General features: G+C 38.9%; 3 protein-coding genes across 3 annotated transcripts; all 3 read left to right on the top strand.

Moving 5' to 3' along the window:
• The first annotated feature begins 12,189 nt into the window (after window positions 1-12,189).
• On the top strand, window positions 12,190-17,209 carry coq7 (coenzyme Q7 homolog, ubiquinone (yeast)). Its single transcript, XM_085460190.1, has 6 exons — window positions 12,190-12,384; window positions 12,728-12,909; window positions 14,589-14,703; window positions 14,880-15,019; window positions 16,467-16,535; window positions 16,938-17,209. The coding sequence occupies exons 1-6, from the start codon at window positions 12,300-12,302 to the stop codon at window positions 17,013-17,015; spliced, it is 669 nt and encodes a 222-aa protein (XP_085316316.1). The 5' UTR covers window positions 12,190-12,299; the 3' UTR covers window positions 17,016-17,209.
• Window positions 17,210-27,036: 9,827 nt separating this feature from the next.
• Window positions 27,037-33,926, top strand: notum2 (notum pectinacetylesterase 2). The gene is made up of 11 exons (XM_085460947.1): window positions 27,037-27,362; window positions 27,477-27,529; window positions 28,096-28,191; window positions 28,307-28,367; window positions 30,074-30,186; window positions 30,313-30,415; window positions 30,784-30,972; window positions 31,071-31,171; window positions 32,078-32,225; window positions 32,797-32,844; window positions 33,261-33,926. The coding sequence occupies exons 1-11, from the start codon at window positions 27,037-27,039 to the stop codon at window positions 33,562-33,564; spliced, it is 1,542 nt and encodes a 513-aa protein (XP_085317073.1). The 3' UTR covers window positions 33,565-33,926.
• Window positions 33,927-36,041: 2,115 nt separating this feature from the next.
• On the top strand, window positions 36,042-42,572 carry rps15a (ribosomal protein S15a). The gene is made up of 5 exons (XM_085460189.1): window positions 36,042-36,122; window positions 36,912-37,049; window positions 37,290-37,369; window positions 37,698-37,783; window positions 42,438-42,572. Exons 2-5 carry the CDS (start codon window positions 36,917-36,919, stop codon window positions 42,529-42,531), a joined length of 393 nt encoding a protein of 130 aa, XP_085316315.1. The 5' UTR covers window positions 36,042-36,122; window positions 36,912-36,916; the 3' UTR covers window positions 42,532-42,572.
• The last annotated feature ends 17,983 nt before the right edge of the window (window positions 42,573-60,555 follow it).

Raw genomic sequence — 60,555 nt, 5'->3', positions numbered from 1 at the left:
TTAAAACAAAGTTGCATAACTTTAATTTATTTCTCAACCTACTTTTGCAACAATCTGGGATGACTAAGTGTTGTTTTCAGGGAGAATACCGTACTTTTAAAGAATTTACAATGTTAAGGACAGACCAGACTATATTTGTGACCATTAACAACTCTTCTCAAAGATCATAAATAAAACCAATGTGACATGCACAACAGTAGGCGTTAAAACCACAACTCTAAAGGCCATCTAAGGGGAGTTTACAGTTGTTGATTTTGCACTTTGACCTTTCACCTTAGGCTACGTCCACACTAGCCCGGATAGATTTGAAAACAGCGTTTTCGTCTGAAAACGCTCCACGTCCACACTATCGTTTTCAGTTGTTTTCAGAGTTGTGCGTCCACATTGAAATGGCCGAAAATGCTTACATTCCAGTACTGTGCATGCGTGAAACGCAAGAAGATTTCAGTAGTTTTCACAGGAGCTACAGTATCCAGAGTCGTACGTAGTGAGGAGGTAAAATTATTAACAAGATAATCGACCTCTGTTGGGGTAGCGTTCAGATAGCTGCTCTGCTCTATGTTGGCACAGGGCATTGAAGATGATAACAGTGGGTGGATTATAATCTTAAACTTAGTTACAGCGCTTTCAGAGAGACATCTACTGTGATAAAGTCTACTCCCCACTGCTGTGTAATCAATTATTGTAAATGTAAATGTTATCAGGAAATGATCAGACAGGAGAGGGTTTTCAGGAAACACTGTTAAATGTTCAGTTTCTATGCCATATGTTAAAACAAGATCTAGAGTGTGATTAAAGTGGTGGGTGGGTTCTTTTTCATTTTGAGAGAAGCCAATTGAGTCTAATAACAGACTAAATGCCATGTTGAGGCTGTCAATTTTAGCATCTACATGGATGTTAAAATCACCCACAATAATTATTTTATCTGAGCTCAGAACTAAATCAGAAAAAAGTCTGAGAAATCAGACAGAAACTCTGTGTAAGGCCCAGGTGGACGATAGATGATAACAAGTAAGACTGGTTTCTGAGTTTTACAGCTGGGGTGGACAAGGCTAAGCATCAGGCTTTCAAATGAATTAAAAGTCTGTCTTGGTCTTTGTTTGATTGACAGACTGGTGTGAAAAATTGCTGAAAAATGACTCGGGGGTGTTGATTCATTTAAACTAACATAATCATCCTGCTGCAACCAGGTTTCTGTAAGGCAGAGTAAATCGATTTGTTGATCAATTATTAAGTCATGTACTAACAGAGACTTGGAGGAGAGAGACCTAATATTTAATAATCCACATTTCACTGTTTTACTCTTTGGTTCAGATTTTACTCTTTCTTTGTGATTTTTTAAGTTTAAGTTGTTTATTGCTGGTTTTTAGTTTGTTTTTTGTCTTTTTGGGAGCTGACACAGTCTCTATAGAGATGGGTTTTTGGGGGGGTAGCAGGAGGAGAGAAGCTGCAGAGAGGCGTGTAAGACTGCAACTCTGCTTCCTGGTCCCAACTCTGGATAGTTAATAAATTTGTCCATATTTCTAGAAATGAGAGCTGCTTCATCTAAAGTGGGATGGATGCCGTCTCTCCTAACAAGACCAGGTTTCCTCCAGAAGGTTTGCCAATTATCTATGAAGCCCACATCGTTTCTGGGACACCACTCCGACAGCCAGCAATTTAAGGAGAACATGCGGCTAAACATGTCACTCCTGTTCTGACTGGGGAGGGGACCAGAGAAAACTACAGAGTCCGACAATGAGGTGGAGTTGTTGCTGCGAGTAAAACACAAAAGTACGAAGTTGCAAAAGCAGGGGAGAATTAAAGAATTTGAAGAAAAGCTATCTGAAGCGTGTAAAAACTGATATCAACCTTTAATAGGGCTGTCAAAATTGAGAGCAAACAAAACAACTGCTGTATCATGCCATCTGCTATCTTAGTTTAATTGGTCACTTGACTGCATCACATGACTAAAATGTGTTATCGTTTTCAAAAAGTCTCTGTTTTCGCTGTCCACACTGCGACGCGAAAGCACCGTTTTCAAATGTACGTGTTTTCGAGAGCATTTTCAAAACGCTGCATTTTCCTTGAGAGAAAATGCCGTCTCAGTGTGGATGGGAGGCCAAAACTGAGAGAAAACGATGTGCTTTTAAACGAAAACGCATCAGTGTGGACGTAGCCTTGGTTTTTAAGGTTTAAGGTTAAGTGTTGTAGAAGACTACACCTTTCCTTGCAGGCTGCTTTGACATCAACAATAAATAAATAAAACAACAAGACCAACATATGACTACTAACAACAATTTTGAGTTACTCTATCAATCTATCTATGAGTGGAATTACTACATTAAAAGGAAAGAAGAAAATGGAAAGTATGTAATAAATTTGTAATAAATAAATCGAATATATATATGCAAAAAAAGCCCATCGCAAATTGTGATTTTATATTAGATTATGAAAATTCAGAATTTATAATATTGAGGAAATTTGCCCAGTATGTTGAGAAAACCCACTACAGGGCTTCTAGTGTCAGGATTTTCTTTTTAAATGTCCAGTTTTAAAAAGCCTACAGCGTGATCTTCTTGTACAAGTATTAGTTCATGCATAGAAATGAACAACTTACCTGAAACTGTATGTGCTTTCTTTCAATTTCACGTCACTGGGACTGTGTTTATTGCATTTTCAGCTATTTTGATGAATCTGTTCTGTTTGAGTAGGAGAAGAAATGATGCTTTACAAACAATGTTATGCAATACGCGTAACCCATGTGGAGAAGTGGAGCATTGTGTGTATGCTTCTACACCACATAATGAATCCTGCATCACTGTCTAGAAACTATATTTGGACTTTCTATTTTGCATTTTCATCTATCATATTTTAAACATCCATTGCTCAGAAAGTACGGAAGACAGTGAGATTAGAGCGTTATTCACATTTTACGGTTTTAACGCCAATACCGCAAGACAAATACAGACTGTAGTGTGTGGAAGATAGGCCTCAGATGATTTCTAAATTAAAAGCTGCATGAAAGCAGTGTGTTTATTTTGAATGATATGTAGTCCTTTGTGTAGTCAGCAGATAGTCAAACTTTCCAGTGATTTTTTTTTGTGACATAAGAGTTATGGCCGTAAATAACAATGTATAACCCTGCATTACATCAGCTATGTTATGTCACCCTGGATTTCTTGGAAATTCACTTGTGTGTGTATCTGTGTAATGCAGGCTGGGCAACCAGACAAGGCATCTCATCCCTCAGCTGTTCATAGCAGATTGCTGTATCTCCCTGACCTTGAATCTGCAGGTGATCTCTTGCTGTTGAAAGGCAGTTCTTCTTCCCCACTGTCCCCAAGTACTTAGACATAAGTAAGAAATAATTGTCCAATCTTTGGGGTTCTTGCTCTAATACATTAAGCACATTACCTTACACTATAAACCACCATAAGTTACATGTTGTTTTGAACAAAAAATCCAATGAGTAAAACTGAATTAAAAGAATTAATTGATTTTAGTAAACTAATCCTCACAGATCAGATACTTATACTGCAAAATCTCCAGTGCTGACACTAGAAAGTGTCTATATGTGTCCACTCCTTTGAGTGTTAAATTAACACTTTTGACAGCGTTATGTTTCTAACAGTAACCTAGTCAGTGTTAAAGATTAACAATGACTAACATTAGCAGTGTTGTTTTTCTAACACTGAAATATTACTAGCATTTTTAGTTATTTTCCACTTTCTAGTGTCAATTTAGCACTGGAGATTTTTTTTTTTTTTTTTTTACTGGAGATTTTGCAGTGTAGGAACATGAACTTTACAGATGTACAAATGTTTTTCTTTTACTTTTCATATATTTGATAAAATAATTCAATATGTTTTTGGAGGTATATCACACAAATCTAAAAAAGCTACGCTTGGCTGCTCCCTTGTCACAAGAGATCACCACAACAGGTACATCAGATGCCCTTCCTTTTTTTTTTTTTTTTTTTTTTTCTAAATGACATCAGAAACAGCAGTATGCGACATTACGTGATGGCAGAGCTTCAGTTCATCCTTTGTCATTTTTTTTTTTTTTTTTTTTTTTTTTTTAATAATAAATAGGACAGGGGGAATGAATGAGAGAAAGAGGGGGAGAGAAAGAAAGAAAACCAAAGGGGAGAAGAGACGGTGAGAAGGGGGGGGAAGAGAGAGAAAAAAAAAAGAACTCCTGGGTCACCTGTATGGAGAAAAATAAAAAAACAAACAAAAAAAAACAAACAGAGGAGACAGCAAACAACAAAGAGCAACATAATAATAGAGAAAACAAAGCACCATCACAATAAACTAGCTAGTCATAGATATCAATATTTACTAAATAATAAACGATATTGTGCAGCACGCAAGATAGACAGCGCACAGTGTGCTTTGAGGCAGCAGCCAAGAAAGCTTTAGTCCGCGTCTGTGAATACCCATGTGTGCATACCTGTGTGGATCAGCATGCTTGCATTCCAAAGGTTTCTCCATGTAATGATCTGCTAGGGAGTGTGGGGGGGCCACAGCCCCGTCCTCCAGGGTGTGAAGCGGGTATGGAGGAGATCAAAACTCCAGACATCCAGAGGCCCCCAGAACACAAGAGACCATGGAAGACCAACAGAGGGGCAGCCGCGCCACTGTTCCAGTAAGAGCTGAGGAGAGTCCCAGATGAGGGCTCGCCCAGCAGCCGCGGAGCAGAAGTCAGGGGGAGTTGCAGTGACGCGCCCGTGAGCTCCGCCGGCCCCCAGCTGTGCCTGAGTGACCGAGCCCCAGGCCGAGAGGCCGGGGGCACCCCACCTCCAAAGGGGCCCGAGCGAGCCCCAGGCCCCAGGCCCCGACAAGCGGCCGCCAAGGAGTGAGCCGGTGTGTACCCGGACGCCCACCCCCAGACACAAAGAACCACCAACACACCGACACCTGAGGGAGTCCGCCACCGGCAGGGGAAGTGGTGGTGGGTGGAGATAGGCCTCCAAACCTTGGAGGGCCTGAGGTGTCCCCAGAGAGGTGGCGTCTGATACCCAACCTGACATATAGACACAGACATACAGGCACACACAGACACAAACATCCATTCCCACCCTCATGCTCTCATATGCACTCACTCCACACTCAACCAACGTGGAGACAGACATAAAGAGACGCTGTACACACAATCACACTCCCCAAGCGTACTCTACAAACCGGGTCTAGGTACCCTTGCCCCTGGAGGGGGGAATTGCACCCAGACCCAGGTGGTGTTACCCTTTTCCCTGCGGTGGGGAGAGGCAGACCACCCCGACTCCGCAGTAGCAGGGAGGCCCCACACCCCAGACCGCAGTCGGACGGCCAACTCCTCCTACTAGCCCTCCCACTCCAGCAGGCCGCAGAGAATGGGGGTGGGAGAAGATGCCCTTCCTGATGCAACCCCCAAAGGAGTTTATGTCTCCAGCTGGAATCAAACCAGCAACCTTTTATTGGTCACAGTCACAGTTTTTAATCTGTGTCTGCCTTATTTTAAATTGGTATACGATGGAGCCCCTTGACACATATCATATCAAATTAAGCAGCATCTTTTACAATACACAATATATGCCCCAACTTTCAGATAAACTTGCTCTTTAATTTAGGCGACAATTAAGGTTAGGGTTAGGTGAAGTTAATTAATGAATTCCATCTATCCATCCATTTGTCCATTTTCTTATAGTTGCCCAGTTATGGGTCATAGGGTGTCACACTGAGATTGAGACATTGAGAATTGGGCAGAAGCTGTGCTTAAAATGGGCTACCAACCAGGAAAAAGCATAAGAAAGAAGGTTTAAGGTATTATACTACCTAGAGAGGAGAAGGTTCATAAAGGAAAGGGAACAGTTAATGCTTAGGCTTCAGAATTTTCCTTAACTTGGCCCTTCTCTAAAAACCTTTGTCCAAATTCATATTTTTTTTAAGGGGGCATCATGTACAACATAACTTATGTAAACACAGACACTGACGCATTCTGCTTTTATTCTACATCTGAGTAAATAGCAAATTTTACTTTAAAGTCATGCGCACACACACACACTCACATTTTGGGAGTCCCACCGCAAGAGTGAGGGACCAAATGAGACAAGACCTATCATGTCTCCTCTCGCTGAGAGCAGACATTGTTGACTCACTGTAGTCTAGAGGCGCTTAGCCTGCGTCCAACCACAGTTATGCACCGTCTGACCAGAGCCTTGAAGCAAGGGTGTGCAGACTCACACACATCCTTGAATGCATGTAAACACTACGCAAAGAGACACACATACATACAGGTGCACATAAAAGACAGTTTTACTCTTCTGCTGCTCTGTGGTTTGTTTTTCAGTCCCCTCATTGGTCACACCTGAGGACTAGAACACTTTCTGTTGGTCTATATTTTCTTTTGTGCTGCTGAAGTTTTGAACTGAAAGTTAATTAGTTCATATATGCACTGTTATGTGAAACAAAATGTTTATGCCTTCATAATTAATGTACATCTGTCAGACATTTGCTTAAAGATGATCTAAAAGATCATAACACTTGATTTATCGTGTGATGCCTCACACCTCTGTTACATTGACCCAGGCAAACATTTGGGTTTTCTAGCCCAGAAAACCAGAATACAAATATTACTTACATGCTGTAATAACAATGAAATACAGTTTAGCTGATGTATATAGTTTTATGTATAACTTTGATTGAAACCAGTTTTCTTAGGTGTGTGCAAGATGTCAGAAAAGTTAGACTAAAATAATTATGGTATTCAGTGTCTGCAGCACTTCAGTACTACTCTCCACCAAAGAGCTTTTTAACAAGATGTAATAATAAGTATAATAAATTATAAGAAACAGTGTTCATAATAAAGGATTAAATCATTTTCATGATGTGAGAACAACGTGGCAATATGAAAAGAACTTCTTCTGTTTACCTCTCTGGCCCACAGCTATGCTGTTTTAGATTACTCTGATTGCTATGTGTAGTGTGTTGGTTTCGACTATAGCAGGCAGCTGTTTTAGTGCTGTGCATTTAGGAGCCTATAAGATAAATATAGCTTCAGAATTTGTAAGATACCAAAAAATAGAGCAAAAATGAGTTAAATATCTGACTTGCATTGACCAGCAGGCAAGAGATAGTAACGTCTTGTTGCCATATTAATATAAAACTTGTATTAAGAGGCCACAAAGAAAATTCTAGCAAACTTTTTTAAAGAAAATAAACAAGCAACCAAAAACAATAGTCCATATGCAGATAGATGGTAGCTATGTCCTTCTGTAGATTCAAAAAAGGCCTTTTTTTCTTTTTTAGCTGAACTTGACCATAGTTGACGATGGAACTTCTCAGCTGAAGGTAGCTTAGTTATTAATATGATATTGTGATATTAAAGGGAAAGCTAAATTTGGAGAGTGGCACAACAGTGCAGCGCACCTTTACTTCAACGCTGTGTGTTTGCATGTTCTCCCTGAGTTTGTGTGGATTCACTTTGGGTACTCCTCCTTCCTCCTACAGTCCAAAGACATGCATAGGGTTTAACTGGTGATTCTAAATTGGCGACAGACTGGCAACCTGTTCAGGGTGCCCCACCTCACACAATATAGTGTTATGGTTCAAAATATTGGGGATGGAGACAAGAGAAAAAACCACAATAACAACACTGGTCCGGCCGGGTCAGGTCAAACGATGATTTTAATGATCACACACGTGGGAGATGGAAACTGAATGCAGACAGCCTCTGATCTCAAAATGGTGGAGGATTACTCAAACTCTTATAGCCTCTGGTGCCCCCACCTTATCATAAAAGCCTAAACATTCACATGCTTTTCTCTCACACGGCGCCTAAGTTACGACCTTGGCTCCCCGTTTTATCTGCTCCTGCTGAGATGGGGCAGAAAACTCCAGCATGCTCTGTTCTCTTCTAATCAGACAAATAAGGCGATGACTCTCTGCAAACAGTATTTCTTATAACATCATAAAACAATATCATTCATCCACAATAAATCAGCAGTCTAATGTAATGCAAATCAGTTTAACTAATGCAATAGTTATCAGCTTCTTCTAATTCAGGAGAATAATGCAAACTAAAACTACATAATAATTCACAATCTTTAATTAGGGGTATAACATGGCATAAAATAATATTATAACATAACAATAGTAACTGGGGTAGCCTCCACTGCCCCCCAACCTTGAACTGGATAAGTGGAAGCTGGATGGATGGAATTAGTTTGAGCTTTGAGAAACCCCAAAGCTCCATATACTGTCTTTTAACACAGCTGAATGCTGAACATGAGTAAATACCACCCACCTGATATAAAATGGATATATAAAATGATATAAAATGGCCACATAATTAAACAGAAGTTTAAACCTCAATATAATTTAAACTCGTGAATTTCTATAAAAATTCACCCCTCCATAAAAGTCATAAAATTAAAAACGGTTTTATTTTCTTTACTTGGCTGTAACTTTGGGCATTTTAACATGGGTGTCTATGGCTTTGGAGGCAGCTTCGAGAAGTCAATCCTAGCAGTTCTAAACTGGCTTTATTTATCAGCCCTGGAGGTTCCCACATTATTGAGATAAAACAGGATATTAACTTGTATCCTTTAGTAACCAACTCCAAAAGATCAGCACAAAATTATACTAATGCAGGACAGATTTAGGCTATAGTGTAAATTCACAAAGAAATAAATACAATTATATTTCAACTATTAAAAAAAAAGAAATGACAAAATCAACCCAGGACCTGTTTGGGTTTGTATTCCCAGGAAAGTTGCTCACTTTAATCTAGCCTCACTCACACCTATGGCCGACACACCAGCAGAAAGGACAAAGGCAAACCACATTTACCGACGTGCAGCCACACATATGTAGCCACCCACAGTCAGACAGACAGATAGGGAAACACATAACCGGGCGTCTCACCACAAACACACACACAGACAAAACCGACACACCCCACCATTCACTATCCTGGCCTTGTTTACTCATGACCATCGCAGCTATGCAGCAGCCGACCTCATCATTCCACAGATTCCTCTGTCCTAACTATTTGATGTGCTTTGTCAAAGTAGTTCTTTTTTACTCATCAAAAGCAGGAAACATTTTACTAAATAAAAGTACAAAGTAATATCATGAAGCGGAATAACAGTGACAGGTGGTGGGTTAGGCCTAGACCACAGGCTATTATGATTTAAGGCGGTGACTTTCACAATTCTTTTATTTTATTTACAATAAAATAAAAATTAAAAAAAATGCTGGGAAGGCCTCACTGAAGTGCATATCAACAAGTTGAAACTGCCATGGAATCTGGGACCAGCTGGAGAGGACAGATTGCTTAAATGTCTTAATCTGTGCAACACTGCCATCTGTTGACTATCAGCAACATCTCTAGTTGCTCCTGAAAACCCTAATTTTTGTCGCTTGAATGTTTAGTCTTGAATTCTGTGTCACTTCCGGCTGCTCCCTTAAATAACAAGCCTAAACAAAAGGCAAACTCATGATTTGTTTGACGCAGAAAAAATGAGCATGTGCGACCAGAAGGTAATTTTCTCTTCTCTATTTACTTTTTTCTTTAAATACTTGTTTTCCTCCCACAGGGCAAAGATACGTAGGCCGAGTGAACTGGTTGAACTCTAAATTACATGTTTAGTGTGGATTTGTTTGTGTTGTGATATAATCCTGCGACAGGCTAGTGACTAGTTGCCCAGAATGCTGACCCTGTGAACCTGCACAGCAATAAGCAGCTAGTGACTCAATGGAGGATTATACAACAGAACACTTTGAGTCCTTCCTGGTCATGCTGAAGCAAACACCGAGAACGAGGAGGCACAAGAACCAAATAAGACTACATTTTATAATGTATCTTAGTTTCTCAGTTATCTTGATGAACATATTCAGGCTTTCTTCTTGCACCAAAGAACTGCCTGCAGCTTTGTGCTGAATATTTTAGGTATAATGATTTTTAATAAAGTACTTCAAAGCTCATTGTGTTTTCTTAATATGAGCTGGTATCTTTGTAAGCTAAGCAATATTTTAATAAAATATTCTAAACTGCTCATGCTGACTGCAAGCCTCACATTAAAAATCAAGAAACCAAACCTTCAGACAAGGTAGCTTCATTGATGATCCTCTGCTTCCAGACCTTTATCCAAGTTAAGAGAATTTCTGATTTCTAGTACTGACAAAAATCATTACAGAAAATTTTAATATAAATCAGTTCTCTTTAAGGTTCTTGCTATTGTTTTAATAAAATGATTGTTAAAAAGCATGCCATCCTGTGACGAACCTTTAAGGATATTTTGATCTGTGTGCAAACAAAGAGACATGTTTGCATATGGAAAAATACATGCACTATAATTTTGCACGGGGGCAGAAGGGAAGAAATTGTTTGGGAAGTGACTAAATGGTAAAAGACAAAGTGTTACATAAGGAAACACAGAGGTCTTTAGCTCATTTTCTAGTAGTTATTCTGACATGTTCTTCTCTCTGATCTTTATTTTAAAGAAAATTAAGTTTTATTTCAGTTATAGAAACTATTTTTAAAAAGGAAATAAGGCAGATATAGTTATGATTGACAGATCAAAGGAAACTTGATCTCTAAGGTGTTCTTTGTTTCCAAAATTATATACATTGTAACAGTATTACAGTGGATTGAACAAAATAAAAACACAGGGACATATTATTTTCAAACTGGCTACCTAAATAGCCCAGATACACTCTGTTAAACATACTAAACACTAGTGCAACTACATCTTATAGAACCATAGGTCAGGCTTATATGGGGAGTAAATCACAAGGGGATAAAATAGCTAAACAAGCTGGGGAATGTAAAGAGATGTACTTCTCAATGAATCAACAATAAATATCTTATAGTATAACGTGTAAAATCCTGAAATTAGCCATTCTGATGATTAGGTTTTCCTTCTTGAGGCATTAACTAGTATTTAGTACGGATAAACAGAGGTTTGAGTCTGGGCAGCACATGGTGGAGTGGTTAGCATTGTCACCACATAACATGAAGATCTTGAGTTTGAGTCCTCTGGTTAACTGGGGCATTTCTGTGTGGAGTGGCTGCCCCTTTTCTGTCAATTCTTCCAGAGGTTTCTTCCTGTTACAAGGGAGTTTTTCCTTACCACCGTTGCCAAGTGCTTTCTCATAGAGGGTCATCAGATTGTTGAGGTTTTCTCTGTACTATTGTAGGGTCTTTACCTTACAGTATAAACTGTCTTGAGGTGGCGATGCTACTGTGATTTGTCACTATATGAATTAAATTGAATTTAAATTAATTTTCCATGTTCTCCATGTGCCTGTGTAGGTTTCCATCGGGTACTCCAGTTTTCTCCAGCAGTTCAAAGATATGCTCATGTAGTAAGTGTTTTTCTGTCTCTATATATTTGCCCTGAGTAGGAGTGGTAATCAGTTGGGATAGGCTTAGATAGGCTGGGATTGTATTGTATTTTAACACTGTTGTATTGCTACTTTCACTTACTGCATATTAGTATTTCATACTCTTTTAGTATAACACGCACAGCAAAAACAGCCTGAAACAGCTAAGCTAGTTTCAATGCCATTTGGAAGAATTTTCTGAATTTTTATTTTTATTTTTTAACCACAGCAGTCCTGCTTAGAGAGTCATATGAAGGCTGAGGTGAAGGGACAACTCACAAGAATCACTATTCCTCAAAAATTATTGGACACATTGTAGTGAAGCAAGGTTATTTTGTCCTGAACGTGGCTGTTCAGAAACCTCTTTTACTTCTCAGTTTATTTTACTAATTAGTTTGTGCAACACGCCCAACCAATTATAGCAAAACCTATAAATTTCTTTCTGTGCTTCACACATTAGAATAACCAGCAACCAACTGTAATGGGTTAATGCCTCGTCCTGACTTTTAAATATAATAAAATGGCATGATCAATATTTGCGACCTTCAAAATAGGTATCATGATCAAAATATAACACTTTACTGTTTAGGCAGCTATCTTGTCAACAAGTCTGATCATCAGCCAGGCTGTGTTACAACAAAAAAAGCTGACTGGTTTTTATTTTCCTCAATTTAACTTATTATTCCAAAAACTTCAAAAACGTAGTTTTTAGTTTAATTTTAGTTCACCTAATTCAGAAACATGATGGTTGACAGAGAAAATATTCCTCCTGCCAGGGAGGGAAACTCGATAGGTGGTGGTAACACATCCTAAACGCTAGTTGGCGCCCGCAATTAAATAAACGAAGAAGAAGAGCAGACGTCCGTTACGTGCAGTTACTGGCGTTCAATGTCAGTTTGATGCATGTTTTTTTTTTAATTACACAGCTAGTTAAACCATTACCGGACTATCATGCAGACAGCCGCACTTAGAGTTTTTTGCCACTGGCCACAGAGTAATAGCACAGCGATGATTCGTCAGTGTTTAAAATGCAGAGGTAAGCAGTGATACCTGGAAGCTACGGTGCTACATGCTAAAAACACTTATCTAACCCTCACAGTATGTAGCGTCTATCAGTGCATACAGTTTACGTTTATCTGTAGGTGTAAGACTAGACTGGGTCTACACTTGTAAACGTAATGTAGCCTAAATCAAATATTTGATAGATTACTCGTCATTGTCAGTTTTCTCAACTCAAACTCTTGACATTTACTTAGTTTGTAAACGAAGTAAATGCGTGACCTTCATAGTGGGCACTTAAGAGTCGTGTAATTATAAATGTTTCAGCTTCAAGGCGGTTGACTGAAGGAGCTTTACATACGTCTTTTACTTTGTTTTAGCACTAACTCTGCAGCAGAGCTCTCGCGCTTACGGAGTAATTCCGCCCCCGCGCGACAGTGAGGAGAAGGAGATGGTGCACCGGATGCTGCGCGTGGACCATGCTGGAGAATATGGAGCCAACCGCATCTATGCCGGCCAGATGGCAGTGTTGGGTCGATCGAAGACTGGGCCATTCATTCAGGTATTAACCGAATAAACTGATATAAACTGATCATTTCATTACTTCTGTGTCACACCAAGATTATAATTTATTTAAAAAAAACAAATAAATAACAGGGGGTTCAGCCCCCAGTTGTTGCTGTGGTTAAGTTTATTGAATTATTATATAAATTTAAACATAACAGCAGCTTTTACAAGAATACTCAAATTACCTTTAATTAAATGATTATGCATAGTACTCTTAGTGTCATGTTTGCCTCTTTGGACAAAGCAGGATCTTGCAGGCAGCTGATGAAATTCAATAAGATGAAAGAACAGGCTGCACATCTCACTGCTGTTTGATGTTAATTCTCAGGCATGTGGTTGATAAACAGTATTTCTAGGGGGTTTCTGAGTCTCCCAAAATTCTGAATCCAGTTCATTTCTCTCTCTTTTTTTTTTTTAAATTAAAAAAACTTTAGTAAAACTTACTTATAGGGACATATAGACTCCCCTGCAAATTACATCCTGGTTCTTCTACAACCTGAGAAGAATTGTCACATGATTACCAGTTAACTATATAAAAAATCTAAATTCCCACTGACTGCCACAGATCTTTATCCTAACGAGGACATACACAAGATCTTTCCTTCAGTCAGTTCTCCAGACATGGCACATAGAACTAGGAATGGTTAGAAATAGAGGGTAAACTAACAGAGGCCTTATTGCTCATCACTGAAAGAGCTGATCTCATGTTAGCTGCTGCATTGGATAGTTGTTTCTGTGTGCAGTTTGCACTTTAGCCTCATGGTCCTGATTTTTTTTTTTTTTTTTTTTGTGCAATAAAAATGAAAGTGACAGCTGTACCCTTTTTTTTTTTTAATTTTCCCTTCCTTTTTTTTTTTTTTTTTTAAATTTATGTTAAAAGTGTCCGTATGTTTTCATATCGCACAGCCCCCACAGTATTAGGGCTGTGCGATATGACCAAAATCTCATATCCCGATATAAGAATTCTATCGTCCGATAACGATAGAAATCACAAAAATGTAAAATTTTCTGTAAATTCTGTGAATCTCGGGCAGCTCGTCTTGGGGGAAGTGTTTCCAGCTGCGCGTCATGTAGCTGGAGTCCAGTGTTTTAACCGATGCATGAAACGATACATTTTTATACATAAGTTGTAACGGCCGCCGTTTTCTTTGTGAGTATTTATTACACGGCGTGCTGCGGGGAAAAGCCTGTTCTAACGTTTGAGTCTAAGGTTTATTTTTTAGCACCTGATGGCTCCTTTTTGCTTCTCATCCGTAAACAGTCTGCATACTCTTTCACGTGATTCAGTTTACTTTGAAAAGTCTCAACAGGATCTTGAGCTTTATTGTGAAAGGTTTATGTGGAAAATAAACAAGCGAACACGCGATGCTGTTACCGTTGTTGTTGCTAACGACAATGCATAAAAACAGGCGCTTGTCCGTCCGTAGTGTGATTATATTAAATATAAGAGAAGGAGAGAACTTTAAGAAATTAATATAGCCACTACAGTGACCATCAAAACGATGGAAAAATATTGCCATAAACAATTTATTTTGCAACACCAGGAATCAAACGATAGCGTAAAATGAAACGATAGACGTTTTTATATCGTCATCTGACATATATCGTTATATCGAACAGCCCTAATCAGTATATGTCCCTAAATTTTGACACTTTGCGCTTTTTTTCCTACAGGAAATGTGGGATCAAGAAAAGAAACACCTTGAGAAATTCAATGAAATTCTTGCTGAGAACAGAGTTCGCCCCACAGCACTGTTACCTTTCTGGAATATTGCTGGGTTTGTATTAGGTTGGTACAACACATAAAGACATAATTTTGCTGAGAAGATAAACAAATGCATCAAAGAGTAATGATTATTGAATTTCACAATGGCTCCCTGACGTGTCATTAACAAGTGTATAAACAGTAAGCAGTAGGAAATCTCTTCATTAAATGTTAACAGCATGTATCTCTCTCTTTTGAAGGGGCATCATCTGCATTACTGGGAAAAGAAGGGGCCATGGCCTGTACTGTGGCAGTGGAAGAGAGTATCACTGAACACTATAACAGCCAGATAAGAACTCTGATGGAGAAGGACCCAGAGAGATACACTGAACTCTTACAAGTGAGTCTCTTATCTCCGTAGCTCTGCTCTGTGGTTGCCCTTTACTGTGCATGAAATTCATATTGTTCATTATGAGATTGTGGCAACAGCTGAGTCTAAAGAGGAGCCGAAGGGCGATAATATTAGGCACCTGCCCCTCCAAAAAAAAGAGATTAGAGTCTAGCATACCAAAATGGAAATAATGTTGAATGTTTTTGATTATGGTGATTGTTACAAGCCACGCTAAATAATAATTAATCAATTAAACTCAGTTTCAAGCTAGTTAATACAGCTTTGTACCTAATCGCTAATCGCCTTTTACTAACATTACTACATTTAAGTAAGAGTTATCTAACCAGCAAATAAATAAAACCACCTTAAATTTTGTTTGAGGAAAATTTCATTCAATGATGTCTGTATCCCATTAATGCCAATATGAGTCTGAAATGGTCTCGGTCTTTCCCATATGGAAAAGATATATATAAATCTTATAAAGTTTTTATCTGTCTTGTATGAAACTTGTATGAAAAGCATACAAGAGTGAAAACACATATAAGATCCCTTGAAAAATTATATAATGAAACTTGTATGTTTTGTATACTTACTAAAAAAATATATGAAAGTAATGAGAAGGTGGCCACTTTCATGAGTAAATCATATATGTTTTTACTATTTCTTTTCCATATGGGTTTATAGTTAGCTTGTGCATATTTCTAATTGCATTTATTAAAAAATTACAACTGTCTTTGTTGATTGTTTCACTCATTTATTGTTTAGTGCAATCCTAGCAGCTGGATCATTTTCTTTTTTTTTCTTTTTTGCATGTAAGCCAACCACAGTCAAACCTCTGGCACAGCCTTGTTCTCTTCCTGGATCTCTGTTGACTTTCAGTGTTAAATCTATTCGTGGGTGGAATTTTTTCTGTTTATCTAAGCAGTTCAGTACAGTTCAGGTTTACTTGGAGAGTTTTACAGTTTTATAGGCAATTTCTCCAAGGCTATGCAGCATGATTTTTGACATTTTTGACTTCAGTGCTTTCGCCATTACACAATTACATCACTTAATGGCTACTGACATTTGTTACTGCGCACTGATGCAGGTTGAAGTTTATTTAACTTCTAATTTGGACAAGTTCCACACACCAACGCAGCTTCACAGATCATAGCACATGGAATAAAATTGGCATTTCACCAGTGGCTTTTTCATATATACTGTCAAGAGTGACTCTACCTCTCTGGATGTTTCCAGATGGGGACAAAGCACTTTTCAGCACAAAGCAGTTCTTATTAGATACACATTTTCTGACCACGGTGTATAAAATTTTTCATGACTCAGTTATTTGCAGTTATTTTGAAAAGAAAATGGGTTTAATGTAACCAACTCAAGGCCAAATAGCTTGAGAATTTTGTGCAGTGAAATGTAATTAATTAATTAAATTAATTTGTTTTATCATGAATATATTTAACAGGTGATAAAGGAATTTAGAGATGATGAGATGGAACATCATGATACAGGACTGGCGCACGATGCTGAAAATGTAAGTGTATTTTATGTCTTTAAATGTAATATATACACACTGCCAGTCAAAACTTTGGACACACCTTCTCATTCAATGTTTTTTTTTTCTTTATTTTTATTACTTTCTACATTATAGATATATGCTGAAGACAGCAAATATATGAAGCAAGATATATGGAATTATGTGTCAGAGAAAAAAATGATAAATAACTCTTATATGTCTTATTTTTTAGATTCCTTAAAATAGCCACCTTTGCTTTGTTGACAGCACCGAAAACTAATTTTATATCAATTATAAAAATGACTCCACACAGAAATAAATAAATATTGCTTCATTAGAGTATTTAACTGTCTTTACAATTTTTAAGTTGTTGAAAGTACTGCTGCCTAAATGTGTGTTTTGTATGTGTGTGTGTTTTAGGTACCTGGATACTGGCTATTAAAAAATGCAATACAGTTAGGCTGCAAAGCTGCAATATATGTTTCCCAACGTATCTAACACTGTTCTTAAAGCAGTTGAATTGTTTTGTTATTCTGACTCAAGTTTGTAAATGACTTAATTTGGACCTGTGTTCTCACTCTGCATCTTTGTAAATGTAAATGAAGCACAACGTACCTGTACCTGATCGTATCTGTTAAAATTTCTGTAATAAATGTCAGGCCTTGGTTCTGTTTTCTGAAGGCAAATTTTTACTTTTGTGTTGTGTTACTTTTGTGCTTGCTGCAGGAAGGTCAGTCTGCCTGTCTGAAAAGTGTCAGTGTTGATGAGAAAGTGAGAAACTGGTGAAATAAAGATACTCATGGACTTTAGATATTTCCATTTGTACATGTATCCAGTTACCCCCACATACATAACATATTTTTCATATAATTGTGCCTTAAGTTGCTTTAGTGTTTTTCTTATCGGCAAGAGCTGCAAAGACCAATATTTTAATAACTTTTAGCTGCCTTTGACCAAAAGCTCGACTCCCTAAACACGCATGATAAGAACATATTAATCCAAGTACAGACACACACACACACACACAACCACCACTACCACCACCATACCATTCTGTTTCACATGTAATAGTTCATATATCAAGCTGAGCAATGACTTGTCATCCAGGCCTAACTGCTAAGCAGCCTCACACAGCTGTTCTGGGTACATTAGGTCACTGAGCAAGAAGGCTTGTCCAGGGGCCCCTAATATTCATCAGGTTGTGTAGCTTGAGCCAAATGTTCATTCCCCCCCTGACTCAGTATCATTCTGTCCATATGTCCATTCAGTTGTGACCCAAACCTGATTTCTCCTAGTTTTAGCATTTTTTTGAGCATGAGCATATGATACATGCTGACTCATGGCCAGTAGTGGGGGGTATTAATCATCTTGTTGGTTGAGCAGATGATAATAATGTTATTAAAAAAACTGAAAATCTGATATTTATTCATTGTATGTGAATTGATAAATATAAAAAAAATAAAAACCACAGACAGAGTCATAGTAAAATGTTCAGTTTGATTGTGCCATCATAAGTGGTTCAGCCTGCACATGTTAGATGAGATATTGAAATATGCAGATTTCACTTTCAGCTGCTTATTAATGGCGGCTGCCTGACTGCAGGTCAATCTTTACATTTGCTTTATGCTATTGCAGCCCTGTGTGAAGATCCATTTACCTTAGCATAAGGTCAGGTCCTGACTTCAGGGGTTAATATGCAGTTTTATCCTTCATTCCTGAAAAATAGAATTGTTTAATGAACCATCAGTAAAAGATCAAGTTAAATAATTTGTAGTCTGCATTATCACTGTTAGATGTTTGTGACTCACTAAATAAGCCATACAGAAACTAAACCAGGGTGTATTCATGAATGCGCTACAGCAGTGTTTTTAATGGGGGGAGGGAAAAAAGTGTTTGTGTTATATTCCAGTGAAAACTGAAAGGCTAACTTGCTAGGGAGCAAACGAACGCCAGTTTTTCTGACTACTGCTACAGGAACGCTGTCAACTTGGGTATGACGTCATTTTCAGCTCCAACGTTCGAGGTAAAAGGAAAGCACCAGTATAACTTTGTGCCTTTTTCTTTGACTCTTGGTAGTCATTTTAGTTTGGTAATCTATGGGTAAGGATCATATTTTGAAACCAGCCTCAAGTGGCTGCTTGAGGAGTTTTCGAGACCTTTTGATGCTCACATTTGAGCCCTGGTTGCATGCGCTTCATGAACCAAGCTAAGCACTTCATCCTCTCATACGAATACAGTTAAATCTGGCTTAATAAACAAAGAATCACCAAAAAAGCTAACTCGATGCTCCAGGAAAAGAAAGGAACTGGGTTACAGTGGATGAATGCTCGCTACAGCCACTTTATACATAGAGTTTATAATTACAGTTGGTAGTTCAACTGACCCATGAGTGTGGCTGCCATAATCCCCATCTCCCCATTATTTTTCCATTTTATTTGTACCTGCTTGCCTTTATTGACTGCATGTTATTTGATTTTCGTGACCAAGTACTAATTACTGTGAGCAAAGCCTGGAGTATTCTCACGATCTCAGGATAGGATGGAAACGCATGACATTCACTTTTATAATCACAGGAGGTCACCCACTATAGATCAGAAACATGAGACAATAGGCAGCTTTGCAAATCAAAGGTAGATCATCATACATTATCTTTGAGCCCGATTAATAGTGCTGACAATTTTATAGCAAGGTGTAACTGTTTAAATAAAGCAACATATGTAAAGCTCCTTTTGTAGTGTAGACTACATCTAAATTATCCACCGTATGTAAACACAAATGGTGTGCTCGATATATCTTATATCGTGCTCGATATATATATATATATATATAAAAATAATGTCTGCACATTCTGGTCAATTCTTCAATCATTTAAAACCATCAGGAGATCATGTGCATTGTTTAGGTTCTTTTCTCAGTATCAAAAGGAATTTGCTGAAACACAGACTCAGAAATTGGCAACAAGAATTTGAAGAGAGCAATAAAACTTTACTAAACTGGGACTGTCTTGCTACCCATGAATAATTGCAGTTGTAAATCTTCAGCAGCACGAAAAATACAAATCCCTATAAGTCATAAGATCTTTCGGATACAGATTTTATTACTTCTTGGCTTTAATAGTTGGTGTTTGCCAGTAATAAGGCCTTTCTGGGGTTTATGGTAACTAATAGCAAAAAAGTACTTCTCTAGAACTGAGAGCACAAGGAATTAAGTAGATAGAATTTTGCTAGTAGTTTGATATGATTTAATGAATGTCTGGCAGCTTTCAACATGTGTTCTTTCTTTTTAATTCAAATACAATCACTTTTTTTTTCAAGAGGTGGTATATATATATATATATATATATATATATATATATATATATATATATATATGAAAGACTCTGAAAACTCTGAAGTTGCAGGTTAGTGAGGTTACTATCCTGTTACTAGTTAAATGTGAGATGTTTCACCGTGTTTCATGTGTTTTTTGTTGCCTATAACTTTTTATTTAAATGTGTTGCTACATCAAATTCAAAATGCTGCATTAATATCTAAAAATAAAATCAAATTTTTTAGCATTTAATGTCGTGCCTTTGTACTATTTTTACAGAAATATAGGATTTAAATAATTTGCAAGTCATTGCATTCTGTTTATATATTTTAAATTTACATCCATCTGAAGTTTTGGGGGGTTTTATAAATCAAGAGGAGTCAGTGGAGCTTTTCATCTACATCTGGTTTTCCAGGTCAACGGCCATGCTCTATAAATAGCAAACAGTAAACATTTTACTGTTCTGGGGTATGTCTGCACATACAGTAAATACCTGTGGTGTGATGTTACTATATGCTTTAGATCTCTGTTCTGCATTGAGGGACTAACTTATGTAAATTTTAGTTTGATCTGTAACACATTCATTTTCCCCCACCCTTTTATTGACATGTAAATGAGTGTAGTGTGCTCTGTGCATATGTGTATGTACAAATGCATCGAAATGCCTAAACATATTGGAAATCATTTGGGTTACTGAGGGGTGTGTGGCGTGAAAGAGTGACCACGTGTTCACATCTTCACACTGTGAAGTGACAACACAAGATGCAAAGGACTGACATCACTGGAAGCTGGAATTTGTGATTTATGGCCTGCCGTGCAGTGCCAACCACCAACGGCTTTGGTGAGAGAAAAACACATCAAGGTCAGTCTTCTAGGAAGGTTAAACTGAGCAAAACCTAAAATTCTTTAATTCATATCGAAAAACTGTTATCCATATTCAACCACATACATTTCAGAATGATTTTCAGTATATAGAACTGCAACATCAAAGAACTTTTAGGTGAAGTTAAGTCTGGAGTATAGATCTATTTGTGTCTGTGAGTGCAACAAATCTTTCGCTCTGTCAAATCCACCGAATCAGACAGTAAGTATGAAAACTGGCTATCAAGCAACGTTTCATGTAAAATGTAAGTTCAGCAGAGACCCTTCAACAAAAATGAAATGGATTGTTTTGACATCCCTATAGCATTTCCAGTAATATTGCTAAGTGCATATGATTCATGAATTGGCAGAATATTTTGTGCATATATGCATGACTGTAGAATCAGTATGAACATAATACTATGCTGTTTTTGTGATTTAACTGCTTCATCATGATCTTTGCAAATAAAACCAAAATCCTCAGCTGGAAAACTGATTTCTGGGGCACATACCTTTAAACCCTTTTTACATGTCTCCCTTTCTCTTTAGCATCCACAGAGAATCCTAAACTATAGTAGATGAATTCTTTTGGAATTTTAATTAGGGATGCACCGAATGATCCCTTTTCATTGTGGTATAAAATATATGATTTCTTTAATAAGAAATATATGATTTCTTTAATAAGAAATATATGATTTCTTTAATAAGAACTATTTTATTTAACTGAAATGTATTTGAATCAATGGAAAATGGACATCAAAATGGACATCTAGGTCCCATCTTCTTTTCAGATGGGACCTACACGTGGGGTAGTGTGATAGTTTGTTGATGAAGTTGTAGGACTTGTGTGAAGGACTTATTGTTGAGTGCGGAGTTGAGCATGGCGTGACCCCTCCACTGGTATCAATCAATATACTGACAGGCATGGTGGCTCATCCAGCATGACTCCAAGGCCACGCTGCTGCTCCACTATGTCATGAGCTCCAAAGATGCTTAAAGCTATTGACTCTAGCGCAGCTTGACACCCTCCCTGTCCCGCACCAACACAACCATCCTTCTATCAGAACCAGTGCCCCACTTAGGTAAGACACGAGCAAAGCCATTGAACTGCATAGTGTAAAGTCAGTAATTAAAGCTATAAATAATTGTATATAAATGTAAATGGGCGTAGCCACTGTGACTTCAGCCACTTATTTGTGAATGTCCATTTTCAATAATTGAAATTTGCATTAGGGCCTTTTCATCATGTCTTCCTTGTCACCAGAGGTGACCATATTTGGATGAGAGAGCAGTGCTAAGTGAACAGCTAATGCTAGCTATCTTATTTAGATAGGTGCATTCACAGCTGCTAATTAGTGCTAAAACCAAAGTATTTGCATTAAAAATCTGCCAAAAGTCACCAAACCAAACCTGTTTCAAATCAGCTGTGGTGGTAACAGACAACCAGGCTAATCAGATTTAACCTGCAAACACCTGTCACTCAGAGAGGCTACAACCCTGATAATGCACAATTTTAGCCTTTATAGTTTTCAAGTCCAGGAGTTATAAAACCTGCTTTTATAAAAGGAGAACATGGCTTAAAAAGTCTGTAAATATGTCTATGTAACTATAGACTGTATCTATATGTCATGGATACTCACATTTCTATGATGCTTTATCAGCCTTACTGACCATTCAAAGGGCTGTAGATTACAAGTTATATATAAAGTGTACATTCATACAGCAATTTTGCAATCTATTGCCAAGAACAGACAATCACCAATTAACATGCATACATATATTTGCACTGAAAGGCTTAAAGAAAGGTCGAGGTAAGAGTTCAAACCCAGAACCTTCTTTCTGTCAGTCAACGTGCTAATCACTCCACCACCGGTAGATCCACTTTTGGCTCTCGCCGTCTTGGTATTAGTGAAGCTGAATGTGTTGAACAAAAGTGTGAATGCATAAGGTCTGGTTAATCGCTACCTTACAAAAGACACACCATAAAGCATGACCTTCTTTATTGTCCTTTCTGACTAACATCAGAAATCATAATTACAAAATGATCATTTTCTCACAGCCACAGTCTGAATTGAACCAGAAGGGTCTGCTTTTGCCGGCTATTAGAAAGAACAGGTTAAACTTTTGGGTTCACCTTTTAGATGTAGAGTCTACATTGGACTTTCCTATACAGTTTTTGAATTTTACGTGGGGGTGGTGGGGACGGGTTGCTCTTGCAGCTAACTTTAAGTGGTCATTCTAGGAACTGCTAACTGTATTCTTTTTGTAATGTCTATATTGACTTCATTTTTCAGCCCTGGAACTGCTGCTTGAGTATGAACTTACCAGCACGTCGCTTTATTTTAGTATTTACTTTGTATATGATATTTAAAACATCTTCAGCAATTAATGCAAATCTAAAAGAATATTTAGAAAGTGTAAAAGTCCATAAAAATAATAATTGTACCTCCACTGATTTAAATTGTTCAGGGAAAAACAGAACGTGTGCAAGCTGTGCAACATCAGTATGAACTTCAGTAATACAAATCTGCAATATGCTTTCATGATGTGAAGCTTTTAGTGTTCTGATCTCCGTTTGCCCTTTGTACATCAAAATTTTCCTTGTGGAATTCAAGGAACTTACTTGGATGAAGTTGTGTCTGAAATCGGAATAAAGTGCACACAGAACATAGTTGGCTGTGAAGGGATCAGCAGAATGAGCTGCAGTGTGTCAAAGCAAACAAGACTTATTCATTAGTCATCTATCCTTTTCTGTATGTTACATTACACCCCCATCCCCCAGAATTCAACAACTTGTATTGCTGCTGCTTACCCTCCTCAATTTACTGTGATGCATAAGCAGCTTGCAGAAGGTTACCGTGCAAGGCCTCTTAACACCTGGTTTAAGGAATAGTTTTTCCCACCCCACCTGCTAGCCTCCTGCAGTGGCTCAGCGCTTTACACCGATCCCGCTAAGGCTCTTTCTGTCATCCTCACTGATTGAATGGAGAGCTCTGGCAGTAGTGCTCTGGCCAAGTCTCATATCTCTTGCCTGAGGCTCGTTTTCGTGTCGCTTGTAAAGATGCCACTCTTATCACCTATTAATCATGGCCCTCGATGTCCAGCTATGCCCTCCACTGCTGGTGACAACAAGTGATGCTCTTGCAGATTTTCAGATTACATGCAACGTGAAAAGGAGGCTTCAAGCTACGATTAGGTTTGGATCATAAACTTATTTAAAGTTTTGCTGGTGTATTGATGCAGCCCATGAGAGTTTTAATTATTCTAAAGAAAAAGGTTTACTGTAAAAGTTGGAGGGCTGGATTTTATACTTGTTACGCGTGGGTCGCAACCTTTCTGTGCTTTAGTGTAAGCAATGGAATTTAGATCACGACAGCCGTCCCTGGATCGTTGTTCTTTGAAGTTATCAGCCGTCAAATATTCTCGCTCATGGCTGAGCCCTCAGCTCTTGTGGTTGGTGATGACACACATGCACAGCAGACAAAGTGCCCGGACCACCCGAAGCCTGAGGTATCCTGACCTTGGAGGCTCGCTGTGAAACATAACAACACAAGGGGAAAAAGAATGCCTTCTATGCTGCACAAGGGGTCAAGTTGTTGTCCCGGTCAGGGTGAAGTTCAACATGTCACACAAGCCCCTTATGTGTTATCTACAATGTTTGTCTATCAAAGGAAAAATACACATATGATAGGCTCCAGAAGCATGTCTGGTCTCACTCATAGTGTGTGATTGTGGTGGTCTGGTAGTGTCTGCTGCAGAAGCTACAAAGGGACAAGACTGAAATGCTCTGGGAGTTGAATCAGTCAAGATCTAGAGCACAAATTCATTTTGATCCGCTGATCTGAGGCCTGTACTAAAAAACGTATCACTCTGTCCAATCCCATATGAAAGAATAACAAAATAGCAGCAATGCCATCTCTCTGTTCGTGACATTCTCGCGAAATGGTGATAGATTTACAGCAACTTCTTTCGTTTTTTAGCTATTTGAGGTATCTGTTAAACAGATTGTTGCATTGATTTCTGGGAAGACAGATGGTGGTGTGCATGCTTCAAGACAACTGAAGGAATGAAGAATTGTTCAGCTCGGTAGATCAAATTCGGTATAGGCCTTAGGCTACATTTTTATTGCGTGTAGGCACATACGATCTCAGACATATTTTTGAGTAGCTTTGTTTTGTTTCTGGCCATAGTTGAAAGTAGATAAAATAGAACGAGGTGCTTGAAAATGAGACAAAATACCATTTTTCATGCCAAAGCAATAAGACAAACCCAAGGAAAACTGTCTGCTTTGTTTGTAAGTCTTTAAATGGTTGGGTGATTATTGCAGACAACATATTATATCATTGTATCATATGTACATCCAGAATGCATTCAGACATGTGGCTGTATCCTGATAGAAATGTTTATATACAGGATGAACCTTTAAGATTTAAATCATTCCAAAAGCATCTAGTTGCTATTTTACATTGATTGTAAGTGTGCTGTTTTCTGTTTGTACAGTTTTCCAATAGAGATGTCAATTTGCCTTTGGCATAATGTATTTATTTTTCTCTTCTTTGCTTTATCATTCTGAAATGTGCACCCTGCAGTCTTTTCAGCCCAGACTACCCTATACAGCCCTGTGCTGCCTTGTGTAGCCACTGGCCTTCCAAGCGATCATTATTTGCTTTGATTGACACTCTGGGATGGTGTGCATTTCATTGATGAGAATTTTAGAGCTCTGGGGCTCGTGATCCTTAGTGATCGGTGGTACGTCACCCTGCAGCCATCCCAGGGGCGACAGCTACAGATCAGTTTCAAATACTCTGTCGCTTTCATCACCAAAGGCAAACTAACTTAACCTGACAAACAGAAGTCTGCAAAGCTGTGGGTAAAGTTACCATCAGTGCACAAAACCTTTAATTCTGCAGGATAGAAATCGCTGAACTTTTTTAGCTTGAGTGATTAGCCCAAGACAAGAACCAAAAGGAGGTTAGAGTATATAAAACTGCTTCAGCAGTCCTCCTTTAATTGTAATCAGCGTCTGTAGATCACAGAAATATGGTAGGATAGTTAAAATTAAGTCTTACAGTGGAGCTGTTAAGTGTTAGGTGGTATCATCTGCATAAAGTGCTTGAAAATTAAACTGAACTGAAAATTGTGCGAGGAATTTACAAATCTTCCTGCATTTGAGTTAATAAAAATAATATGCTTAAATAGTCAGATTGTCTAATGACATAATAAGCTCCAAAGAATTATCTTAATGGGGATTTTGATAAGTAGAAGGCCTTAATCCCCCCCCCCCCCCCCACCACCACCACCACCAATTTTTTTACAAAGAATAATTTGTGTGCTGCAAAGGCCTGACCTTTTATCTTAAGTTCTTTAATGACACTAATGATTTTATTAAATGAAGTAAAGGAACAGAAGCTATTATTCTTTAATTATAATATGTTTTTCTGTTAATGTGCCTTTGAAAAGGACTAAACCACGCTCCTATACTTTATATTAGTTATGTAATGACTTTACCCCAGTAAATAAATTGTTAGATATCTGTTATTCTTGTAAAACTGAGCGTACTTAAAAGAATGAGGCAATGCATAATGCGTATGGTGCTACAACCAAGAAGAGTCTCCTCCACCTGTGCTTTGAGACTGTTGACCATGCGGGAACCTTACGGTACGACTGATTCCCATGTCAGAAAATGTTTGAGGTGGGCGCTCGAATGACCTCTGGGTCACATTCCATGCAAAGCGACTGTGCGGTCATGCTGACCATGTAGATGTTTAAATAAGAAAAAAAAATGGCAATCAGCAGCGGATGGAGGGGGGAGAAGAAGGCGGTTAGGGGTAAAAAGAACTTGTGCATGAGGTACGGTCAGCTGGGAAAGTGCTTGAAGGTGGGTGTGTGCAAAGAATTGAAATATGTTGAAGAGATGCGTGTGTTATCTTTTCTCCTCACCACTAACCATCCAGTACCTCCCCTTGCGGTGTGTCGTCACCAGATGATCTCAGGGCCTGAGAGGAGCTGCAAGAGAAAATGGGAGGAAATCTGATCCATATGGTGGCACTATAAAGGTCGTCGCTGATTTGCAGCCTTCATCAAAACCTGGTCAAGACTTCATCACTTACTCATGACTAGGACCCTCCTCTCGCACCTTGTCACAGTGCACTGAATGTCTCACCAGTCTCTCTCTCCAGCAGAACCAGTTATCTGCCTGACCCTTGGGGTGAGGGGTTCATTGCAGCAATCTTCAAAACTGATTCTTCTTTGAAAGGTAAAGTATTTGCAAGTTGGAAAGTTTTTGAAGATTTCTCATGTTTTGCATGAATTAATCAGCATGTCCCTAATTTTTTATGTTGCCTCAGATATGAAGATACTGGGTCCATTTGTTTTCTTGCTCTTGCTTGGGGGACTGTGGTGTCAGAACAACCGTAATGCTAAAGCTACTGGAAAGTCCACAAAGAAGTCTAGTGGGATCCAACAAGGTGATGCTGGCCAGTCTGCCTCCGCAGCTGATGTTACTTCAGGAAGCACTGGAAGAACTGGAAGCACCTCCAGAAACACCGGAGGCTCAGCCGAATCAAGACAGGAAGGTGCTGCAGGGACTCGTGGAGCTGGACAACAGACAGATGATATGAGGCTGCACTACCTCACAAACACACAAGTTACATGTAATGATGGGACAGTAGCTGGGTGAGAAGTTCTGGTTGTTTTTGCTCTTTAATGTCTGTTTCCTGATTGAGTCAGTGATTTTACAAAGATGGTTTATCTTCTGTTTCTCCTCATGCTCATTCATTTGTTCTACAGGTTTTACCTAAAGGAATTCAGAGGAAGCCGCCGATGGTTGTTATTTCTGGAAGGTGAGTATTTAAAACCCCATATGGTTAATTTAGTCCCCTAAGGTCAGTTTGTTTTAGCGTGACACCCGCTCATTGGAATCTTAATGTGGATGTCATCTTGTCCTGTCAACTTTTTTGGTTGCTGCGTGTCACAGACTTGAATTGAGGTTAACACCGGGGGAGTGTCTTCCAAATTTACTTGTACTCTGATATTGAACACAAATCATTTTCCTGCATGTTACTGAGTGACAAATCAGCAAAAATGAGCAATCTGCATGCTGACAGTTTGTAAATTAAAGAGATCATTCTAGTCTTTTGCTCAACTGTGAATTATTATTGTTATTATTATCTTTTTTCAATTTTATTTATATAACACCAAATCACAACAACAATTGTCTCAAGCTGCTTTATATTGTAAGGTAAAGACCCCATAATAATACAGTTAATGCATACTATGGTCATGTTAGTGTAGCAGCCTGCAGGTGCAACCATTGCTTTCACCATTCCTCACAGGCCTGTGTGATGGGCTAACAAGGGTGTCCCTATCTTGGATGTGAATGTCTAATATTAGTGTCTATTATATTTAGGTGGCTGGTGCTGCTACAGCAGAGAGACCTGTGATTACAGGTACCAAAATATCCCCCGACTAATGAGCTCATCGGGGTGGCCTGAAACTAAAAGAGGTTAGTCAGCCGACAGTGTTTCAGAATGCCTTTCATAGACGTTTCCACAGAGTTGCTTTCTTTGACTAGTGAGGCAAGTGGACATCTGTTTAATGAGCGATTGTTGGATTTACAGGAAGTGGAATATTATCTTCTAAAGCTGAGGACAACCCACACTGGCATAACACAAATATTGTGTAAGTACCTGCATAGATGTGCTTTGTATTTTTGCGGTTAATGAAGGTGTATAAAGACAACTTTTTCTTTGTTCCCATAGTTGTTGTATTAATTAATTTGTGTACATAATGGGAGACACTGCAGGGGAGTAGGATTAAACATTCAACTTACAAATATGAAGATTGTTATTTTTTTGTATTATAAATTTTCTGAACTTTGATGTTTGAATATGTAAATGAAGTGTTATCTTACTAAATAGACACTTCATAAACACATGTTTGTACATCAGAATGAAATGTTTTTACATCAAGATCTTCTGTCACTTTATATATATTGAAACCCTCTTGACAGAAAAATAATTTTTAGGGAAGAATATTCAGTAAATCAAGATATAATTGGTAACATTTATAAAGAATGTCTTTGTAAAAACCTTCGAAAATTAAAAAAATTGGACTAAAACTAAGGTTTTCTGCGTGTAAGTGCTACTGAGTATGTGTATTTTCTATGGATTCTTTACTCATTCTTTAAAGGAAAAAAGTTATAGATGTTTTTATTGGATGTCATAAAACTTCTCCAGTTCATCGTGTGTCCTTGGGCAAGACACTTCACCCGTTGCCTACTGGTGGTGGTCAGAGGGCCCGGTGGCATCAGTGTTCGGCAGCCTCGCCTCTGTCAGTGCGCCCCAGGGCAGCTGTGGCTACAATGTAGCTTGCCATCACCAGTGTGTGAATGTGTGTGTGAATGGGTGGATGACTGGTTGTGTAAAGCGGTTTGGGGTCCTTAGGGACTAGTAAAGTGCTATACAAATACAGGCCATTTACCATTACTTACATTGAGAAAAAATATGCTGAATAAATATTCACAAATATCTGTAAACATCCAGGCCAAAACTGAAAACTGAAAACAGCTATATTAAATTAAATTAACTTAAATTAACACATAAATGTGCATTTTTTTCTGTGCACTAATCTGAGAAATGCTATAAAAAAAACTTGTTTTTAGCTGTAAGGTCGCTTCCTGAAGCTGTTTTAGGTGATTTTTTTGTGTGTGAAACGTTGGATAAAGTGTCTAATGTTACAGTTCCTAAAATGATTGTATCGAAAAACAACAACAACAAAAAGGTTGCATAATCAGGGATTCAGCAAACATATCTTCTTAATGCAGCTGGTAATATGCTTGACTTAAAAAGGATTGAAAACACAATTCCTTGTGCGTGCAACACTTTCAGTGACCCTTTTTATGTCAGACAAGATTACTTAATTATGCAGCACAACAACAAAACTGTATCACCGATTAATGACGAATAAATAATTTATTTTGTTTTCTTTTCCCTTTCTTTCTTTCTTTTGAAGATTGTTTTTTATGTTGAAATGTCGAGGATGACTTTAGTGATCGCACAGCCTGAGGAAAGAAACGTCTGAAAAGTCTGGTGGCACAGCAGGATATATACTGCGTGGTGAACTGGCATATGCGTGTAGTGTTTTGGGTGATATTTTTAACTTTCCGCTTTCATCCATGCAAGCAATTTTAATCTTTAATGATAAAGTTTCGTTTCTGAAATTCAGCAACATGCAGGCTGTGTGATCAAAATAGAGATTTGCCACTTTCTGATATATGACAGAAGTTGTCAGCTCCAGCCTGAGGTGATTTTTATGGGGGAGGGAAGAAACCAACTTCAGGGCCTCCAGCTTTAGTCTAACAAATGTGATTGTCTTCTTTATGGCAGATTCATCCCTTACTGTTCCAGTGATGTGTGGAGCGGCACTGGGCCTGCACCAACACCCCCTTCCAGGCCAAGACAAGGCAGGGACAAAGTCAGAGATAGGAATACAAATGCAAGTAAGTTTCCTCAAATCTTTTACAATAAGGTAACCGTAGCTCCTTTGGATACAAGAAAACATGTATTCTCTAAATGTTCAGTTAATTAGAGAATAAAAATCTTGTCATACTTGTCTTCACTATCAGCTGAATATAACTTCATGGGATCCCTAATCATCCGTGAGGTCATCAAAGATCTCATCCCTAAAGGAATCAAGCAGGCCAAGGTTGTCATGCTGTCTGGTAGCAGGTGAGTTTGTTTTATTGTGCTTTGATGGACAAGAGTCTCTGTACCATCTGGACCGTCTCCATATCTACCATTAAAGTCCTATTTTGGGTGCATCCTCTTGTTAACAATGAAGATGTTTACAGTCAACTGTGATCAGTGACATAATGATTATTAAAGGACCTTGCCCTGTAATGGTGAACATTCCTCCCAGGTTAGCAGCATGGTTCTTGAGACGTCCCCGGGCCCTAAAACAGGATCAACTGAATGTAAAACCTGCTAAATGTTTACTTCCCCGCTATGAGCTGGCATGCACTGTCAGTTTGATATCCTAAACAAAAATGTCACCCTCAAAGCCAAACTATTTATTCATTTTCTTGGCTCCCCTGCAGCGCTGGTGGAACAGGTGTTTTGCTCAACATTGAGAGGGTGGCCAGTCAGCTCCAGCAGCTTGGTGCAGAAGCTCAGGTCCGAGGCCTCGTGGACTCAGGCTGGTTTCTGGAGAGCAAGCAGCAAAGATCACCAAACTGCCCTGAGACAGTTTCCTGCTCACCTGAGGATGCTATCAAGATTGGACTCAGGTGAAGACAATATTTAGATCTCTTCCTATGCCCGATGTAGGATTTGGAAATCATATTATTCGTGAATTTTATTGATTAACTGTGCATTATTATCTCAGGCTGTGGAATGGGGTTGTTCCTGACAGATGTCGGCAGCTCTTTAAAAGAGGGGAGGAGTGGAAGTGCTTCTTCGGTCATAGACTATACTCTACTTTGACGTGTGAGTGTTGACTGGTGTCTTTGTTTATGATGATGTTTTAAATTTAAATGCACACCATATGACATGACTTGAGCAGTTCAGAAATAATGAGCACTGACATATTAGAACTGTGAATTTCCTTCACTCAATCAGTGAACAGACTGATTCCCACGCTGATGACATGATAAGCCAATGTAAGTTCATCTGGACTGCATCATTTTTTTAGAGGCCTTCTGAATATTATAGCCCTCGATGCAAACTTTTAAGATCTTTATTGTCACATATATGGAATTTTAAAGTTGCTAAATCAGCAAAGCATATAAAAGCACGTTTAGTCAAAATCTCCAAATCAGGGTCTGAAATTAAAGAAAAGAGATTTTCTATGTAAATCTTGAAACTCTAACTGCTACGCTGGTGCGTAAACTTTTAGATCATGACATTCTGAGTTGTATTCACTGTAATCATTGAAAAGGGGGCCAGTGTGGCTAGTAACAGTATGTTTAACTGGTGGATTTTTTCATTTTGGCTGTTAAATATAAAAACTTTTTAGAGACTGGTCTAAATAACAAATTTAATCACCAACTGAGGCCAGCGCAAAAACCTGCAGATCTTATGAAATTGTACACACAGAAAGAAAAAAAAAAGATCACGAACATGGCAGTGAACATAAATCCAAAAGACCCTACGTAGCTCTTCAGGTAGTTCCTGACTTTGTTTGACCCCTACTCATCCAGGGGAGTGTATATATCTGTGTGTGTGTGTGTGTGTGTGTGTGTGTGTGTGTGTGTGTGTGTGTGTGTGTGTGTGTGTGTGTGTGTGTGTGTGTGTGTGTGTGTGTGTGGATACAGCTTAATAACTGGCAGGAAGTGACTAATAGACTTGATGGAATTTACTGATTTGATCAACTAAATGTTATTTTCCCTACAGCCCCTGTGTTTATTGTACAGTGGCTGTTTGATGAGGAACAGCTGAGGGTGGAAAACATCTATATAGGGGGACAGAGCATGTCTGAGGACCAGTGGCAGTACATACAGAACCTGGGCTTGGAGCTCAAAAACTCCCTGAGAGATGTTACGTAAGTTCCGTAGAACTTATCATATATTGACGTCTAAACATTACTAACATTAACAGAACATAAAAACTGTATGTTTAGCACTCATTGATTTCCAGCCATTTCCTGAAATTGAAATTAAGCCCTTTCGACAACACGGAACTGCTTTTTAGTGTTTTCTTTTAATATTCTTGACCATTGATAGTGGCAAATACAATCATTCGTTTTAATAGATCAGGAAATCAATTCAATCTACAATTTATAATTATAAAAAAATATTTTAAAATAGAATTGGTGACTTTAACAAAATGTAATAGAGCTTGCAGAGCAGTGGTGGTGAGCTACTATCCACTTTCCATTTGTACATTTACATATCAAAGCCTGTAACTGTTGAGTGAACTGCCAGCCATTTAAAACAGCAGACAATCAAATTCTATGTTAACATCCAACAGTTCCTTGACGTTCTCTGTGCCATCTATGCATTCCTGTCAAAAGTCATCATCACGCAGTGACTAGATTCAAATCTTACTATAGCTAGTTGAAAAATAAATCAAGATGAATTTTAACAAATGCTCTCTCTTTGCGTGTCTTTTAGGGCTGTATTTGCTCCGTCCTGTCTCTCCCACACACTAATTACCAAAAGGTAAGAATGGATATTCAAGTTCACCTGGCACCCTTGTTTTTTCTCCCCAGCAGTCATATCTACCCAGTGAGCTCATGCTGCTGTTTTTGTTTTGCTTGTTCATCAAACCACATTGTCACCAAATGCCACTTCACACTTTCTCTAGCCTCCCAGTACCACTTTAACATAGAGATTATTTAGTTGTTCACATGGACATTGATGGGTCATTGCAGTCTTGTATAAGTATACTTAGTTATGCTGAAGTTCAAGGTCTTTTGTAGCTTTGTATGCTGCAACACTTGCAGTTGCAAACCTTAAAGTAAAACAGTTTCCTGCCATTTGCCCTTTTCTGGTCCTTAATTACTAACTCTGACAACCTTCCCATTTTTCTTTCTTTATTTCTAATTCATAACTTCTCCTTCTTGTTGTTCCTAAAGTAACTGGACAAGTTTTCAAGTTAGAGGCACGTCTCTGCCACGTGCCCTTCAATGCTGGGACAGGAGTCTGGAAGCAATACGTAACAACAGGACCCCGGCTAAAGGATGTCCTTTTCACCTCGTGGATTCCTGTCAGTGGCCACAGTGTAACCCCACCTGCCCAACTTTGGTGGATAAGACCACCCAGCAGGAGCTTACCTTGCTCCAGATGCTGGTAGCCATGGGTCTGGACCTCCAGAGGCTGGGCCTGGATCCCCAGGGAGATGCAGATTCTCTTGTCAGCATGGTCAGGAATGGTGGCTAAGTGTGAAAATTTAGGGTACACGAAAGGTTAGCCAGAGGCTTAATAGATGAAAACAAATGTGTTGAAAATTTAACGTAACCATAGAAATGCTGTAGAAATCTGGTTACTATGTCTTGTGCTACTCAGCATTCCATTATGCTCCACATGACTGTTCACTTTGAGACTTGGCTGGAGGGTATGTCACTGCATCTGGGTTTGAATGGTTTAGTGGGCCCTCTACTGGACACCAGTGGAAAGAGGTGTTGCAGCTGTACTGATCAACAAGCTTAGTGTTTAGCAGATGGCTGTGCATAACCTCCTACAACACACTTTCAGCCTGATCACTCCACAGGAACATGTAACATCAGAGCATGGTAGTAGAGTTGTAATGAATAGAAAGTACCTGAAAGCTGACGGAGACACAAACATTTTGCTCAAACAAGATAGAAATGCTTTTGTGTTCATGCAGCTTTTAGCAGTTAAACTTTATACTCTTTATCTACAGTCTGTTTTAGTTATTCACTGATTTCCACCATGCATTATTGAAAAATACAGAATCTGTCAAATTTCTAGTAATCAGATTACTACATAATAATACACAAATGAGCTAAATGTTCAACTTTTTTGGAGAAAACATATCAAAAAGTTTCACTTACTTTTACTCAGTAATTTTTGGTGCACTTAGTTCCAAAGACACTACCGATTTTGGTGACTTAGTTTGAGTGTGTAGATTCCGATGCTATGCTGACATACATATATTTATATATATACATATATTACATAGTATCTATACATACTTTCTATGCATGCAAAATAGAAATGTGATTAGTTATTGTAATATTTCTGTGTAGGGCAGACAAAGGTGATCAGTGACCTACCACAATAATTTGTGAGTTTATTCAAGGAAAAAAACACAGTTTTGACATGTGAACTTATTAATGTAAAAAAACAAAAAACAAAAAACGCTGCAGTTACTCACTGCACAGTTGTGACAATCTATGTCTAGTGACATACACAGACATAATGCAACTAGTATTTCATAGGGCTTAATATTGCAGTCCTTCATTGTTGTTAAAGCATGATTTTTCATAATGTTGTGCTGTTTTTGCATTTACAGATAATGCTGTATCTGTATGTTTTAATTTCCTTTAGGTACTGCAATAAGGGTGTTGCACGTGTCAAAATGTGGAATAAAAAATATGATGTGGATCTGAGAGTTTGCACTTTGCAATCTGTTTTATTATACTCTTCACAGAGTCTGAGTCAGAATACACATTGAGAAGATTCAATAATTGTTGAAAGTATATTTTACAGTTTCCTTCTATGAGGAGCACCAAGTCCATAGAGACTGTTAGCAAATGTGAGAACAGCAGAAACAATATGAAATAATGACATAAATGATGGTTTAATTCAGTTCAGTTCAATTCAATTCAGTTGAGTTTTATTTGTATAGCTTTAAATTGTAAGGATTTATTGTAAGGTAAAAAACCTACAATAATACAGAGAAACCACCAATAATCAGATGACCCTCTGTGAGCAAGTGCTTTGACAAAAGTGGGAAGAAAAAACTCCCTTTTAACATGAATATATGCCCCTTTTTTCTTTACTCACCACCAAGGTAGCACACTGGCTGTACTGTCCTTCAAATTCCAGGCTAATCTCTGAGTCCTCATTTATGAGAATATTTAAAAAACAAAAATCAGAGTCTTATTTGCCTAATGACCAAAAAAGTGTTCCTTGAAATTGGAAATTTTATTTGCAACGGCGTCAACAAATCTTACTAAGTAAACACAAGAACAGGAAATGGCGTTGTTTTTAGTTAGTGTGAATATTCACAAATTTGTCAACATACAACCATGACCAGACATATTCACTGAGATATGACATTGAGAGTTAATTGCCTTTCCAAGTCTTCAATTTACAATATCTATTCTGAACTTCAATATTTTCCCTGGGCAAAACAAACAAACAAACAAAATATAATTTTGGCTTCTCTCGTATTTCCTAAGGGGTGGCCAGATCAGATGGATCTGCATGTTTTATTATATGCTGGATGCCCTTAGCCAGGTTTAGGACTGGAAATAATAATAATATTGTGTACATACTCATGTATATTTTCATATTCATATATTTTCACTTTTAAAAGCACTCATAGTTAATCTCCTGGATATTAATGCAGTACACTCATCGTCCCTTGGGGACACTGCTTTAAATTTCACATTTATACAAAGCGCTTAGGGACACTTGACAGTAAAGTTATTTATTTTTCTGAATTTCATCTTCGTTTGAGGTCGAAGAAAGTGGCCCACTTAAGCCCACAACTATAAAAAAATAAGACGATTTTTCCAAACCTGCCAAACAAAATAAAATATTAGTTACTTATAAATGTCAGACTTCTTATAAAACGCTGGCAGTTTTCAGGGACAAAATAAACATGAATTTTTCGGTACGTGGGCATTGTTGGGGGAGTTTGGGCTTTGGCGCTGTGGGCCATCTCGGCTTGAAAAAGTCTCGACCTTTTTTCCCATAATGCACTGCAAGATTTTCGTACTTCCTCTTTCCGCCATATTGCAGAACCGGTAAGATGTGTTTTTACATCGTCACCTTCAATCTTTTAAGTATCTAAAGCATCATATTGTGAAATAATCCATAAGTGAGTCCATTTCGAAGTCAAAGTTGGTAGTAATGATTTGGGCTGATTATGGTTTCCATTAGTGAAGCGGATTCATAATTTTTGTCCTGTGTTAGCGGGACTGCCTGGCCCCGGGAATTGGTGCGTTCAGGGCGGCTTGATGGCTTGATAGCTGTTAGCTTTGCTCCCAGTTATGCGAGTTTCAAATGTCCAACGAATAAGACATTTTAGCTGTCCGTACAGGTCTGTATGTGGTACATATTGTCGATAATATTTTGACCGTTGTAACTGCAGAACTAAGGGCACTACTTACTGTGGCGTTTGCATTTGGATAAGCTAAGTAGCTAATCTGAGTGCTCATGAATGACCATGCTTCAGTGGAAGGCTCCGTTTTTCCTCTCTTAGTGTAACTGAAGCCACAGCATTACTTGTCAAGAGTAAAGTGTGAGCAGTATTTAACCTGCCATCTCTGGAAAATATTAGCCGCCAGGCTCATAATTGTAGACGGAAGGAAAAGGGTCGGCATGATTCGTGTTAGCAAGGTTTTGCTAACTAGGCTTTCTTTTACTTAAGTCCTCCTTTGTAGTGTAGTGAGCATTTTTGTCAAATTCACTGAGTTTTTTTTTTTTGTAACGTTTCACCATCAGTGTTCTAGTGTAGTCTGTAGAACTAATTTCCTTCTTGTCCAGGCCTTTGGATCTAATGCTAAAAGTCTTTTTTGTGTGTGTGTCCACAGGCATCATGGTGCGCATGAACGTTCTCGCAGATGCTCTCAAAAGCATCAACAATGCTGAGAAGCGTGGGAAACGTCAGGTCCTCATCAGGCCCTGCTCCAAGGTTATTGTGCGCTTCCTAACCGTCATGATGAAGCACGGTGAGTGTCATTATGTTAAAGGTGTATGCGTTCCAAGTTGATACTTTATGCACCACATGCAGTTGTAAAGCATCTTGAAGGGCTGACTGCTTTGTTTGTGTGTACAGTTGGTAAAATTATAACTTCAGTTTAATTTGAGACCTCTAGAAGCACCCTGATGTGTTTAACTTAATGTGTATAATAATTATGCGCATTAATAACGTGTTTAACTTAATGGTCTTTGTCATTTGTGCCTTGCAGGTTATATTGGTGAGTTTGAGATCATTGATGACCACAGAGCCGGAAAAATTGTTGTCAATCTCACAGGCAGGCTGAACAAGGTAAATATAACCAACCTGCACTGTTATTCATGTCACTTCTTTGATAGTTTTAAACACATGCTTTGTTTCTTTTGCTATGAACGACTGAAGGAAATATAATTTTATGTTAGTGCCATTTAAGTTAACTTGGGTCTTAAAGGGCTTCTAGTGATAATGGCGACAGAGAAGCTGTTTCTATACAGTCTTTACAGTTATGTACCAATAAGTCAGTGGCCATTGTTTTCATTTCGATATGTTAAACTTGGTTTAACTCTTATCATTGTCTAGCCTTGCTTGTAGCTTTAATGCTTTGTGAATGGAGTCTAAACCACTCTTTCTCTCTTGTCAGTGTGGCGTGATTAGTCCACGTTTTGATCTCCAACTCAAGGACCTGGAGAAGTGGCAGAACAACCTGCTGCCCTCAAGACAGTTTGGGTGAGAACTATTTGTCATCACACTTTGAATGCAAAAACCAATAGAAATGAGCAACCAGGCATTTCTAAGTGTATTTTGGCCCCTAAATGTCTCTATATGATGAGTGAGGCTCTGGTTTGAAAGGTGTGCCATTTGCTCCTCTGATGCCTTCTCTTTGTTGGCCCTGCCTGACAAAATGGTGTAGTTGGTTAGTGTTTCAGGTGGTTAACTGTGTCGATCCATATGTCTCGATTTGTTATGAGTAACTGTAGCATAAGTATCGCCGTTAGTCGCTTTTAAATGTTTTGGGCACAATGCAACTGGACAAAGATTTATTTTGTATAAGGCAGCCACAAGTGGATGTTTTTATTTATTTTAAATTGCACTCTTAATAGTTTTTCAGACAGATGTGTGACTAGTACAGAACTATACTAGGCCCATCGATCAGATGGCTACCACACTGTTTCTGTAGTCCTGCACACATTACATTGTTAATGTGTTTCCCTGTTGGTTGGATGATCTGTCTGAAAGATCATTTTACGATCTGTTACAGTTGTGATCTAGAGGGCAGAGAGGACATTGCTGCTGTCTCAGCCTGTAGCTGAGTTTAAAGATATGCAGCTGATTGAAGTGTCTTCATAAAAAAAACAGCTTTAAGAAGCATTAAAAACCTGTTTAATGCTTCTTGAGCAGGTGGTGTGATAAAGTACTCTAATTGTCTTTTTACTCAAAGGTTTTGATGTAGTTTGTGCTTACAGTAGGGCTGTAATTTAATTTTATTTACAATTTTATCTCCAGGTACTATGAAAACAGGATGAAATGACTACTTTATTTTTTACATTCATTATTGCTTCCCTTACCCATGTTTTATAAATCACTTGTGTACATTTATTTTACTCTGTCACTCACAGTTTAGTCTCACTCTAATCAAGATGACTAAAAGATTTAGTTGTGAAGATCTAGCTGGATGAAGTAAAACAAGGTTCCTGGGGGTGAGCGTGTCAAAGGATCCTTAAGTTTCCTTTGATTCCAAATTGCTCAGGGTCACTGACTTTGTCGGTGTTGCTTTCAGTAGCGAATGACAGTTGGCCTTCAGCTTTAGCTGATAGTTGAGCTGTTCTCCCCCATGGTGGTTCTCTGAGGTATCCAAATGTACTTTTGGCTGTGTCGTCTCCTTTGTCTGCGCCCTCACCCTCCGCCCTGTATTGGTAGCAGGCCAGAAATCTGTTGTCCTTGCGACACCAGCTTTATCATTAAAAACATCTCTAAGGCCTAACTCACGACTACATAACAGCATTACCAGCAACTTTTAAATTAGAATTTTTTTTCACTGTACAGATCAAAGAAATGGCTTCAGAAAGCAGAGCAATAAAGACTTTTTAGTTATAGTTTTTTTTTTTTTTTAAAAACATTACCCACCTTGACTCCACTGTGGCATTACTGTGTCTGACAGAGAGGGAGGCTGCAGCTGTTATCATACGTGTGGCTGGAAAAGAACTTTGGCTGAATTTTTATAACAATTTTGGTTCCCACACATGCCCCTTAATACGTTTTGCAGATGTCACTCAAATTGGGGGAGTGTTATCTCATCACTGTTGAGGCCTAAAATCTGTTCAGCCAACTTGGTGTCACCCCTGTGACACTCCCTCCTCCTCTTTCCTTTTTTTCTTTTAATCAAGCAACTGAGAATGAGTTGGCTTTTTTGGTGTCTGTCCACTGATGAGGCAGCAGCTCCTCTAAAGACTGCATTTAAAGAATTAAATGTCCTAAACTAATAATTACAGCTTTTTTCTTTTTCTTTTTTTAATGGTAATATGATGCAGTGTCCCAAAAGGTTGAATCTGTTCATCTGGATGTAGCGTTTTCAGTGGGAGAATCAACCTTTTGGGATTTACTTACCGGGATGATTGAGCATACATTGAGACATGATGCAGTGTGTTACCTTATCCTGAGGTTAAGGCTACATTTAGCGTTTTGCTTTGACAAATTCCATCAGCATCAGACTCGAGAGCACAGACTTCACTAAAGCAGCCAAGCATACTTAACTGCTTCAGACATGTATGTTGACCATGTACATGTATGATGTTGTGACATCTTTTGCAGACAGTATATTGCTTTTAGCGACAATGTCAATAAATGTGGCAAATAAACTTGTGATTATTATGCTCTGTCAAGCATGACAGGAGAGCACACATCGTAAAAGCACATCAGTATTAGAATGTGGGTGTTTTACGCCTTTGTTATTGGACAGTAAGGAATTAAACAGCAGCTATGTTTGAACAAATTAACACTGCACCGATTGTCTACATACTTACCAATGTAACTCCGCTCCTTTGTAAGGGTTTGAGTGGTTGGTGTTGGAAATAAAGGGCATGGTGCGTGCCCTGGATGGTGTACAGTTTGTACTGTTGTTGGCTCTCTTGGGTGCATTTGGACTTAATTAGGAAAGAACGAAGTATTTTCTTTCTACACCATAAAATCTCAACAACGGATTAATTTTAGCAGACTTTAGTACTAAACTCCAGCAACGCAAACACACTGTAGCACTTCACAAACTTCAACCAGCTCTGAGGTGAACGAAAGTCTGTTTAACTTTTAAAGACCTGTGCTCGTAGAGCTTTTGGGACAACTATGGGTAATAACTGTGAGGCAAAATATTTTTATACTTTGCTGGAAATGCAACATTAACAGCAGCACTTCAGAGTCCCATATTTTACTGCAAAGTATACGCAGACTCAAACTTGTTTTTACAAAGAAATATTTGGTAAATTTTGATTAGAATATTTTCGTATGTGGACACTGAATTTGAGCCTAAGCTTTTAATTTGGGAGATAAAGGTCTTTGTTTTTGGAGATCCTTTTGTTTTTGAATGGAAATGCCAAAAATGAGCGTGAATAGGATCGAGATTGTTGTGACAGTTGTAGTTAAGCTTTGATGTGTTAAATTAGAGCTGGGCGATACGAGATTTTTTCATATCACGATATGTTTTTTTCATTTCAGGCGATAACGATATCTATCACGATATAAGCCAAATAACTATATTTGTAAGATTTAAATGTGCCGTTGCTCACAAGTAAAATGTGAAATAATCAGCAGCTTGTTTTTATTTAAATATTTATTTCCCATAATAAGTTCAACAGGGTAGATGTACTTAAGGAACATGAGACTTTTTCAGATAAATAAAGGCAAATATTACAAACTACACAAAAGGCAGCCGCTAAAGCGTTTAAGTTTCAAAATAGAACAAACGAAACAGACTAAATTGTCAATTCCACTTAGAAACAAAATATAATTCTAAAAATAAATCTTAGTTTGTTTTACAGAAGAACAGACAAAACTGACTAACTTTTGTCAATATCAAATAAACTGAGAACTAAAAGGAAATTCTCAATCTCTCCTTGTTGTATAGCTTAGCTTTTCAAACAGTTTTAACAGTTACTTTAGTCTGACAAAAGCCGAATGACGAATTAGCGCTTCCAGTCAGAGACTGAGGCTACGTCCACACGTACACGGGTATTTTTGAAAACTGAGATTTTTCGTTTTAAAAAATAATCCCGTCCACACATAAAGGCAGAAATGAAGGAAAACGCTGCTATGAACATGCCAAAGCAGCAGGTGGCGCTAGATTCCTAACCGTGCAGAAATGTTGGCCAATCAGAAGTCTAGAAGCCTCGGTGGGAAAAAGTAAACAAAGCTGCGGCATAGAAGCAGAACAGAGTCGTATGTATGGAGGGACAGTAACTGTGTGTATATGTAAGCATTTAAACACTGCAGAGAGTAGAATTAACAGTAACAGTATTGTAGAAATTCATTTCACCGAAACAATAACGCGGCGCACAGTGTGACGCATGCACCAGTTTATTGTATTTCCAGACTTGCTTTCGGCACAATTTACAGTGCACGCTACTCTGTTTTTTGTCAGACTTGAAATAGCCGAAATACCTTCACACTACGGAACTTCTTTGGCTCTTCCGTTCGACAATCTCTCCGGCGTTGGAACCATCATCTGTTTTCTCTTCGGTCACGCTCGGTTGATTTTTCTAGTCGGCACACTCATTTCCTCCATTACGCGCTGGCTCCATTACCCGCTGGCTGCTTCCCAAACAAACACACGTGCGGCTTGGCACTTGTGCTGTACGTAACAAGTCACGCGACGTGACGCTGCGGCTGTGATTGGTTCGGCTCTGCGCTACTTAATTTGGATTGGCTGACCTTTTTTTTATTTTTTATTTTTATTTTTTAAGAGGACAAGAGCGGTGAAGTCTATCGCGATAGTTTAATTTCTCTATCGAGTAAAAGTTATATCGCGATACATATCGTTATCGTTCTATCGCCCAGCTCTATGTTAAATGCAGTTGCTTTTGGAGCATGAAATCCATAGTAACCTGCAGACATATTGGGCCCAGTTTGCATCAGCCACTGACTCTCTATTAAAGTATGGGTTAATATTTCAATGGGATTTTTTAATAGCTTTATTTGAATATTTTGCAGCTTCTGTTTAGGTAAAGCGCAGAAGGGTAAAATATAATGTAATTTTGGGAGTTCTATATAGAAGTTGGTACTTTTTCTTGTTAAACACTCCCATAGCTGGCAGCAGTTTCACTTAATGTTTTGGAAGATGCAGTCATAAATGTGCTGCACATTTTAATGCTCTGTTTGACTCTTGTTTCCATAGATACATTGTGCTGACCACCTCAGCTGGCATCATGGATCATGAAGAGGCCAGACGAAAACACACAGGAGGCAAAATCCTTGGATTCTTTTTCTAAAATGTAAAGAACTGCAAATAAAAAAAAACAACCAGAGGAAAGCTGGCAGGCTACTGTGATTTCTTACGTACAGTGAAGTGTTTGAGCCAGGACTTGAAGTGTGTGCTGTTGGCGGTTGATGGTTTGATTTCTTTGATAACTTGACGTGTCACTGTGGCACTACAATTAATGTTACTTAATCATAATTGTACAAAAGTAGGCTCAATGAGCAAAACAAGAACATGAATCGTGTTCAAAGGTTTGAACTACCACACAAACCACATCAACTCCAGAAATTGGAGATGTATAGTAAAGTGGCTTCAGATAACAGCTAAGCCTGAAAGTCCACAAAGAAACCCAGTAACTGCTACAAATGCAGTGCAGACAAGACAAAGTAATTTTTCAACCAGTTTGTTCCTCGGTCAAAGCTCCAATTGGTTTGAGAATTGAGAAAGTGATGATCTATTGATCAGTCTGCCCGCAGGCATCACCTGAAAGCATGTGGCTGCCTATTGAGACAACTAGAAACCATTTACACAAAGTACGAGTGATTGGATGTTGTTGTGACCTGGGAACAGACCCTAGAGGACTTCATCCATAAAGCTATACGCTGACAGTGGGTAGATATTGAGTCTGGGCTCAGGAAAAACCTCAAATAAATACATCTGTGCCGTACATGTGCCCCCCCCCCCCCTCTAATGGCTATTAGAAGCTGCTGAATCTTTGCTATAGATATAACAACTTGTTTGAAGGGGGAAAAACAGCCCCCCTCCTTTTGCCTTTGCACACACTGAGACTTTTCCTAGGAATCCTTTGTGTATTTGGTCTCGTCCCCATCCTCTTTGAGTATGGCTGCTGACCTTGCATAAGACACTGAAGAGACAAGGTAACAGGCCTGCTAATGCAACAGTTCTGTTCAAGTGCTTCTTGTGCGCGAAGAGCACACAAACTGAATACCTCATGGGTTCACAGCACTTAACTGCTATCTTGTAAAATGGGGGGGGGGAAACAAACTTGAACTGGCCCATGTTTTAAAGGTTGGGGACATCAGGCAAAATGTGCAAAGATGAGATGGAAAGGTATAACTTAAGAAGTTGAACTGTTTGGATGGCTTGCAAAAAATGTGATATTACACAGACTCAAAGGCAGAACCAATTATGCCACAGGGCAGCATCCAGTGTGAGCTGATGAAAGACACTGGTCATGTTGCAATTATGAATTCAGTCTGAGAGCTTTGCCACCTCAGATGCCTTCCTCTCCCATGTCTTCTGCTTAAACACAACTTTCTAATCATACAGAAATACATTTAAAACAATTTCTAAAAGAGCACTTGAATAAATCATCAGGGCTTCAGGGAAATTTGCTCCCCTGGGAACAGACTTAGTAAAAATTTTAAAACCTATTCCTTGCTCACTATGGATTTCTGGCATTTGCATACCCGTTTATTAAAAGAATAAGCAATAAATGCTGTTTTTCCCTTTTTTTTTGGCTACAGGTATAAGCTACTGTATTTCATTGGCCATGCACTTGCAATATGCAAATTGATAATAAAGTTAAATTTGTTACAAAAATAATAAAAAATGAAATACCATAAGAATTACAATCATTTCCCAGAAAGTTATAAAAGTAATTCAAAATTAAGTAAAACCGGTTTCACTTTCAGAAAAGCTCTGTAAGAACTATCTGCACATTTTCATTGTAATTAACAACTTGTGTTAACATTTAAATAATATTTGCTAGCACAAATTGTTTATTACGCAGTACACTTTGTTGGGATTTGCATAATTTTAAAAAAGGATGATAAACTGAAAACACCTCTAATTACGTGTTATGTGCTATCTAAACACCCTTTCCTATAAACCCCAGTTTATTGCGGGTGCTATAATTAATGCACTAAAGCTAAGTGGTCATAACCAGTTCAGGCTTGGTCATTTCTATATCGAGACGTTACATAGTAATCTCTTGGGGCTACTTTTAGGACCCCCTCTTACATTACTTGGTTTCACCAAATCCTGCAATTAGCCCATAACCCCCCCCCCCCCCCCCCCCCCCCACACACACACACACACACACACACAATGTGTTACTTTTTGTAGCCCCCTCGCTGTAAAATCCAACTACAGGCTGTTAAGATTATGGCAGTTTATTAATTTGTCTTTAAAAGTCAATGACAAAGCCCAGATTCTTTCTGCTGAGTCAGTTTGCTGGTTTGTTGTAATGTGAGTATGGCATCCTGTATTTTTAACATAACTAAGCAATTTACTAATATTTCATGGTAATTATAAACCCGTTTTAGCCCCTCAGATGATCCGTAGGAGTAGCTGCAACCCCTTGAAACAGCAAGAAGAGAATTAAGTGCCTGGGCTCTTTCAAACTGAAAATGGCTTGGGGGAGAAAACACCCGCGGTTAGAAAAGTCTTTCTCCGTCTTTCTCAGTGTTTCTGCCACAGAGACAGTCTGTTTGAAGACAATATGTCACTGTACATCTGGGGATTGGGGTCCACATCCTGGCAGCCTCCAACATGTTTCTCCTGTCTTCACCATATGTCAGCTGGATCCCTGAGATGTCCCCAAAGGCTTTAGAGAACTGCAGCAGAGGAGAAGTGAAGATGTGCAGCTCTCTAAACAAATAGAATACATTAATACCGTAATAAAAAGTCTGCTGTTTGGCCTGCTTTGATAGAAAGAGCCAGAGGCAATGTAAGTGCAACTAGGTTGTGTCTCTGTGAGCCTTTGTTGAATGTATTAGATACAAAATATTGTTTTTGTGAAAGCGTGATGACATGCTTATGTACTGAGGATTTTCCCTCAAACTTCTTACTATAGAAACTGTGTAAAATTAAAAAAAATAAACTTTACCATAAACGAAACTATTTTACCTGCTGTTAGACCAAAGTACAAATGAGTAAATTGAGTCACAACTGTGAAAAATAAGTACGACCCAGAATGAGTCATTAATGCAGTGCTCGCGTTTAAAGCTGCTATATAAGGAAAATTCAATTACACAAAAATGTTGTAATGTTGTTCTGTGGAGGCTAACATAGCACACCTTTAGCACAAGCAAGTCCTTGTGTGTGTGTGTGTGTGTGTGTGTGTGTGTGTGTGTGTGTGTGTGTGTGTGTGTCCACCACAGAGATGTTTCTCAGCACATAAGAGGAGATTCTGGCCATCTGAAATCCCTCCACAATATTTCCCTGGGATTAAAAATGTAGGCTTCTTTTCTTAACTAGGCCATTTCATTATTTCTTTCTGAGACACTCCTTGGTGGATTCACCAGTGTGCTACAGTCTGCTAAACTGCTAAGAGGCCTGCTTCTGATTCAGCTTCAACTTTTGGATGTCGCCTTATCTTTAAGTGCTCTTTGATGTGATGCAGAATTCAACAGTTGCCAGAGTTTCCTGTGGTGAATTTCAGTGCTCACTAGTCTGCTCTTTGGATTAAAAACAGTAGAGCAGCTAATCCGGGACAAAGTGAGAGTTGTTTGAAATTTAAGCCTCTTGTAGATGATTTTCATTTGGAGATTTTTTTTTAAAAAGATTTACTTTTTAAATATTTATTTATATAATATTATCGCATTTGCAGAATGTTTATTAGATTTTTTAAAAACTTTCTAACAAATAAATGACAGATATGAAAAAATAAATAAAAGTAAATATATTAGTAACTTAACATTAGATTTTTTACTTGTAATCTGCATTTCTAAAACAAATTCATGCACAAATCTAAATATGTAAAACACAGACCTTAATGACCTGTTGCACCAATCTGATTGAAAGGAAGCACCAGCAAGAGAGGAAACAACTGTACTGTAAAGTGAAGTGTGATAAATGTTATTACAAAGAATTTGGTCGTTCCTAATCAGCTCTTCTTAAATTTTAGAAAAATGGCAAACAAAGGAGGAAGTTATAAAAAGAAAACATAGGGGTAGATCACATATCAGATCACCAGGACAGAAAACACAAAGCAATGACTGGAAAATGGAAAATGCACAATAAACGCAAATGGGAAGAAACAGGAGTCAATGTTTGTGATAGATCTGTAGCAAATGGGCTGAATCGAAAGGGATTTACACATAGATAAACCAAAGGAAAGCCACCACTAACACCTTAACAAGAAAACCCCCCAAAACAGGTCCTGTGGACTAAAGAGCAGTGATCGTGGACTGTGGATGATTGAATGAAATTGATCTTCACTGAGGGATCGTGAATCTGCGTTGGCCAAGAACATGATACTGGATTTTTTTATGTCTGCCTGAAAGAAACAAGCATACTGTCTCACTCATTTATGATATGGGGTTGCATATCAGGTAAGGGACAAGTGGACCTTAGCTTTAAATGCACAAATTTACCCAGAAGTCTTGGACTCTCTAAGATTCTATTGATAGAAAGTGAGTTTGGCCATCATGAAGTCATTTTCAGGGTATTAATGCATTCTTAATAGAGCAGAGTTTTAAAGCAGTCCAGAGCTCAATCCAATTAAAATTTATGGTAGAAACCGAAAAAATGTGCATGACAATGGTCCATTCTGCAAAGCTGATCTGTCAGCTGCTATTTACAAGCTGGAACCAGCTTGATGGAAAATATTGTTTATCATTCATAGAGTTCATGCCTGGGATAATCCAGGCTGTCATAAAGGCTGCAATAAAGTACTAATTGTGATGTTTTTGTTGATGATTTCAAAATGTTTGTCTCCACTTGATCTGGAGGAAAATATCTATCGTTAAGTAAAATGGTTTTATTTGAGGTTTGAGGTATTTTTTAATGAAGTGCTATTAAACAAAACAAAAAAACATGTACCGAAACAAAATAGTTTTGTGGCATACACGCGATTTATCCAAGTGTGGTCGTTCCATCATTTTTACCAGGGGTTGTATACTGTGGTGGGGTCATTCATAAAGTCTGAAAGGACGGGGCATCAAAACAATACGGAAGAGGATTAGGGCCACTGGAAAAAAAATCTGAGAAAAAAGTCAGAATTCTGACTTTAATCTCAGAATTCTGAGATTAAAGTCAGAATTCTGAGATTAAAGTGAGAATTCTGATTTTTTTTTCATCAAATTTTTTTTTTCAGAATTCTGAGAAAAAAGTCAGAATTCTGACTTTTAATCTCAGAATTCAAGAAAAGAAGGGGAAAAAAAGACGTGCCCACTTTATTCCCCCCAGTGGCCCTAATCCTCTTCCGTAAAACAAAGCATGTTGCTCTACAGTCTCTGTGTGAAACCAAACCCACGTGTGAAATAATAACATTAGTGTAATGGCGAGAATTCTAACAGCCTGCTTTTTCTCAAGGAGTTCAATGGGGTTGTGTGCTGTTCTGTCCGTATTGATTTTTGTGCTCCTCGCTAACCTCTATCATTATGTAGACAAAGTCTCCATCGCCTCAAGTAATTCTCTCTGCGACTTGGGCCGAGAAATGAGACTTCTGTGAAGTGAAATGATCTGGTCCCTCAGTGTTCTTTCCGAGTGCGATGGCGATAGAGGTCGAGCGCAGCAATTCATTGCTGCAAATTCCTCGCAAGAGCGAAGGATTTTACAGTGGACACAGAGCTTCTTGTGCAAACATCACATCCATTATCACAGCAAAATGAGAGACTAACCACTGGAGTCTGGAAACTTATTAGCTGCTTGCTATAGCATCAGTTTTCAGAGATGGTGTCAGTGTGTTTAATACCAGCTGGGCTTCTGCCTCCTTTGTGCTTTCAGTTTTCTTCCTGAACACTTGGGGGCAGTAGAAATATGTCTCGTGCAGAGCGTTCCTCCTCCGGTCATGGTCCTCATACTACATTCAGGCCAAGCTGGTTGGCAAGCAGCAAGACTAATTATGATTGATTCAGAGATAAGAGAATTAATATTGAAATAGCAGTTAAAAGTATGAAAAGTGGATTCAGTCAAAAGAGATAAATTTCTTTTTACTCAGCCTTACAATGTCTTCTGCTGCCATAAATCATTTTGCTGGTCACAGTGAAATGAGGGAGAAAAACAAAGATGATTAGAAAGGAAAAATGGATGTGCAAAACTCAATTAAGACACTTTTATGAATTTATACATTTTATATATACCTTTTGGGATCGAGATTCAAACACAAGGTGGGAAGCAAAGTCTGCTGCATATTAAATCGGAGTTCCTCTAAGACACAGCGAAGCTCAGTTGGATTGTTTCAGCTAAAAATCTAATAAAAAAGGGTGTTGCAAAGATGAAACAACATCCTCCATCTGCATTTATAGCGGGGAAAAAGAAAAAACAAGAAAATTAGAATCAGAGGCCAAAAATCAAAAGCAGACAATACCCTTTGCATCAGAGTAAACAACAACATTAAAGTGATTTCAGTTTATAAGGTTACACATTCTCAGGCAATGTGTCTCCTGCACCATCACAAACACATTACCATACTGGTGTTGCATGAGATCATATTCTGTATTGCACTTCTACTCCCAGCCATGTGATTTATTCCACCACCCGACACAGCTCAGGCTGATGCCGTATCTACAAAGACACGAGGAAATTCTGGAATAAATGGTGACCAGCTGAGAAGAAGATATGAAAATGTAAAGAGAGAGAGAGAGACAGAAAGAGGAGAGCTGTTGGCTCCCCAAATTTGAATGAATTCATGCATTCCAAGGTGAAATAGAGGGCTGTGCATTGTCATATGGTCATTTTGCTGATACACTTATCTCATGTTTTTCACTCTCTGCTCTATCTCAGCCTGTATGCCTTATTTATTAGGGCAAACCAGGGAGGTAGGAGTGGTGGGTGGGAGGTGTGTGTTGGTGTGTTCGCGGTGCCGAGGAGTCTGGTGTGCATATGATGAATGAGATAGTTAGGAAGCAGTGAATTTATGGCTGTGAATGCAGCCATCCATTCTGTCCTGCAGTCCCTGGCTGTCCTCAAGGGCACGTGCTCCTCCGGGTCCCATCTTAGGCGTATCACTAGGGATCCCACTGCTGCTGCCGTCGCTGCTGTGGGGAACACCAGGGTTGTCCAGGTAAACGATACGGCAGCCTTTACCCCTCCCTCACTGCATGTTGGGCAATAGTTAATTAGTAGGCAATGAGCACAAGCTGTTAATGTACATATAATAGCAGGGAGGCCAAGAGGTGCCGGTGAGCTGGCTGCCTTTATTAATTAGGCCTCTCATTTGTCCGCTATATAGATCACCTTCAGCATTACAGTGCAGTTGGCCTCTTATGTGACTGATGTAGACTACAGTATGCCCTGCAATAAATCATCACATAAGAACGATTACTCTTTAGTCCTGATTAATTAACAGTGAGTGAGAGTGTAATGTAACTTAAGGCATACTTATTATATTACTTTACTGGGCAAGGACTAAAAGCTAAACAAAAACAAAATTGTTTGTAGCTTTTGTAGTGAGCCTTTATGAGCAGGTTATTTATTATTTTAAAGAATTAAAAAAGAAGAAAGATTTTGTGTATGTGTATTTTTTAATGTTGTTTTAAGTTAATCTTAATTGTTCTTTCATTTAACCTTGTTTTATTGAGAAACTGCTTTTTAATTTAATACTGAAGGTGTTATATTGCTAGTGACTCTTATTTGCTACCAGGTTAAGGTCATGAAGTCCCATCTTAAAGCCATGATTTTTTTGTATTTTGGTCTGAGGTAGGAGTGAATCTGACTGAAAAACTAAGGGTGCTTTATCTACCTGTGTGTCCGAGGTGGTAATCTGCAGCACAGGGGCAGCACAGGGCACGGTTCTCTCACCTTTCCTGTTCAGCCTTTACACTTCAGACTTCTGTTATAATTCAGACGATTGCCATCTACAGAAGTTCTCAGATGATACAGCCATCATTGGATGCGTATCAGACGGGAATGATCAGGAATTCAGGGGGGTCATCAGTGACTTTGTTGGCTGGTGTGAGACCAACGTGCTCCAAATCAACGCCGGCAAGACAAAGGAGATGATCATAGACTTCAGGCGGAAGTCACCCCCTACAACACCGGTGAACATCTAAGGGAAAGACATTGAGATAGTGGACTCTTATAAGTACCTGGGTGTTCACCTCAACAATAAACTGGACTGGACTACAAATACAGACATCCTGTATAAGAAGGGCCAGAGTCGACTCCACCTACTGAGGAGACTGAGGTCCTTCGGAGTCTGCAGGACTCTGTTAAGGACATTCTATGACACTGTGGTAGCATCTGCCCTTTTCTATGCAGTGGCCTGCTGGGGGAGTGGATGCACGGACAGGGACAGGAGCAGCATTGACAAACTGGTGCGGAGGTCTAGCGCCGTGCTGGGATGTCCCCTGGAGTCTGTGGAGGTGGTTGGCGAGAGGAGGATGCTAGTAAAGCTGACATCCATCATGAACAACCCACATCACCCACTGCATGAGTATGTGAGTGGGCTGAGCAGCTCCTTTAGTCAGAGACTGAAACACCCTCACTGCAGGAAGGAGCACTTTCGCAGATCATTCATCCCAACAGCAGTTAGACTCTATAACTCCTCAATCACGATGTCATAAGTCACTGGACACTGTGAACATCCACGGTCACCACTTCATACATAATGGGCCTTCCATGTGTATGGACATGTGCAGGTATATATGTATGTATACATATGTATGTTTAGTGTGTACATGTGTGTGTGTGTGTACATGTCTATAAATAGGAATAGTAGTGGTACAATAGTCATATCAAGCTATATAGTTTATGTCTTCCATATTTCCAGCCATATCCATAATCACATACTGTGTATGCTACCATTGTATATAGTGTATTATCTTACTTTTTTTCACTGATTGTACTTATTTGTATTTTTGTATTTCTTTCTGATATCTGTACCTGAGCTGAGGTGACGCAAAAAATTTCCCGTTGTGGGATCAAGTCTTATCTTATCTTATCTTATCTTATCTTATCTTACCTATAAGGCAGTGACAATTACAGTGTAGCCCCGCCCTCACCCTTCTGCGTCAGCTATTTTATTTTAAATGGGACCATAATTTTAAAAGTGTACATCATTCTGTAAAAAAAGAGAAAGTAGCAACTGAGATGATAAACCTAGTAGGAAAGTGTTTACAGAGGTTATACATTATAGATGTAGGGTGATTTATTCTGCTTCCTTAACCAAGGAAGCAGCTTACTGTAAAGTACAGTGTGATAGATGTTATTGCATTTGCAGAAAATGAATGGAAACGGAAGCACAGTGAATTAAACCTGAATATCCATGAATGTTCATGTTCTTGTACCTGAAGCACACAATGAACATTTCAGCAACATGTCTGTGTTTGTAAACTATTGCAACCTTTTGTGTGAACACTAGTGTTTAGGGACAAATATTCAAATCAGGGAGCTAGCCCTCACAAGTTAACTTGCTAATTAATTTGTGACTACGATTGCACAGCAAATGAGTGAAATAAAGCCCGATGCTTTGTGAAGTGCTTGTTATATGCTTGCTACATTTTAAACAAAGTAACAAAGTAGCTTTATTGAGTTAAAAAAGATGACTGAGTCATGACCAAGTATACCTGAATTACACCCACTAAAGTGAGCTCATATTAACTTAAAAACAACAGATACAGAAAACATTTTACCCACTGAACATCTTAATCAGTTCTTCATCCATTAAGCTCCCAAAACGAGCACTTTGTACTTCGTTAGCATTGCTGTATGCTTGAAGTTCATTTTACCAGCCAGCAAAAAGTCTGTTAGCCTAGCATGACCACGTCACAGCTACAATTTCAATTTGCACACAACACTTTGATGTCATTATAACTGATAACCTGCACACAAGTGGTTATCACTTCAACAGGGCCACATGTTTGCGAACTGGCAAACATATAACTCGGTTTAAGTGATGTTACAGGTTTGCCATTTTGAGGACTGTTAGCCAACTTGTATTTTAAAACAAAGAGGGTTTTATGTGCACTGAAATTATCACTCAATCAATACTTTAAGACACAATGAAAATAAAGAATGCAGAGGTTTATTTAATCCATCGTTATGTCATGTATGCACATTTCTTAACTGTTATAATGTTCAAAATCTGGGTGTCAGCTTGCTAACATTTGCTAAGTTGCAAAACACACCGATTTAACAAAAAATCGGTGATTATTACTAGTTTAAATGCATTTTGATAATATGATGTTAGCACCATGTGTCCTTGCCTGGGACGAAGCTGAAGCAGTCGCTGCTGACCGACATCGATGGAGATCACTAGCTGCCCGATGCGCCGCTCGGCGTAGGAGGAACTAAGTCTAAAGTAAAGCACCAGGTGTCCACATGAACAACACCATAAATTATCTACAGACTATGTAAATCTTTTTTGCTTTGGTAAGTATCTGTAGATGAGGAAAGGCAAGAAATAAAGTGAAAGTCTTTAACTTGGCCAAAACGTTCTTGGTGTCAAATAGACTTTTTGACCTGATGACTGCACTACAGAAAAAGTTCACTAATCTACAGCATTTGCTAGCATGAGAAACATGAACATCCGCAACATATTTCATGCATGTCCCTTCGATAGCTGCAAACACTCATTTCACAACCCATCTTGTCTCTATTTCAGTATTTCACGCAATACTTGAATTTATAACCATGAAATTGTAGCAGAAGATTGGCGTATTATTTCTGTTTTGTAAAAAAAATCCCTATATTCTTTACATTCATATACTTGAAGGGCATTTTCTGTGTTGTCACTGCTCCAACATCTCAGTAGGTTTATTATTCAGAGGTGGTGAATCATTTTCTTTGGGGTTGTGTATTTGACATTTCACAAACAAAATCTTTTTTTTCCCCTCATGCCCCCTGAACATGAGTATGTACTTTGCAAAGATTACTGGAATACCTATTGAAAAAAACAGAGCCTTGTTGATGCCAAGAAATTTTTCCAAATATCTTAATGCTCTCAACATTCTCTGAAGCAATCTGGAGATTTAAGACTTTTAGGGAAGTCGTGACCTTATTTAGAAAGGCAGTGAAATTAATAAAAAGTTTTTCACTTTTCAGCATATTCTTTAGATATTGTGCAGTTTTGGCATTTAAGAAAAGTTATAATAAAATATATATTCATCAAAAGTAATATGCAAATACTGTTTTTTGACTTTAGTTTAATGTACTCTGTCTTTAACCACTCAGAGCACGGCTTTCAGAGGCTATTTCTGCTTATTTTTTCAATGATGGTTATTTAATGTGGTTCTGGCTTGCCATTAATGACTTCTCAATACCAAGGACTTTGGGAAATGATCTCACTTCCCACTTACATTATTCCTTCCTTGCAGAAAAATAAATATATAGATGTTGTTGGCCAGTAAAAGCCAATGTCTACTTTGACTTTGATGCTACTGAAGAACAATTGTGGTCTGAGGGCCCACTGTACACTTAACTTAAAACCGGAAGGACATTTGTGATGCTCTAAATATGTGAATGTTTGTGTTTTTATGTGTGTATTTATGTATTTAGTGTGTGTTTGACAGAAAGAGAAAGAGAGAGGTGGCAGCTGGAGGAGCCATGGGCCCCCCCGGGCTCCAGAAGACGTCAGACCCAGCTGGCCGCCTCCAGGGGAGGTCAGGATGTGTTGACAGCTTCCTGAGGCAGATGAGAGAGCAGAAGTGGCTCTGCCTCTCATCTCCAGCTTATGTAGATGTCTCTGAAGATGGCACAACACATCACATCAAGTTTCTCTGTAATTAACACTTTTCAAGAGTTTGTTGAAGGGCAGGTGTGCCCAAAGGAAGGCAGGAGGTGCGTCTATGTGTGACCCATTCATGTAAAAATTGCCTAATGAATTTGCAAATTTGTTCGCACAGATTTGTAGAGCAGATGTAAAAATAGCATTTGTGCTTTCATTACAACTACAACTACGTTACGACTAACACAGCTACAATCAAAGGGGGACTCTGACTCCACGAATTTCCTCTCATGTAACACAACATATCATTGTGAATACCGGCTTTTATCCTTCTGTTCAGTTATCTTAAGCAGCTGGGTAATGCCAGACATTGTAATTTTGCCTGTCTCTGAACTGCTCCACCCTTCTCTCACAGAGACGAATCCAGTATCAGTACCACTACCACCCTCTTCCATCACTTGCAGCCTTGCAAACTAAACCCAGGTGCAAAGGTCAGATGCAGCTGTGATCCATGCAACCATCCCTCCATCTAGGTGCCTTCCCCTTCGCCTGGCAGCCTCCATATTGATTTGATTAGTTGCTAATTAAAACTTGGCAGGATGGGCCGAGCACAGAGGAGATCGCTCAATTAGCGGGGTGTCAGAGAATCTAATTCTCTCTCTTTCACTCTCTCCCTCTGTCTTTCTCTCCTTCCCTGCCATTTTGCTCGATCACACATTTCTTTTCTGTTTAATGAGTATAAAGGATGAGTGAAAAGCGAGGGAGGATAACTCTCAGAGGAAAGAGATCGAGCACTCTTGTGGAGCTAAAAGCCTCCAGCCCCATAATCCTTAAGCTAATCTTTGCTTAAAGATGCAGCTTGTAAGTTATAAAGGATGCAGTGGCTGCCAGCGGACATTCGTTTGGGCATGTTACCTCCAGCATGCGTCGATGGCTGCTACCATCAGGAACACATGCGTTGTTGTAGTTTTAGCGGTGTGCCTCTGGGAGAGGGAGGCATGAGCTCTTGTTCTCTTCATGTGTTTGACAATTTACCAGATTTTCAAAGCTCTTCGAAAGGAAGAGCGTTCTGTTATGAAAGCTGTTTCCACAAGGGGAGTTTCATGTATTGATTCTGCTCATTTCATGATGACATTTGAGATATTTTTCTGACGTTACATCTCGCAAAGTACATCTTTGAGGAAACATCTCTATTAGAATAACAAGCTGCTGCTGCTGCTGCTCCAGATCCTTTTGGAGTTCACTATTTTTCCTTGCTGAAATCATCCTTTCATCCCGAAGTGACTGACTGACTGCTCTCTTAGATCCTTCTCTGTCTCTAACTGCAGCCCACAGAGAGTAGGAGGCTTATTGAAAAGATTCCTTTAAGGCAGCAGTTCTGTTTAATTTGAGACTACAGGTGGATGCATTTTACCGTTTTTGGAGAATCTGTTCTCTGAAATCTTCATTTTGTATACCAAGCACTTGAATATAAGATGCAGAGGGTGTGCATCTAGGACTATGTGTATGTTATTATGATTTGGCAGCTGGAGTGTTGGCTTTTCTGATCCTTCTTTGCCTCAAATAAATCTGTGTTTTCTGACTCAGCTCCCACAGCTCCCAGCTTTTGGATGGATCCAGCTTTTCTATCACCCCCTCCCTGCCCTGTGTTAGAGGGAAAGTTAACAATCTCAGAACATATCATTGTGGCTCTGATGTAAGTCAATGCACACACACGCACACAGTCAACCCCAATGCTTTATAATGGAGCTGCTGGAAATTTTAAAAAGGACCAGGAGACATTTTGAGTTAGGAACCAGAGGAGAGGTGGATTTATAAATCATTAACTATAACTTGTTTATGTAACGCATATATTTAGTTTTGTCCACTTTATAGGCGCTTAAAGCTGCAAATGAAGAACACCTCCCAAGCTCTCACCCACACACGCCAATGCATAACAGCTCTGCTAAATGGCCGTATTGTTAAGCCTTGCTGTCATCATCCTCCTGCTCCTGGCAAACTGGACAGGACCCACATTCATTAGTTACTTCATGCTCTTATATAATATTTACAAGCAATAGTTTATGTGACTACAGAGGCCCCGAGCTTCCAGCGAAGCCTGCTCTGGTCTGCAGGAGAGCTGGCTCATCTCCGAACTGATTGACTGTGGCTTTTTATACGTCCCTCCATTTTGCAGTGCGGCAGTGCAGTCTAAAATGTCAGTAGTGCTCAGTTATTGGTGCCAGCAGCAGTCACTCATACGCTGGCACTGATTAGCTTTGAGTCAGCCAGAATAACAACCTGGTTTGTGCTGTACAAACTGTAGCAGGCTATTGTCTAATGCCTGAATGCGCAGTAGGATGATATCACCTTGACATGCATGGTTAATGCGAGCGGACTAGCCCTATCAATCATGCAAAGGGGCTCTTGTAGCTTCTGCTTCTGTGGTAATTTTTTTTAAATATCATTATGTAGGGTATTCTTTTTTTTTTATCACCTTAAAGGCCATGTATGCATATTTCAACTTCTTTCTGTGTAATGCATATGCAATAAACAATAAACTGCACCTGGCTTCTTGGCACAGCTTTAAATCTAAGCCATTAAAGCAGTTTTTTAAGCCAGAAGAGAGATGATCTTTGTACTGGAAGGTAAATGCTAATTTATTGGTTAATGCAAGCAAGTTTGGTTAGCAAAGTACACCCAGGGAATACCTGCCAAATAATGCTAATGTATTACAGTAAAGCAAGAATTACACTCCCTAAGAAAGCAGACTTTTCTCACGGTTAGTACAAATAACTTTTTTGTAAGAGGATTTTTACAAGTGCTCCAATAAGTAGAGGCTATAACCATCTAGGTCAGAACCTGCTTTGTCACTCTAAGCAGCCACTTCATTAATCACAGATAACTTTAAGGTAATACAATTTAAATGAGTGAATTATATAAACTATTATCATGATTACTGATATGCTAAAATCTTTATTTTGTAAAAGGCTGTAAACATGTTTATTTCCACTGTATAATTGGGCATTTTAACATGGGTGTCTGCAGAGACTGATTTAATTTATGAGCAACCCTCGAGTGACTGGTAGAGGAACATTAGCTTTTTGGCATTCCTTCACTGGCTTCATTTATCAGCTATTTTTCTGACAAAGTGTTGATTTTATATGAGAGATTTGTATATTTGTCCTTTTGTTTAAGCGCAGATTGGTTTGGAGCGGGTGGAGCTCTGTTGCAAAAAGGTGACTTCACATTTTTCCTTGCACAAGTCAAGATGTAGAGATGTCTGAGTGAGATTCTGGTGACAGGAGAGGTTTTCTATAGTTGATTTCACTGCCAGCGAAACTAAACCCACGGTCCTGATGAAGTAGATCCAATTAGTATGTTTAGGATGACGACAGTTGAAATATGTAATACGAAAAGGTGCTTTCTTGTACTGATGAACCCAAACCGAATTATGTTTTTCATTCTTATCAGCAGCCTACAGGATCTTTGGCCTCATTGTTCTGGTTGTCTGTAAATGTTATTTTGTATTTACTGGATGTAGAAACAAGAAACTGCGTGTTAGGTAAGTCACTGTTTTAGCTATTTTATATCAATTTAGTGTTCACAGCTTCCACCACAGCTTTACTTGAGCTTAGCTTTAAAAAACATAAATTAGACTGCCTCATAAATGCAAAATGAAACTCTTTTGCTTCTGGCTGTACTTCTAATGGTATCTAGACATGCAAATATGTTATTTGGACATTTCTGCCCTTACAGTACAACTGAAGCGAGTTTCATTTCTAATGCTCACCACATTGGATAAAAGAATCCACAGGGACAACTGTTTTCAGAAACAATGTCTCCATTGTTCTGGATAATTCTCACTACACACCATCACTTACTTTCACAGACTCTTTTGCCTCAGTAGTAAACTGTCCACAGTAGAGCCTTTTTCTTTTTCTCTTCTATTTTGTGCCAAATGCGAGTTCACATTTGTAATGGATTAGAACACAAAGATCAGAATACCAGCCCTGCAATATCACTCTGGGCACTCATTATGCTTCTTGAGAAAAAAAAAAATCTAAAAAAAGGGAAAATGTCAGTGTGGGGGAGTTATAGAAAACAAAGGACGTGTAAAAGATACAGGGTTTAAGGGAGTGTGAGAGAGACAGAGTCTATGTGAGTAATGGAGATTGTACAAGAAAAATCCAGTCATACTAAAAAGGGAAACTTAAAGCCCGCACAGGCTGAGAGGTGCGTGTGTGTGTGTGTGTGTGTGAGCGTGTCTGTGTGTGTGTGTCAGGTGACAGAGAAGGATGGGGACATGGGCAGGCCCTAGTAATGAAGGACTGATAAGTCCCTATTTCCTGGGCCTGGGTTAATTGCGCCTACAGATAAAGGGTAATAAATTGTCACAGGGTAATGGCAGGAGCCTGGGCTAGACCCTGTCCCACATTCATCATGACTGGCTGGCTGGTGATCCTGGAGAGCAGTTAGGACTGAAAGACTGGTAGGCCCTAGGAGGAAGAAAGGAAACAGGAGATGGAGGAGAATCCTCAAAAGGCTGGAGGAACAAGCGATGTGAGACACTCTTACTTACAAGGTTTCTGCAATGGGTTGAATTGTGTCAGCGCAAGGACAAGACTGCATTTATAGGTAATGGAGCCTGTAGGAAAAATAGGAAATATAATCACTACATAGAGGTGATAGCATATAACATACTGCTCTATTTCAGGTAAAGATTTTTTATTTAAAAATCAGGTTAGAAGCCCTATCAGCAAAACGTGCATACGTATCACAGTATAGTAAAAAATAGCAGTTGTATACCGTGTGTAAAACAGCATCCTTGTGTCGCACATTAAGTCTGGATAATATTGAGTGAATCAGGTTTTGACATTGTGTGACATTTTGTGGCATAAAGACAGTAGGACACAGTCAGTGTCAGATGCCTTCAAGCAAGTTCAAGCAAGGGAACGGCCTGAGTGGAGTGGGAGGAGGCAGGACACAGTGCCCAATCTTCCCAGTCACACTCCTTGCTGTGAATCCATTGGACCTGTTCACACATTGGCTCAACTGGATATTATACAGACTTTCATAGAGCTTTTTAAATTTTCATCACACGTGTGTTTTCTCACATAAAGCTCCACCGGGTAATTGCTTGAAAGCATCGTTCACAAATGTCTGTGTAAGATTTATTGATTTAGCTCCCTGCCTAGCATTGATTTTAATAAAATTTTAAAAATGTAAGTGTGATGTACTGTGTATTATATTTCTGTGCAACTGCAATGCAAATGCAATGCATTCAAAGACTTGTTTTTAAAACACTGAAAGAGAAAAAGAAAAAACATTTTACGGGCCAAATCAGATGAACAATGAGACAACACGATAATATCCATCATCTAGTTTCTGATGCTTATCTGGTTTTGGGTTGTGGGAACACCAATTTAAGCAAAGAAGCTCAGACCTCTCTCTCCTCAGTCACCTCTTACACCTCAACCAAGGGCATCCCAAAGTGTTCCCAAGCCAGCCAAAGATATAATCTCTCCACCGTTTCCTGGGTTTGTCCAAAGCACCTCACCTAGGAGGCGGCGTCCTAATCAGAAGTCGGAGTAGAATCCTCAAAAGAGGAACAAACGATGTGAAACAATCAACACTAAAGCCAACTTAAGTGGCTTTGAGGTGGAAGTAGAGGCTATACTCCAAGTTCCTTCCAAATGACCAAGATCTTCACCCTATCTCTAAGGGAGAGCCCAGCCAGCCTTCTACCCAGCCACAACTCAGAGCTAATGTCCACAGGTGAGGAAAGGAACGTAGATCGACCAGCTCTCCTGTCGCCACAACATTATCCAACATCCAAATTGCTGCTGATGCTGCATCAATTCAGTGTCAGTCTTGCATTCCACTCTTCCCTCGTCCTGAACTCTGAATGGGTACTGCACCCTTTTCTGGCTGGGAGCCCTCAGACTTGGAGTTGTTAATCATCATTCCCACCACTTCACAGTCAGGTGCAAACTGGTCCATGAGCTGCAGGTCACCACCCGATGAAGCCAACAGAACCACATCATCCACAACAAAGCAAAGATGAGATTGTGGAAGTGCTCCACTATGCCAAGGATTTTTTTTCTGTAAAAACTATGAAGAGGATATGACTTACTGTCATAAATACAGACCAAGCTCTGACTGTGTTTTTACAGGGACCAAATGAATGAATTGGAAACACATTGTTCCTCCTGAATCTGAGGTTTGACTAATAGATGAATTATTTTCTCTAACTACATCAGTGATCTCATTCCAAGTGATTAGCAAAGTGCACACTGTTAAGTGCCAGGAGCATTGCCAGGATTTATACAGGGAGTGCAGAATTATTAGGCAAGTAGTATTTTTGAGGAATAATTTTATTATTGAACAACAACCATGTTCTCAATGAACCCAAAAAACTCATTAATATCAAAGCTGAATGTTTTTGGAAGTAGTTTTTAGTTTGTTTTTAGTTTTAGCTAT

The sequence above is a fragment of the Copadichromis virginalis genome, linkage group LG6 (genome assembly GCF_057382275.1).
Source record: "Copadichromis virginalis isolate Kocher_CV1m ecotype Utaka linkage group LG6, C_Virginalis_male_GT1.1, whole genome shotgun sequence".
Taxonomy (NCBI): domain Eukaryota; kingdom Metazoa; phylum Chordata; class Actinopteri; order Cichliformes; family Cichlidae; genus Copadichromis; species Copadichromis virginalis.
Note: the sequence above shows the minus strand (reverse complement) of the source record. Positions and strands in the feature narration are given on the sequence as shown.

Bases quoted from the DNA above. Each gene is read 5' to 3' on its own strand.
- coq7 (XM_085460190.1), top strand. From the start codon at position 12,300: ATGCAGACAGCCGCACTTAGAGTTTTTTGCCACTGGCCACAGAGTAAT. The intron at 12,910-14,588 runs GTATTAACCGAA...TTTTTCCTACAG, and splicing joins AGACTGGGCCATTCATTCAG to GAAATGTGGGATCAAGAAAA. The intron at 15,020-16,466 runs GTGAGTCTCTTA...TATATTTAACAG, and splicing joins GATACACTGAACTCTTACAA to GTGATAAAGGAATTTAGAGA.
- notum2 (XM_085460947.1), top strand. From the start codon at position 27,037: ATGAAGATACTGGGTCCATTTGTTTTCTTGCTCTTGCTTGGGGGACTG. The intron at 28,368-30,073 runs GTAAGTACCTGC...TCTTTATGGCAG, and splicing joins TGGCATAACACAAATATTGT to ATTCATCCCTTACTGTTCCA. The intron at 32,226-32,796 runs GTAAGTTCCGTA...CGTGTCTTTTAG, and splicing joins AACTCCCTGAGAGATGTTAC to GGCTGTATTTGCTCCGTCCT.
- rps15a (XM_085460189.1), top strand. From the start codon at position 36,917: ATGGTGCGCATGAACGTTCTCGCAGATGCTCTCAAAAGCATCAACAAT. The intron at 37,050-37,289 runs GTGAGTGTCATT...TGTGCCTTGCAG, and splicing joins AACCGTCATGATGAAGCACG to GTTATATTGGTGAGTTTGAG. The intron at 37,370-37,697 runs GTAAATATAACC...CTCTCTTGTCAG, and splicing joins TCACAGGCAGGCTGAACAAG to TGTGGCGTGATTAGTCCACG.